Source organism: Neovison vison, chromosome 7 (assembly GCF_020171115.1).
Source record: "Neovison vison isolate M4711 chromosome 7, ASM_NN_V1, whole genome shotgun sequence".
In the NCBI taxonomy this organism is placed as follows: domain Eukaryota; kingdom Metazoa; phylum Chordata; class Mammalia; order Carnivora; family Mustelidae; genus Neogale; species Neogale vison.
Genome location: NC_058097.1, coordinates 205,938,543 through 206,008,039, shown reverse-complemented (window position 1 = coordinate 206,008,039; position 69,497 = coordinate 205,938,543). Strand labels below are relative to the sequence as shown.

Here is a 69,497-nt window from a genome sequence, read left to right as displayed (position 1 = left end):
TGACCGCCAAGAACCGGATTAAAGGGCAGAGGATTTCGGGTTCCAGCTCACCTGGCACCTCCCGCAGGCTACTGAGCCGCTCGCGCCGGCGGATGACCCCCGTGGAGCTCCCAGCCCTGCGCGCACGGCCGCCCCGTGAAACCGGACCCCGCAGGACGGCTGAGCCCTCGGATGCCTGCAATTCCTTGGCTAATGCTTGGCTTAATTAAGACATGGACTTTAATGGTGTTCTCACCGATTACTTTAAGAAATGGCAGGTCTGTAAGACGATACTTCCTGCTGTGCAGGGATATCATGATGAAATCTCCAAGTCATCATTTCAACACGGGAAGTTATCGGCTACCCGGGGCCGCGTTGGCCCCGCCGCACAATCGGCCCGCTGTTCCGAGCTCTGCATAAGAGGCCGAGGCATCCGTGGTCCCCAGCAGTCGGTCGGGGGAAAAAAGGATCAATTGAGTATGTGAGCTCTGCATCTAGACCTTCTCAATGTTTGGTTTGCTTTGATGCGAACGAAAAGTAAGCTCTATACATTTGAACTTGGGGCTTTATCTTTTCCAGACTTCTGTCGTGCCTTAAAGTCAGCTTAAGGAAAAAAAAAAAAAATAGTCAGCTCGGGTTCAATTAGCATCTCTCCCTTTCCTTCTTTGTCTGTCTCTATGCCCTTCGGTTTTAAAAATAAACACCATCGTTTTATAAAAAATTAATAGACCAGAATGTTTGCCATTCAGCAGCCCCTTGTGGGACACGGCCACCAAGCTCCCGCTTGCCCAGGTCGAGCTCCAAGTGGAGTCCCGCCTTGGATCTGAGATGTGTCGGCTGTCCGTCTGGTGGTCAGGGCCATAAGGGAAAGGGAAATGGAGAGACTATTTCTATGAGAAATTGAATACAAAGTCTCTAGGATAACTTTCTCTCTAAGGAAATTATTCCTTTTTATAACGTGCAACTCTGTGTCCCAAAGGAACTGCCTGACATGAGAAAAAAAACAAGACAGTGTCCCTCAGCTGACTTGTGAGCCTGTCCTGGTGTCCTCGCTTGATGAAACAGGGTCCAAACTGGGGCCCCGTTGGAGCTGAGTCCACACCCTCGGCCCTCTCTCCATCCTCAGGCCCTGGACAGATTCAACAGGATGATGAGCTGAAGAGTCTGGTTTCCTTCCCTAACACCCTTGCTCAGCCATTTGGTGTCCTAAAAAGTTTCCCAGGCTAGTGTCCACGGCAGGGAGAGGCGCTGGTGGGCAGGCTCGCCGCCCCGCACGTGCGTCTTGCACGAAGTGTTACATCGTGTCCACACCAGAGTGGACGCTCTCTAACACGGCTTCAGCACCTGAACCCTGCCCTGCCTGCAGCCAGTGCTAAACTCAGACCTGGCGAGATGCATGCGCGCTCGGGAAATTCAGGTGCATCGTCGTTCTCCAGTCGAATTGACGATGGAAATGAAGCCAGGAAGGCTTTGCTCAAGCCGGCAACGGATGGAGCTGACCGCGCGTGTAGACGGGACCAGGTGGAGAAGTGGAGAAGGAAACAGCCCTGACCAGTAGTAGTCACCGCTTCTCAATCTAAATGCAACGTCCTGCCCTCCGTGCCTCTTAGGAAGAGGGGACCGGCGCCGGCTTTTGGCTCGGAATCCGCCCTCCTCCTGGGTGGTGGCTGTCCTCCGCTGCCTCTCTGCTGGGCAGCCGGTTCCTCTGCAGAAACGCTCGGGTCCGTTTGTTTATTCAATCCATTTTGATTTATTCATCAGATTTAAATTGCCTCTTTTTGATAAAAGCCCAAAGAGTGAGGGTGGAAACAGCCCTCTGGATGCAGAGGCTGGTGCGTGACTGGTCCACACGTGCTTTCTCTTAACCCCTCTTGCGGGGTTCTTGCCATGCGTCGGGCCCCTGGGCGAGGATGGCAAGGTAGAAAGACCGCGGGGGACACTGTTGCTCCATCTGCTGTTTCCCAGGCCAGCCTGGCCAGGGGAAAGCCTGAAGTGGGGGCCTGCCTCTTCCCGTTCCTGACTCAGCTAGGTGGGCAGGTCGGTGTATTTATGGAAGGGACACCAGACGCGGGATGGCTGACACAGGTCAGACGGGAACTCCCCTCCCACAGTTCAAGTCTGTCCGGATCCACTGTACGGAGTGGGACTCTGCCACGTCAGGGCCCTGTGGTCAACCCACGAGGGGAGCCATTCTCTCGCCCACAAGCTCACTGTGTTTCTGGAAGCCGTGGTGCTGGCCCACTTCTCCCTATAGGCTTGGCCACCAGGAGCACCCCCAGCCTCAGATGTGGTTCACCGAGGACTCATGGGCACCCCCACGTTCAGAGATCTCCCCCAATATCACACAGTGGTCACCCTGGCTGGGAGAGCCACAGCCCAATGTCTGACTCACCCAGGGGTACAAAAGACCCCCTTGGTGGCCCTTAAGGTGAGACCAAGCCTATGGGACATGGTTACTCCAGAGCCCCCTGAGGGATCAGGCCGAGGGCAGTCTCCAGCCAGGACCACCGTCTTGCTGAACTTCCCCTCCTGCCCCTTCCTGCTTCCTTCATTTCCTTTCTCTTGAAAGCACTCCCTCAATAAATCATATGGATCCCAACCCTTGCCTCAGGCTCTGTGTCCAGGAAACCTGACCCAAGACCCTGCCCTTTTGTATCTATGTCCTCAGCGGAAAGACCTCCTTCTCCCTTGTTATGGGCTAAGTTGTGTCCCTTAAATATTCATATATTAAAGTTCTGAGTCTCAGTGCCTCAGAATGTCAACTTATTTAGAGTTGGGCCTTTACAGAGCTAATGAAGGTAAAAGGAAGTCATTAAGGTGAGGGTTAATCCCACATAACCTCTAAGAAGAAGGGATCAGGACACAGACACGCACAGAGATGACCCCATGAGGACCCAGAGAGAGGACGGCCGTCCACCCAAGGAGAGAGGCCTCGGGAGAACCCTGTCTTGCTTGACTTCCCTCCTCCGGGCCTGGGAAACAGAGATGTTAAAGCCCCCCTTCTGGGGCACTTTATGACAGCAGCCCGAGTCAAACTCAGCCAGCCTTCCCCTCCCTGATAACGACCGTCTCCATAATCCAGCTAGTTCATCGTTCTGGGTTCTCCAAGACAGAATCATTTATCTGGAACGTTCCTGTGCCTCTCCTAATGTATGCATATGTTGCATTGCCTGACGTTAGTCACAAGTGTTCCCATCCCCCCCCCAGCAGAGATTCTGTCTTTTGAAAATGTATTCACCATTGCATTCCCCCCGGGACCCAGTAAACTCTCAGCCTCTGCTTGTCAAGCGAAAACCTGGCCCGCACTGAATTCCTCGACTCCCCGGGCAGGCCACCTGCCTCCTCCTCCCCAACAGATGGTATAGATGGTGTCACAGACGGGCTCGGCCCCTGGCGGGAACATGGCCGGCTCTCCAGCACCGGGTCCGTCCGCATGGCCCTGGGGACAGAGACTGGGAACTCACATCTCTCTCCACGCGGCTCAAGGCTTCCTAAGAAGTCGCCGGCAGAACACACGTCACCCAAAAGTTTACAGACAAAACCAAGCACCTGAATCCATCAGGCCCGTTACCCTGGGGGGTTCCCCATCTAGGGGCTGGCCCCCCACCCCTCCCCCCGCCCCAGACCCCCTTTTCGGGAGCGAGGCTGCACGTCCGCACATCCGCTCGCCCCCGAGGTCAGCGGCCCCATAAGGCCGGGCCAGAGCTATCTATTTAACAGACAACATATCTCCGTGTCAGAATCTGCAACCATCATCCAAGATGCTGGGGGTTTTCTTCCTCGTTGAAACGGATCTTTTGAGAGTCAGTCAAGAGGAAAGAACGTGAAGAGACGGAGTGCGGTGGGGCACCTCGGGGGAGGAGGTCCGTGGTGACGGGGAGCATTGACAACAGAGAATTCGCTCTTTTACCACACACTTCCTTCGGTTACCTATAAATCTCCCTGTCAGAGAGTCTACCCAGGTGTGTTCCTGGAGGAGAAAACATCCAGAGCATGACCTGTTTCCTGCAAACGTGCTCCATTGTCGGGAGCTGAGTGTTTGAAGTGATGGAACAAGACGGCCTCCCTGCCCCCCCCCCCCGCCTCCATGAGAACACGCGAGCTGCTTTGCATAAGCTGCCCGTTGGCCAGAAGGGGAGGCAACGGCAAACATCATGGGACGGATGAGGACCGCCCAGCCCCTGCCGATGGACAATGCGTTTGTCACCAGACCCAACACCAGCCACGGCCAGGTTGCATTTTTTTAAAAGGACTTTTGTGCCCTATTCTCCTTCTCAGTACTCAGAGGAGTCCCTTCAAAGGCATCTTAAAAGTGTTCGGGGCAGATATTCAGAATAAAGGAAACCTTTTCTTCCCCCTGTGCGGTTGCCTTTGTAATAACAGTCTTCTTATGTGTTGGATACATATGTAACTCAAGATGAAAAGACATTTTATAGCCTCACAGTAGAATGATGGGGAATCAGCAGCGTACCTGCCAGGAGGGAGCCCGCGTCAGGCCCTGGGAAAGGGGCACTTTGCACGGCTCCTGGGGACCAGCCTCCTGCTTCCCCACATCTCCATACAATGGCTTTTCCAAAAGACGTGTAAAAAATACCTCGGGTAACATGCAGTGATGAAAGATCCAAAGATCGTGGTGGCTCAGGGGCCGCGCACGCCCACTGAGGCCTCGCCCGAGAATCTGTCCAGCAGCTGGTTTCCAAGAAGAGTTGTTTAAATGTTTACGTCCCTCTCTGATTCGGAGACGTTCAGACACACGAGGCAAGCTGGAGCTGAACACAGGACGGTCGGCCCCTAAGGCCCTAAACAAGTCAGCTCCTCTTAATGGGCCTCCGATGACCCGGCTAAGAAATGGGTCTAATTATACCCACTGCCTCGGATTGTTGTGAAGCTTAATTAATGCCTCAAAATGTTTTGAGATCTTCAGATGAAAACAGACCACAAACGCAGAGTGTTATTAGGGGACCCAATCGGAAGCCTTCTTTTCTGCAGTAAAATGCTGTGGGCGTTATCTGAACTTTGCCCCTTCCGGCCATGGTGCTTCCTACCGTGTCCCTCTCTCTGCCACACCTGGTTTTGAACCCTTGCAAAGCCCTTTGATTTCCACGGACCACTCACCACCCTCCAAAACAACAGTCACTAGGTCTGAACACACGCCTTCGCAGCATCGCTGCCGCGAAGGAAAAACCATATCTTGGCTGTCTCCTGCGGATTCGTGTCCATTTCTCCATCCCCGACAGCATCGTTCTGTGACGACTTTGGGACACTTGGTCCAGAGTGCTCAAAAACACAACGGTCTTTCTCAACGAACAGCCAAGGAGAGGTCTTGGGGGCACCTCCTTCTATTTATTCTTCTGCACCGTAATAAAGGAAAAAGACTTGATTGATTTTAACTAAATTTGGGCTCTAATGAAGGGATTTGGGATGCACATAACTTTTTGGTTTTTGCCTTCTGATCCACCATCTTGGAAACATGGCTTTCTTGCTCGGGTTGTGTCCACCTGGCAAGAAAAACAGATGGCGGATCGTGTGTGGTCGGAAGCTCCCAGGCTCCCCGGTACTCGAGGCGCTTGTGTAATCCTGCTAAGCCACTTTCTCAGGAGTATTATGTGAAGTCGAATATTTTTTAGCTCTCAACACCGAACAGGCTGGAATGAAAGTGACCCTCATCTCCCTGGTGGGGTTTCTGCTGTCTCCCCTGCAGAGGACACTTTACCCCCAAAGGTCACTTGGCTCCCTCCTCTGCCTGACTCAAAGCTCCACACAAATGGCCCCGGCCCTTCCAGCCTCTCCCTCACCCTCACCCACTGTCACTCTCAATCTCTTACCCGCATTATTTCCCCTGTATGATGATCTGTTCTGGTACATATCATTGTCCATCTCCCACCCTAGAGCGGGGTGTCCACGGGGTACACGCAGGGGCCTTCTATCTAACTCATTGCCATTTCCCTAGCCCTAAAACGCTAGCTTGCACAAAGTAAGAGCTCAAGAAATACTGTTAGAGGGTTGGCCTCAGTCATCAGCGGCACAGGAGGCTACTATCCCCATCTCTTTTAGCTCCAGGTCCCCAGAAAGCAGAGATTGCAAAAAAGACGTAAGTGTGAGTCCCTTAGGCAGGAGCATGATCTAGGGGACAGTGAGCAAGCCTGGGAAGGAGGAGGAGCCAATGCAAAGAGTACTAGGACTGCTATTGCTGTGGCCACTGGTTGCTGACTCCAAGGCATTCCCAGCAAGGTCGAGTGCAACGCACTCCGGGACTTTCATCTGGAGAAGGAGAAGCACTAAGTCCCCCTTTGTGTGTCACCCCCACCCTCCGCTGGACACAGTCAGCCCACAACATGTTGACTTCCTAGCACTTCCAGATTGTGATGTGCGAGAGCCAAGTGCCCACATGCCCACAGGGCTTCTCAGAGAAGCCAGGGGGCAGGAAGCAAGAAGCACATGCATGTGTATGTCTGACAAGATGCACAGGGGGCCGTGATGATGAGCGGTGTCCTACTCTACTCTCCTACTCTAGCCTTGGCTCTTGAACTCATGTGTTCCAATTCTGGGGGACACAGCCCCATAGAATGGCCACTGGTCAGGTGCATTCACCACATAGGGCAAATGGAAGGAAGACAGGGTCCCCGAAGCCCCTGGATGTTGCCCCCTTAGCTGAGTCTTTAACAGGACACTCCAGCATTCTCTCAGGCTGTCTGCTTCTGACTGATGGAGGCACATCATCAGAGCGGTGGATCCCACAACCGTGTCCCAGTGTTGCACGTCCCCAGCCATAGAACAGGTGCTTGGTCCAAGGCATGCCGTAACACCTCATGATAGGTTCTGTGAGCCCTCTGATGCTGGCAAAGCACCGTGAGCAGAGAAGGGGAATCCATATCTAGAGCAGTGTCAATTCCAGAGAAGACAAAAAGCTCTCCCCTCCAGACTCTAAGGGGTCTGATGGAACCCACTTGCCAGTAGGTGGTTAGCTGGTACCCTCAGGGAGTGGGAACTTGTGGAAGGTCTGTCCTTGGTCTGTGCTGCTGAAGGGTGGACATTCAGCGTGAGCATTGGAGTCGTTGGGGAGAGACTGGCCGTCATCCCCAGGAAGTCATCCTTCTCACCTGGTCATCGAGAGCCTGCTTCGTGGACAGCCCTCTGCTGGGCACCCAAGAGGCACACACGTTTGCCCGCTCCCATAGGTCTACCAACATGTCTTTTCTCCAGACCAGCTTATCCATCAACTTCAAATTTTGTTCCCTCCTGGCTCCCGTCCAGTCAGCCAAGCCGTCTCCCCATGCCCAGGAGTCTATGCGTGCTGTCACTTCGGGATACTTCTCTCTCATGCAGAGTGGATGGCAAGTGTGCCGCCTAAATACCCCTCCACCCCACTCTCTTTCCAGGCTACACCTCAGTGCGGACGTAATATAAAAGAAGTCAGTGCACCTAAGTGACGGGTCCCTATACTATACACCTGAAACTAAAATCACACTCTATGTTAACTAACTGGAATTTAAATAAAAACTCAGAAAGAAAAAAAAAGAAGGCAGTTTTCAGCTAGCACCAAGATATTGGGCCAACCTTTCTGCAAACCAAGTCTGAGTTCTTCCCCCCCACCCCACCCCAGCTTGCTGCAGAGCACAACCTCTTAAGATCACAGGTGTGGGTCGAGGGAGAAATACAGGTACATCAGGGGCAGGCAACGTGGGATTCTCCGCACCTGTCCGTGTCACTTACTCGTGCCTTCCAGACGCACCCACACCCATCCAGTCCCTGACATGCCATGCTTATCACTTAGCGAATGGTTCGTGATGGACAGCTCCGGGGGCACACTCGCTTGGGATCCCATGGCCAGGGGCTCCATCACTACTGTAGCCTAATGGCCTGCCCTGAGCAGTTCTTCAGAGACAAGTCATTTCCATCATAAAAAGCACGTCTGGTCCAGAACTCTGCAGGTCCACCCTGAGACTCACTTACAGAGGCTTTCCACACGCTCCACCTGTGGAAACGGTCGGCACCGTCTGCCTGATGAATCGCACGTCCCGAGTGGCAGAGAGGCTCGACCTGCACCAACCCACCTGCTGTAGAGTCCTCTATCGCCCTGGGACCCACAGGATGCCTTTGAGACCACTCAAGAAACTGGTTAAATAGAAGAGACTCTTAATCATAGGAAACAAACTGAGGGTTGCTGGAGGGGAAGGGGGCAGGAGGATGGGGTCATGGGGGGGATGGGCATTAAGGGGGGCACGTGATGTGATGAGCACTGGGTGCTATATGAGACTGGTGAATCACTGACCTCCACCTCTGAAACTAATAATACATGATATGTTAATTAACTGAATTTAAGTTAAAAAGAAAAAAACGCAGCTTGGTGAAGGGCCACATGGTGTGGTGTTAAGGAAACATCTAGGGAACCAAACTTCCCTCCCTCCTGTTGCCATTTTTTACGTGGCTTCGAACTGTGTGGCTTCAAACCAATTTTTTAACTTCCTTGTGCCTCAGTTTCCCAACTATAAAATAAAGTTTTATGAATATTAAACATGTAGTGCAATGCCGTCAAATAGTAAGCCGTCAATAAGGGCCAGCGGAATCTATGAACGAGCATTGGCCGTCTCTTAAGGCAAGACTGAAAAAAAGATACAAGTGAGAGGACAAAAAAAAAAAAAAAAGAAAGAAAGAAAGAAAAGAAAAAGAAACTGGTTAAAACAGAATTTTGAGGTGTGATAGATATTGCACCGCCCCCCCATCCAAAGGCATTAAGTGTTGTACCCCTTTCTGAGTGGTAGGAGATGCGAGAGGGCAACAGAATGTTCTTTGCTTTGGAGGGGCGATCCCAGCATGCCCCAGACCCTGAATCCCTAATCACTTCATTGATATGCAGGCCCTTACGTCTCCATGAGTTTGTCTCCCACTTCCCGGGCACTCTTGGATCTTACTGGGCTCGTAGGGTACTCGCTGCTCCTTGCTCACCACTTCTGCTTAGTATGTGTTATCAGCCTAACCGAGTGGTATTAGCTACAGAATATCAAGATGACTATGGTCCCGGCGAGGTATCTTGTCTGGAGAACAGGAGATTAATCTCCTGGATCTGGAGTCCTGCTGTCCTTCCCATACAAGGACAAGTTGCTTTTTATGCTCCTCATGGGTGGAGATGGAGGAGAACACATTCACTATATCAATGGAGGCATTTCATCCGACTTCCATTCCTGGCTCCAAAAGTCACTACCAGAGTAAGCTTCCTGCTACAAACAACTATAAAGTGGGGGGGGGGGGGGCGGGGGATATGAAACAGTTGTGCTTGGGCTTTGGACAACAGGGAGCAAAGATTGTGATCCCCAAGAGAGAGAAAACCCGTGAGCTGATCCTACCAATTTCCCTGGTCCTCTGACTGTGGGAAGTTTCCCGACTCTGGTAGCTGGAGCAGAGTATGGCAATCTCCCTGAGCTGAGAACGCTGCCAAAATAACTCGAACCTGTGGTTAGGACACCAGAGGAGGGAGCTGTGCCAAGCGGGGGCACCTCAGACATTTGCGTGGTTACCTGCAAGTCCTTGGCCAAGGGTGGGGTTGTGCAGATGCAGAGAAAGATACCCAAGAATTACATGAGAGCAGATGCTATGGGGTTGGGAGGCCAAACAGCACTGAGACATACTGGAGTTCCAGGCCAGAAAGGAGAGATTTCTTTTATCTTCTAGACACAAGAAACATCAGAAAAGTTGTGCCTTAGGAGTAAAGACCATAATGTAGAGTGAGGTTTGGTCTAAGTCTTTAACAGAACCTTAACCAAGTCTCAACAAGGGCTTTCATGTGGCTGGAAAGCAGAATCTGGGGGATGAGTCAAGTCAACTTAGAGGGGAAACACCAGATCCAAGTCCATGCAAGTCTACACTATCAGCCAAGAATCCGGCCGCCCACGAGAATAAAAACCAGCACTATTCAGAGGCACATATAAGAATCTCAAATATCTACAATGTGTCATAGGCAATGCCATATACAAAATGCAGCTCCTTGTCACAGAAAAAAAGTTCTAGATATGCCAAACAACAAGAAAACATGACTTATACTCAAGGGCAAAAGCAGTCAACTGAAAGTGATCCTGAGATGTCCCGCATGTTAGAATTAGCAGATACAGACTTTAAAGCTATTATTATAAATATGTTCAAGGCCTTAGAGCAAAGTGTGGTCCTAATGAGGAATGACTAGGAAACTGCAGCAGAGAAATCAGAACTTGAAAAGACAACTAAGGTAAAATTCTTGAACTCAAAAGCACAATAATAAATGAAAAAGTAAATGGATTTACTTAAAAGAAGATTACAAGTGACCAAAGGAATGATCTGAAGACAGATCAATAGAAAAAAATCCAATCTGGAAAAAAAAAAAAAAAAGCAGATCAAAAAAATTAAAACAAAATTAGCAGAGACTCGAAGACCTATGCAACAAAACCAAATGGCCTGGCGTATGTGTAATTCCAGTTCCAGAAAGAAAAGGCTGGACAGGAGGCAGAGAAAAATGTTTGAAGAAATCAAGTAAAAAACGTCCCGAAATTGATGATCATTGTACAATAGAGGAGGCAAGCTACTTACAGATCGAAGAAATTCACTTTGATCCCAAACAAGATAATTACAAAACCAAGAAACACACAAACCACACCTAGATGCCTTACAGTAAAACCACTGAAAGCCAAAAATAAAGAGAAAATCTGAAAAGCAGCCACCAGCAAAAAGCACATTACACACAGGGAACAAATGATGATTGGGGTCTCGTCAGAAACAGTAGAGATCAGAGACAGTGGAAAGAGATAAAAGATACTTCAAGTACTGAAAGAAAAGACTTGCCAACTCAGAATGTTATACCCAGTGACGATTTTTTTTTTTTAAAGAAGAGAATTGAAATCAGACATTTCCAGATCGAGAATGCCTGAGATAATTTATTGCCAGCAGATCTTTGCTACCAGAACATTCTTCAGGCTGAAGGTGCACCCGTCGGAAGGAAGACTAGAGGAAGGAATGAGGAGGGTCTGACCTGGCTGTGGATATGACCACAGGCTGAGTCCTCAGAGCCACTGTGAGATGGACATGGCAGGAACCCCATTTCTCAGCTGACAAGCCCCCACTGTAAGTGATGGAGTTTTGGGCCTCCTGGTTTCAGACCCTACCTCCAACAGTCCCAGAAAGTCTCAGCATTCTCCTCTCCTCTGTGCACGGGCACCCCAGCAACCAGCCACATGTCACCTTGAGGAAGGGTCAAGGAAATGACTGCTGTATAAACCAGCACTGACATTAGAGGATCCTTCCTCAAGGGGCCCCAACTTCTCTTTTAATCACTAGATTAATTAATTAATGGGTCCTGGGTCTGTGACCTGAACTAGACCCTCTGCCATGAATATTTTCTTGGCTCCCACAAGCATCTCTGGAATAGCTCCAGTGCTCCCCCAGCGTAGGCTCCTTTCTCCAGAACAGGAAATGTCTCCCTCCCCTGGGGCCTTGCTGAGGACCCACCCTAGATGTGGGCCTTATCAGCCTCCATGTCTGGAGGGGTGACAGCCAGGACAAGTGTCAAGCACCATGAGTGAGGTTCTGGGAGCTCTGTCGGCAAAGGGACATCTCCCCACTGTCGAGGGTAGTGAGGAAGTCACTTGCACTGGGGTAGAGGGTTCAGGGGAGTCTGGGGGTGCAGCGTTCCCCAGCTCCCTCCCATCCTGCATCTCGGAGGAGCCCGCCCACCCGGCCATGATGACGGCCAAAACACTGTGCACCTGGGTGTTTTGTGTAAGTGAGGATGAGGAACTAGCATCATCAGACAAAATGCCGCCCGTATGACAAAGAAGAACACTGAAGAACACTGCCCACTAGACCACACCCCAGATTTTGTTCTGAGAATCGGGGACCCCCAGCCCGCACAGGCCCCAGGGACCTAAAGAATGATTCGGGTAGGGTCAGGGAGGCTCAAGGTGGTTTAAGGGAAGGTGCCCATTAAATCAGGGAACTCGAGAGTCTGAAACCACACACGAGCTCGTTAGGAGTGGGCTCTGGCCTCCGCGGCTGGGAAGGTGGCTTTCTGCAAGTGGTTGCTTTCTTGAGTGTGAATACAGCTCCTCCTTCTCCCTTTCTCCTCCTCCTCGTCTTCTGCCTCCTCCCCCTCCTCCTTCATTCTCTGGGATTTTCCTCTTTGATGGTACAATTTGCTAGACACGAGCATTCTGTAAGAAGCATATTTAGACATCGGGGGCAGGAGGACCAGCTGTGGATCCTCTGCCCATGTCCTAAGAGGGAGTGGAACAAGGGGAGCGGGCTGGCTCTCCGCGCTCTGGGAGCAAAACAGCTCTGCTTGGCTCTGTTCTCCCTCCTGACGCCAGTGTCCTCGGCCTTTCCCAGAGGCAGGCTCCTGCTGTTCCCAGGCCACCAGCCTGCTGGGGCGCTCCATCACTCACATGACACACCGGTCGCAAGTCCGGACCTTGAGGCTCACACACCGAGGGTCACCAGCCTTTGGCCACTTCCATGGGTGAAGAAGTGCGGCTCAGAGAGGTGGCACCACGTGGAGGGGACAGGGCTCAGGTTCAAAGCCAGCTCCTGGGACCCCAGATCCCCTGCCTCGTTTCGGCTCCACGCTGGCCCGGCAAAAATGCTGACCACCAGAGGACATGGCTGAGGGCACAGGGAACCCCTGTGTGTGCCCCAGTCCATGGGTAGAAAGGGGTCTTCGGCCAGGCCGCTCCTAATAACCTACCCGGGCAGGGGTCTGGGAGACCTCAGAGGGTTTGGGGGACCCAGGGAGGTCTGGGGGTTCAGGGTTTGGGTCCCAGATTCAGTTCCCAGCGGGACATCCCACGCTCACTCATAGCCACAAGGCACTTCCCACTCAGACTCAAACCTTAACGGGATGCTCAGGGATGGGGAGCCAGGCTGGGTGGGGGGGGTGGCAACACCCCCAAAGAGGGGGTCGGTGGCAGTGCAGCCTGGGAAATGAGCGCCTTTACTTCTCATGCTTGCAGAGTGACTGTTTCCGTCTGTCCTGACTCCTCAGGTTTCCCTGACGACGGGCAAGCTGTTCCTGACCCTATCACTTGGGTGTTCCCGCCCCCTTCCGCAGATGGGCAGGAGCCGCCTCTCCAGGGTCCGCTGGCCAGGACAGGCCTCGGGGCTCCGGCAGAACCGGCGGCGAAGTCCAGGGAGCCCTGCCTAAGAGATCAGGGCCCTTGGCAGCGAGGTGGGTTCCCATGGCCTCCGTGGGTCCAGGCAGCCTTCCTGGAGGAGGTGAGGCCCAGCAGGGCTCTGAAGAACACGTGGCATTTGGGAGGACAGGCGATGGTGGGGTAGCACTGAGGACTCCAGTGGGCCTGTCCTACCAGGTGTATCCTGGAGGCGTGACTGTCCACAATTTCTCCCTGAGGGTTTTCAACATTGCGTTCATTCCAGTGACCGTGTCCTCCACACACGACACCCACACAGAATCATCTGGAATGCTTCTGATTTCAGGGCCTCGGGTGTGCACGTCTTACTCCTTGGGAGTGAAGAGACACCCAGGGCAGGGGCTCTGAGCCTTTTTAGTAACGTGGGATTTAGGGCAGAATGTACAATGCTGCGGGAATCTCAGAATAACCCTTATAAATGCAAAACATGGCACGTACAAGAGCTCAGAGGGAGAGGGGCGGGGGGAGGGGAAGGGGAGGGGCTGGGGAGGGAGGAGGGAGAATCCCAAGTAGACTCCCCGCTGAGCACAGAGCCCACCACGGGGCTCGATCTCAGGACCCCAAGATCATGACTTGGGCTAAAACCAAGAGTCAGACACTCAACCAGTGGGACCCCCCCAGGTGCCCCCCAAACATCCGTGATTTCCATTGGCAGAAAGCCCCTCATTCCGTCTCCACTGTGGTCCGCTGCCCACCTTCAAACTGCGCCCGTGCACTCAGAGCTGGGTGGAAACAAAGACACCACATTTGTCCCCTCCAAGTTCACAGACCCCAGGTGAGGGACCCCTGACCTGAAGGGGGTGTCGCTCTTCAGGAGCTGGGAGATGAGGGCCCAGAGGCCGTTCTGTTGGCAGGTGGTGGTGCCAAGTGGCCGTCACCTCGTGCTTTGGGCTCAGGATGAGCTCCTGGGAAGATGCCCCGAGCTGGAAGGTGCCTGCACAGGACAGAGCTCTAGCGCAGCGTGAGACAGCGCTACAGGCAGGAATGTAGGGTCCCTGTAGTTGACAATGGCTGGCAGAGTCAGCTTGACACACACAGGACATCCACTCCTAGGCAAGGACACAAAAATGAATGAGACGCTCCCCTTCTTTTGTTTTGTTTTGTTTTTTAAGGTTTTATTCATTGAGATAGAGAGAGAGCCAGAGAGCAGGAGAACATGAGCAGGGAGAGAAGGAGGGGCAGAAGGAGAGAGAGAAGCAGACGCCCCCCTGAGCAGAGAGCCCGAGGCGGGGCTCGGTCCCAGGACCCTGAGATCATGATCTGAACTGAAGGCAGATACTTAACCCACTGAGCCCCAAGACGCGCCTCTTCTTTAAAAAAAAAAAAAAAAAAAAAAAGATTTTATTTATTCATTAGAGATAGAGAGAGTGAGTGCACAAGCAGGGGCAGAGGGAGGAGGAGAGGCTCCCCACGGACCCCGGGATCATGACCTGAGCTGAAGGCAGACACTTCACGGACTGAGCCACCTGGGTACCCGGAGAGGCTCCCCTTCTTAAGAAGGTTCTCGTTTTACTGTTTGCAGAGAGTGGTCCTTCCATGCGGATCCAAAGAGGCAGTCAGCCTGGGCTGGGCGCAGGTCAGAATCCCCCCGCCAGCCCCCAGAATCTCCTGTCTTCAGCCTCATCCGTCCCATAAGACATTGGCCCTCGAGAACCCTGGGCATCACCTCAGCGTCCCTGAAATAAACCCCAGGCTCCCTGACCTGGGACCCCACCTTCTCTGCTCTGGCCCAGCCCATCCCGGAAGTCACCCCTCCGCCCCCACTTCCTCTGCCCTCCCGGCTCCCCCCACTCTTGCCTCCATCACTTCCAAATGCACCCACGCGACAGCGCATCCATACCCCAAAACCAGCCTGCCCTCTCCACTGTGCACCCCCCAACCTCTGCCTCCTTGTCTGTTTGTTGTTTTGTGACGGTTTGTAGAGATGCTTGTCCCCCTGGAGCTGGAAGCACCAGGCAGGGAAAAGGAAGGATGCCCTGCCCCGCCCCGCACCGGATGATGTCGAGGAGCTCTTGTGAGCATTTGTCCCCAGGTTGTTGGCGGATGGAGGCACAGAGATGGGAGAAGGGCGGGGGGGTCTCAGGAGGGCCCCATGAGCAAGGCAAGACAGGGCAACCGCCACATGGGCCCCTCTGAGGTCTTGGGCCCAGCAGTAGGGGGTCCCCGAGGCTGGACCCGCCGTTCTCAGGCAAGCCTGCCCCCCTCGAAACCTCCAAAGCTAGGAAAGCCACAAAGTAGGACAAAGAAGCAGCTTGGGCATCTGTCCTCTGCCCCCCACCATGCACACCCTCGATCAGTTAAACAAAACCCTATTTGGATTGGTGACCACGCCTGGACCAGCCACGGGGGAAACTGCCGAGTCTGTTGACCAAAACAAGCCCATTTGCGAGTTGGCAGGTGGAATTTGCCCCGTGCAGATAAAAGGCCTGATTCGGGACCGTTTGAAAAGGTTGTTTGGATATTTTTATTGAGTGCCAAAGCAGGACCGGGGGAAATGATTAAGTTAATAAAAATTTTTACTGAATGTAGTTAGAAACAACGGTAGCGCTTTAAAGCAATGACTCCCATTGAAGTTTTTAAAAACAGATTTTTACAAGTTGTTTTTTTTTTTCTTTTTCATGTCCCACCCACCCCCTTATTTTAAATCTTGCTCCATAAAAAGCCTTCTAAATTACTGTTAACCACATTATTTTTGGTTCCTGAACCTTAATTTTGCCATAAGCCTGGGAGATGCTCCACTCCCCGATGTACAGATCCAGGACCGATTTCCCAGAGGGCCGCTCCGCGATTCTAAGACGCCCCGATGCCCATCTGAAGAAGCTCCTGGGTAATAATCAAATCCTCCGAGGGGCCCAGAAGGCATTGGTGGAAGACCTAAGGCTACATCCGGCCCTCGTGATAGCTCAGCGGTCCGTCTGCCTCTCTCCCCATCTCCCCGGCCCAGCACGGAGGCCAGAGGGTGAGGAGGAACCCCGGGGGACCACTGAGCCAGGTGAGCCCAGCGGGGTTGTTGTGGACTGAATGTGTCCCCCCCGGAACCCCTGCATTGAAACCCACCCCCCATGGGTGGTCTCTGGAGCCAGATTTGGGGAGATGCTCGGGGTCAGACGACGTCATGAGGGTGGGCCCCGTGGCGGGACGTGCGCCCTCGTGAGAGGCCGACCAGAGCTCACTCACTCGCTCTCTCCATCATGTGAGCGCGTGGCAAGAAGGCGGCCAGCGGTAGACTCTGGAATTTGAAGATCTCCCCCAACCTGATGACCAGCAGGCTCATGGAAGCCCAGCCCAGGGCTCTCCGTGGGTCCCGCCCGGCTTTCCCTCCTCTCCCAACTCCAGGCCCTTGGAAATGCCCCGCTGCTCCCTGGCCATCCCTCCTGGGTCACGTGTTCTTCCCAAACCAAATCAGGTCTCACGCTGCACCTGCGGAGGCGAGACAGACATTCAGTGTCGAGCACAGTATTCCCAGCAGGGGTCCTTCTTGAAGCCACATGCAAAATGCGACAGTGAAATGCTCATGCCTCAGTGCTTGGTGCGTCTGTCCACCCAACAAGCAGGCCGCGAGCGGTTCCCCCAGGCCAGGCACCCCTCCGGAAGGCAGCGGCCGCTGAAGTCCGTCCTGAACACACCCAGCTCCTGCTCCACGGCGCTCACACCCAAGCAAATACCATAAGTGAGTGAATTGCAGAGCAGGTCAAAAGGCAATACACAAGGGCGTCCTCGAGGCTCAGTCAGTGAAGCAGCTGCCTTCGGCTCGGGGCATGATCTCGGAGTCCTGGGATCAAGTCCCACATCGGGCTCCCTGATCAGCAAGGAGTCTGTTTCCCCCTCTCCCTCTGCCTGCCTCTCTCCCCCGCTTGTGCTCTCTCTCTCTCTCTCTGCGTGTGTCCAACAAATAAATATAATCTTTTAAAAAAAAAAAAGGCAATACATACTAGAAAAAAACAAAGGGCCAGGGGATGGCTCAGGCTGAGCGGAGGGGATGCGCTGAGTGGGCAGGGCAGGGCAGGCTGCATTGAAAGCAACGCATCGGAAGAGTTCAAGCCCGTGAGAGAGCCAGCTGTGCGGACAGATCAGGGAGACAGCCAGTGCAAAGGCCGTGAGGCAAGTGTGTCTGTTGTGTTGGGGGACCAGCCAGGAGGCCAGCAGGGCCACAGGAAATCATAGCAGGGAAGGACAGAGCCAGTGGGAAAGGTAACATGGGGCAGGACCTGGGGTATTGGACGGACTTTGGCTTTTCTCTGAGTGACATGGGGAACCGTCCGGAGAGGCTGCAGGGGGACTGGAACCGGCCAGAAATGTTCCAGCTCTGTCTCCTTCCAGGCACATGATAGGACAGCACCATCTCCCTACTGAAGGCCAGTGGCATGGCAGCATCCCTGCTGAGCGGACACTTGCAAAGTCAGAGCATGCTTCGTCTGGTACGTGCCCCCTTGCTCCCCCCTCGTGCCCCCTCGTGACTCACCTGGCCTGGAACCGTGATGCCTGGGCCCCTGGGACTGCTTTGGGCCAAGCCCCTTGCTGACCCGCTCGATGAGAATGAATGAGAAGCCCATCTTGTCTCTGACACTGAGGCTGGTGATTTTGTCCCCACAGCAGGATGCAGCCTGACCCAGGGATGGAGGGACCATGCAGGAGGCCCTGATCCAAGCCAGAGACCACGGCAGCTCGGGCATGAAAACAGCAGGGGAGGTGGGAGGAGTCACCAGTGCCTAGATATATTCGGACAGCAGAGCTGAAAGGCCTCGCTGATGGACTGGACGTGGGTGTGAGTGGAACACGGGTCAAGGTGGACAGCAAGGTTTTTGCTTGAACTGGAGGGATGGAATCAGGACCCACCCCTATGGGGAGGCCGCCAGTGAGGAGGTGGGGGGTGGACACGTTGGAGACATCTCAGCAATGTCAGGTCTGCAATGCAGACTAGGAGACCTGGGCAGATATCCAATGGCTATGCCTTCCATGAATGTGGGGGTCCTGGGCCAAGTCCCAGCTGGACAGGTCCACCTCCGGTGGTCAGGTTACACGATTCTGGGGTGGGGGAGGGGCTGCTGGTCTTCGGGCCATCTGGGTCACCTGCGAGCTGCCCTCGCTGGCCATTTGAGGAGTAGCTCTACCCTGCCGTGCCGGGTGTGGACGACCTGAGTCCCACCCCACAGCCCTCATCCGTCCCCGACACTGGCCTCCGGGTGCCACCCTGTCAGAGGCCTGCCACTTTCCTGGGTGCTGTAGAGGGACAGGGTGAGGGTCGTCCCCACTCCCTGAATGTCCCCCCTTTACATAAAGCCCCAGTCTTGCCGAGCAGGTACAGCCACCTACTACAGACCCGAGCCTTACCTGCTCTCGAGCAACTCCAACCCTTCCCTAAAACCAGAGTGAATGAGGCCTGGCCTGGGAGGGACAGAGGAGCCCCCCCCTCCCTGCCTCTAGGACTCGCAAGCCCTTTGGAAGGAGAGACGGGGAAGGGAAAGGCAGCTCTCAGTCCTAGACTCTTCTGAAACAGCAAGAACGCAGATTATTATCACAACACCTTAACCTTCCAGCTATGTTTACCACCTGCCCAAATCAGGGAAGATCATATCCTTCCAAGAATGAGTAATTCTTCCATTCCGTAAACGATTGTAAAAAACAAAAACAAAACAAAACACGAAAATGGGGCACGCTGTAGGGGCATGAAAGAGTTTCGGATCAAATGAAAACAACAGTGAAAACGTGTTGACTAGCCTCAATCACAAAAAGGAGACTCAGAAATCCCGACACAAGCAGGAGAACCAGCCAGAGCCCACGCGGCCTGGGCTCTCGTGAACAAGAGGGTGCTGACGCGGGGTGTCGGCTCTGCGGAGCCCAGCGCGGGGGCGCGGGCAATTAGCAAGAGGGGAGCCCGCGGGAGCGGAGGACGGGAACGCCACACCCTCAAAAGTCATTGCTATAAAAAAATACTTATTTTATTTCATTTTTGTTTTGTTTTGTAATTGTATCTATTTATTTATTTGAGAGAGAGAGAGACAAAACAGAGAGAGAGGGAGAGGGAGAAGCAGGCTCCGTGCAGAGCAGGGATCCTGACGTGGGGCTCTATCCCAGGACCCTGGGATCGTGACCTGAGCCGAAGGCAGACGCTTAAACCCACGGAGCCCCGCAGGCGCCCCTATTTTATTTCATTTCTAAACTGAATCTCACGTACAATAGTATTTGCTTTCCGGTGTACAACATAGCCATTCAACGGTAAAACGCCTTACCAGACGTTTCCCGCGGTGAGTCGGGTCACCGTCTGATACCGTCCGTCCTCGACCATATCAGAACTGTATTCCCTATGCTCTGCTTTACAGCCCGGTGACTGACTTGTTTTTTAATGGGAAGTTTGTACCTCTCAGTCCCCCAGTCCGGAGGCCGTTCTTTTGCCCATCCCCCACCCCTCAAAATTAATTTTTAAAAATGCCAAACACAAGCAGGAACTCTCAACACTTAAAAAAAAGAGAAGCATCACCAGGAAGCAAGCAAGGTTTATCTCGAGACTGAGAGGCAATAAAGCAGGAACATCTATCATATTAGCATGAGAGGCAGTAAAAGGTCATTCCATTATCTCAGTAGACGTCAAGGGGGCATTTGAAAAAAAAAAAGTCGCCGTTTCAAAATCCCTGTGATGGGTCTTATTCTGAACATGAGGACAACTGTGAATTTCAAAGCCAAAAGGCAGTATTCCTGAATTAATAATTCATTAGCACTGAAAATCGAAATGGTCCTGCAGTGCGCCCCATCCAGGGACCGATCCCATTTTAATGTAAAGCCGGAAAGGGGGGTTAGAGCTAACAAGGAAAGGAAAGAACATTTAAATATAGGAATAGAAGGCAGAAAAATGTTAGTTTTGTTGGAATCATGGGTACAAACTTAGGAAAGCCACCAGAGGGGTTAGTAAATTAATTCTAGAAGTGGCACATAAAAAAAAAAAAAAAGTGTACCAAATTTGTCTCCCATAAATACGCCACAACTAGAATATGCATGCACCGTAAAAGAGATTTCAAGAGTGATTAAAGTCAGACAATGGAGCATCCATTTACTCGGGGAACACAAAATGCTTATTCAAAGGCCATGATAAGACCCTAATAAGAGGAAAACAGGAAAACAAAAAGCAGAATTTTACGGTGCTCCTGATAGGGAGCAGAAGCACGGGGACGGTGATGAGGGGGTCCTTGCAGACAGGTGGGAGCTGATGGCTAAAAATCCAGGCACTTCACAAGCCGTTGGTGACGTCATACTGACCCTGAACGCAGCCCCGTGGGGTTATCTACACCACGGAGATCAGCAGAAGCCACGAATCGGGGCTTCTCTTCCCTAAAAGCCGCTTTCTTTGCACACCATCCAACTGAGTGAAGCCCAGAGCTTTTTTTACTGGTAATTTTAGGAATATGATAAATTCATGGTGAAATTCTAAAACTGCCCTTGAAATCCCGAAATGCTTCTTGAAGCCATCAGAAGAAAGGACCACAGAGGGCACCAGGTGTGTGCACACACACACGCGTGTGATGACTTAAAGAATTTGAAGTTCAGAAGGTTGGCAAACGTGAATACAGACACAGAGGACGGTCTGGAAAGAGCCACAAAATACTACCAATGGATCTGGGTGGCGAGACTGCCGTTGGGGTTTTTTTTTTTTTTTCTCCTTATTTTTTCTTATTTTTATTTTCCATTAGAAACATGTATTACTTACATGTTGGGAAAACACATGTTTTATTTTTTTTAGATTTGCTTTAACAAGCTGGAGGAAAACAGAATAGCATTTTCCCATCCATGCAAAGGAGAGGAATTCTGGCCAAAAAAACACGAGGCGGTGGGGGAGGGGGAGGGATAAGCGTCTCATTGGAGACAAGATGGAGAGGCTTGAATACATTAAAAAAAAAAAAATTAACTTCTTCCATAATCATATGGATGATGAAATGCGAAAAGAGCAAGAGCGGGTGGAAAGCAAGTAATCAACGTAAGTAAAGATGGTTGACTCTCCAGGTCTGCGAAGGAATGGTCACTCTGACATATGTGAGGTCAATATCCTGCTTCAACTTAACAAGCGATCAAGGAGGAGGAAAATACAAGGTCTAGACCAGAAAATTCAGAAAACAAATAGGTACATGGGGAAAATGTGAAGCTTCGTCACTAGCCGTTAAAGAAATTAACACCAAACAATATGGAAGCCTCATTATTTGGGCTGTTGATTCAGCCAAACAGAAACAAAGTGGTGGGACCCTGTGGCAGGGGGTGGGGAGCGGCGGGAAAGCAGTGCCCCTCCACACGCTGGCGATGCCTGCCATAATCTGCTTCTGTCTGGCAAGTCCTCCAACTGCCCTTTTTGTCCTACGGCGGAGAAGAGACAAGCTATTTATACTCTTTTATATGACTTTCAAAAATACGATCCGAGGTTATAAACTTTTGGAACTCTGCTCCCGGATGTCAGTAGATGTATCATTAAAAAAAGTGTTCTGGTCACAAGCAAGCATGGTCCTGTAGTGCAGGACTTCTCAGTGCCTTTACAGGCAATGTGTACTGAGAACCTCCAAGAGCAGGTAGCCCTTAGCCAATGGCTTTGGCCTCAGAATCCTTTTGTGATAACTACTGACACCTCATAGCGCACAAGGTGCTGGGAATCACTGAAAATAAGAGAAGCATAAGAGAATAAGAAACCACCTGAGGTTACCCCAGCCTAGGAAGGCTTACCAAATTCAGCTGTATTTAGTAAGAATCCCAAGGCTGAGTCCTCTTGCACTGGCCAGGCAGCGAAGCAGGCTTTTTCCATTTCTGCGTGAAGTTGCTGAACAGAGTTGAACAGGAGGAGAGCGAGCTGTGGCCACATGCTGTTGTCCTGTTTCCCCCACTGTCATTGCTCAGGATCCCCGTTTTACTGGGAAAACCAGAGACGTTATCAAAAATCACATGCCCCGCCGAAGTCAAACCGGAACGTATACTTAGCACTAGATGTCCCCCTGTCTTTGTTAACCTTTAGGAAAGGGAGGAAGCAGAGTCTGCTTCCCCAGTGATGGTGTCTGCTCCGCTGGCCAACCGACCCCCGATTAGATCTGACCGCGCCAAATAAACTCATTCATGTCTTTTCCAGTGGCCTGTATCGCTGGCTGTCGGCCTCCCGTTCCCTAGGAAGCGTTCCTACTTAAAATTTGTGATCTTCTCCCAGCCCAGTGGAGGGGAGCAGGGAATTCACCCCTCATTGGTCCCATCGTAAGGCAGGAGGAGCTGAACCGGAGAAACACAAGAATAAAACCAGAGCCTCGGAGACTGAACAGGTGCCAACCGATGACAGACGTTCTCGGAGGCGACGGTGGCGAACGCAGGCCCAGGGGACTCTGCAGGGACAGGGAGAAGGCGGGGACCCACAGCGGATACAGATTCCTCTACCACACCCCCACCCTCTCCCTCCCCAACCACTTCCTCCCTCCTCTCAATTCCCCTGCAACATTTCACACACATGCGTGCGCGCGCACACACACGTACACACACACACGTACACACACGCGCACGTACACACCCACTCTCAACAGTCTGACCTTGGTGATTTAGGAAGCAAGAGAAACGTATTGAAGGGGTCACTAGCCAGAAAGAGCCCATGTGTTCCCAGTGACATTCAAATGACCCTGGCCATCAGGAAGATCTCTTGGGGTAACCGTCCAAACCGGACTGGCCCGTGGCCACCACGCTCTCTTTGAGCCAAAAACAGGCCTTCTTCACCCTCAGCTCTGCTGATTCCTTCATCCCTTGGCCCAGCATACCTATGCAAAGGCCCTACGGCAGGACCCCAGGGTGGGGTAGGGAGCCTTCCCATCCTGCCGAGGCCACAGATGATCTCTGACACCAACGTCTAGCAAAAACGGATGCCGGCAGCAGTGTGCATTTACAACTAGGTGATACACAAGACCAGTGGATTCTATTTCCAGATTTTCGAAGCCAGCCAGGAAAGGGCCCAGCCCCGCCGTCTGTGTGCGAACACGGGAGCAGAGTGTCTGACCCGCCCGCTGGGGCGGACGGGCTGTCTGGGCGGGCTGCGCTCTACGTCTGGTTGCAAGCGGAGGTTTGCAAGTTTATCACATTAATGGTGCCTGAGACCTCGAATCCAAATTACAGGCCGAAGCCACAAAATTGCCTCCCCATCCGAGGCCTCTTGCTGAACGCCTCCACAAACACCAGTGCCCCTTAATCAGGGTCGAGGGGAGGGGCCGACGCGCTCAGCTATGGGGCGCACGCTCATTTTCCCAATTTTGCAAAGTTCCCGGGCAGTCTCCCTGTAATTTTCCTCTCTCGTCTTTGGAGGAGGTTTTGTGCATCGAAAGCCCAAGTCTACAGCAACAAACAGCCACGCTGAGAGCGCTGGACGAGGCTGGCTCCGCCTCCTGGGACGTCGGAGTGGGCTAGCTCGTGGCCCCGGAGCTCCAGTGTGGGGCCCCTCGGCAGGGGGGAGCCTCTGTGCTTTCCTGACTTCCAAGAACTGCCTTTGCGGACAGACTCCCCCCACCCCCATCCCTGCCCCACAGCCCACCTCTCAGAGCTGGTTTTCCAAACTCCAAACCTCCCGAAAGAGGTCTTCCAGGGGAGGCCAGCCACGTGCGGTCTCTCCTGCCCGGAGCCCCTGGGAAGGCTGGGATGGCGGTGGGAGGCGACAGGGTGGTCACTCTGGAGGACATAACTCCCACCCAAAGCAACCAGCGGACTGAGAGGCGCCCACCGTGGGAGCCGATGGGGGGAGCGGAACACGGAGCAGCACACGGAGCGGCTTTCCGAAGAGTCTGCCTTGCAGTTGCGTCTTGCTTGGAAGGCCCAGGTGCGATGCCCTTGGGAGCAGGGGACACCCTTGCACAGGGCAGCTGAAGGTCAAAGGCAGAAATAGAGGAGTGGTAGGCAAGGAACGACGGGAGTGGAGGGACTCCCAGGATGAGTGGGAGGTAGGGGAGAAGCTGACGCACATGCGGTCTGGGAATGCCGCTGGTGGTCGTAGCAGGTGGGCTTGGGGACACACTGAGGGGCCCTGAGCACAGAGTGACATCGTAAGGGAGAGTCCTCAAGTGCGTCAGGCAAGGCGGGGTGGAGAGGCAGCAGACACGCACAGAGCCCGGTGACTCTAAGAGTCACAGGGGGCTCTACTCTACCGGGCAGTTCTAGAGCAATCTTGGCGTTGAGTGATGTCAGTGTTCCAGCTCAGTTCTCCTCCGGGTCTGTGCTGGCTGTTCTGGGTCTCGGCTCCACACAAATTATAGAATCAGTCCGTTGACACTGGCAAAACAGCTCGCGGGGACTCGGAATGTCACTGCCCTGGACGTGCAGACCACGCCGGGGAGAGCCAACATCTGGTCAACGCGGCATCTTCCCGTGTGTGGACGTGAACCTCTTGTTCATTCATTTAGTTCTCGCGTTCCACGCATCAGAGTTTGGAACTTTTCGCCATGTAGATCTTCCACGTGTCGTGTTAGACGTACCCCTAAGTGTTTCGCTTTGGGGGGTGCTCCTGTAAGGGGAATTACGTTTTTAATTTCAAATTCCACTTGTTCATTGTCGGTACAGAGAAAAGCAACTGACCTTCGTACGTCAAGCTCGCAACACAGCCTGCAACTCTGCCACGTGCTCCTGCGTTCCAGGCCACGGCCCAGGTGTTTCCCACATCCCTTCCACTCACAGCCCCCGGCTGGGACTTGGTCTCGGGGCCACCCCCAGCCGCGGGGGAGGCCGGGAAGTGTAGTCGTTGGCTGAGTAGTGAGCGCCCCTGAAAAGTTCCGTGTCTGCGGGAAGGAAATGAGTATCAGAGGACCCGGCATGGGACCTGCCACAAGACCTCCTGTCCGTGGACCTCTCCCATGCGATGCTGTCTAGACGCTGCCGCTTCTGGTCCGGGGCTGGGGCACGCTCTAGGCCTGGCCCGTCAAGGTGTCCTTATTTGTCCTGCAGCAGTAACGGCGGGATCAGGGAACACACATGTCTCCCAAGCGCTGCATGAATCCTTGGAGAATTCAGAGGGCTCTGTCCTCCACAGTAGGGAAGACTGATGCTCTTTTCCACACCAGCCCAGCGGCCACAGACGGGAGCGCGTTTCCCAGTTGAGGCCGCCTCTGGGGGTTCCCTTTGGCACCTCCTCCTGCTTGCTGCCGTATGCCATCTTAGGAGGAATAACCTGGGCTTCTCCAGCTCCTCCGCGGTCACCACCCGGAGCTAAAAGGCCTGGCCTTGCATTTCCAAGCCATTTCCAAGCCGTGTTTACCCGGAGGGCCCGGGAAACTATACCTAAGACACAAGCCTTCCAGTCCTCTGTCTGCTAGAAGAGAGGTCGTGTGAGAGTTGAGGAGGACACTTGGGGGCTGGTGCCTGAGGAACCCCAGGAGTCTGGATCAGGTGTTCCAAGGACAACCATGGGGGCCGGGGGACACTGGAAAACAGCTCCGTGTCCCCAGCATCGTTTCTGGTCAGATTCATTTTTTGGGTTATAAAATAACATTTGTTCATAAGAGAACACAGCACGCAGACTATAAAACTAGAATACAGAAGGAAGGGGAAAGAAAGCATTCCTATCACCCCAAAAGTCCCAGCATCCAACCTGTCCTTTGTCCTAGAAACCAGCAATGTCTGTCCTATGGGTGATGACGTCCATACACGTTTGTAGCTCACCTTTTGCCCTTAATCTTCTTCCATCCTCCGAACATACCATAAGCTATTGTTCCCGGCTAGGGGACATGAGCGTTTCGAGGGCAACCCTTAGAGAAATGGACTTGGCATTGATGGGGCAGGTCTCGCTGCTGCTTGGGAGCGTGCTCAGACCTGGGGCCCTCCCCATGAGTTTTGATGGCAAGCAAAAAAATCAGCATTGGTGGATTTTAAGTAGAAATAGAAAACCAGAGAAAACAGGCAACAATTGGGGAGGTAGGACAGCCTGAGTCGCACCCACGCCACACCCCACGCCCTGCCCCAGGAGGCCCCTGGACCGCTCCCACCCTGGACTCTGTGGCATAACTGACATCGCCCAGACCCCGCCACCGGACCTGTGACCTCGGCTGGAAAGCCCTAACCCAGTGGGACAGGACAGAAACAGGCCCACACTTGCACGCTCACGGGACTTAGGACAAAGTTACCACCATCGAGCTAAAGAGAAAGGATAGTGCTTCTTAGAAGCAGGGCTGGCTTCGGTGGATATTCACATGGGAAAAAAGAAGCCTTGACCCTCACCTCAGAGCAGGCACAGCTCAGCTGCAGGTGGACTGTGGCCCGGGAAGTGAGGTGAAGCGACGGGCCTGCTAGCCTCTCCCACTCCGCCCAGGGTCCCCACCTGTGCCTGGAAGCCCCACCCGGGTCCACGAGCCTCCGGGATGGCCTCTTACATCATTAATGTCCTTGTGCAGTGCCCGTGCGCGCGCGCGCGCGCACACACACACACACACACACACACACACACGCTGTTCTAGGATTGGTCTGTGTGAGCAACAGCATGTGGTAGAGTGAGAGCATGTCACTCTCATGCGGACAGCACGGAAGGTGGGCTGTCTCCGTGCTGCTCCGGGAGCAGCTCAGATCACCTGTGCGGGAGCACCAGGACCTGCGGTGGACTCTCCCACAGGCACATGAAGGCGCACCCTGCACCAAGCTCCCGGGAGCCGGATGGCTTGACCACGCTTCTCCCGGATCCCTGACCTGCAGACACTGCGTGAGAGTCACTTCGCTGGTTTGATGCCGACGGTTGCACTCGTTTGTTCGGCAGCAGTAGATAACTAATTCACCCATCCACAGCCCCGGGCGGGTTCTGAGGTGGGGTGGGATGGTATTCCTGCTCCCCAGCCACCAGCCATTGCCCTGCTACAGGACTCACCGCCGGGGGGGGGGGGCGGGGGGGCCAGGGGCCATGTCCACGTGTCCCGCTGGAAGGCAGGCTCCTGGGGAGCAGGGATGGTGCCTATTCTGGGCAGAAGCCCCAGGAATGGGGAAGACAGAGGCACATGGCAGGTTCACTTGAATCCTCTGCTGGCCCCGGGAGGGACCACCTTCTCCAGCTGCCCCCCCTTGACGAAAGAGGAGATTCAGGTCCCCGAGTTTGTAAGATATGCTGGAGGGAAGAGAGGAGATTGGGTTCCTATCTCCACTGAGGTGTGGGAATGTCCCTAGCTTTCCGATGTCGCAGTACCTGCTCTTCATACTGCTCCAGGGCCGGGACGGAGAACACACATCAGGGGACCGACAGGGCCAACACACCCCCAACTCCCTAACCACAGCGTGGTTGCAGCCACATGTGCTCTGTCCCAGGGCGAGTCAGCTGCCCTGGGCTTCCTGCAGGGACAGAGAATGGGAAAAAGTCTGGAAGCATGGCCAAGAGGATTTTCTCCTTTTACAGGCTGAGCCCCGGGTTATGTCTGGGGTGCTAAAAGCGTGGGTTGAGTCGGCAGGAGTCAGAGCCGAGGCCCCGCAGATGCCCGAGCCAGGGTCACCGGCAGTGTCCCCCCTCCCTGCTGTCTTCACAGAGCGTGGACCTTCAGGCGGCGACTTAGGACGGTGCGCTGTTCTATGGAGGCTCTTACATTGGAGCAAAAAATCTCCCCTTACAAATGCCTGTGGTTCCAGACTTGGTGAGCTCCCTGCTGAAGGAGTAGGAGGAAATCCCAAAGGACAGACAAGGACAAGGCGGGAGGGGGGAAGACCTGAGAGATCCTCTCCGGAAGCGGCCGGGTCGGTCCCAGGTCTCCTGGGTCCTGGGGAGCTAAAGCCCCAAGGTCTTCCCCCAGGCAAAGGCGCTCAGAATGGGCCTGGCCACACGGGACGTGGGAGAGCATGCACACAAAACCTTGCTCACGAGTGCCCACAACAGCGTGATTCCCACAGAGGAGGGGGAAGAGGAAACCCCCCCCCCGACTGCCCTTGGGCACGGGGCTTCGTTCCGGGGGAACGGAAGGGTTCTACAGGTACATCTGGGCGATGGGCGCGCACCTCTGGGAATACACTGAAAACCACTGGCTTGTCCCCTCTCAATGGGTAAACTTCATGCTGCAGAAGCTCCATCTCAATAAAGCCGGTTTTTATTTTATTTTTTTTTAAGATTTTATTTATTTATTCGACAGACAAAGATCACAAGTAGGCAGAGAGGCAGGCAGAGAGAGGAGGAAGCAGGCTCCCTCCTGAGCAGAGAGCCTGATGCGGGGCTCGATCCCAGGACCCTGGGATCATGACCTGAGCTGAAAGCAGAGGCTTTAACCCACTGAGCCACCCAGGCGCCCCTAAAGCCGTTTTTAAAAAGTGAACCTTGCAATCCCCAGGCGCTTTGTCATTCGCCTCTTGCCCCCACCCATCCCCACCTCCCTATTTTAGACTCAGAGCCAACAGGCATCCCAGCCCCACCGTGGCCACAGGATCCTGCTGGCCTCGACTTCTCCATCTGTAAAATGGGGATAAAGGGACTGTCCCCAGAGCGGCTGTGAAGGTGCAGGCGGGGCACTCGGTCAGCAGCTGTCACAGCCCTGCTCTCCCCAGTCCCAGCCGCCCTCCCCAGCTCTGGGTTCAGCCCCGGCAGGAGAGGGCCTGCTTCCCAGGGCGGGCGCCTCACGTGCCCAGCTCCTGGCCTTTCCGGCTGGCCCTCCGCACCCTCCGGCCTCCTCACCTTTCATCTCTTCTTTCCAAACAGCCTATTTCTAGGACCTTGAAACCCATGTGGGAATTCTCTGGGGGCGGGGAATCTGGGCGGCCTCACCGGCCAGGAACTCAAGGTGGGTGCGTGGGGTGGGTGAGACCCTGGAAGGGGGGATTTGTCTTTTGGGGTCCTCCCACCCCCCTATGGGGGATCTCACACTTGCAGTTGTGAGTCTCACCTGGGAAGCCACAAGGTGATCCGAGACTTGCCGCTTTTCGACAACTCCAAAAACGGCAGAGGGAAGAGGATCCTCACCCTGTACAGAGCAACGAAAGGAAAACCTTCCCCTTTGGCTGGAAGAATGTTAACGCTGCTTGCACAAGCCTTTGATTTTCAAAATAAATGGGAAGGCGAGTTGGCTGGGACCTAACGAAGGAGGTGTGCCTCACGCCCACTCACGGGTCCTCCGGGGGCTGGATTCAGGGTGGGTCTTTGCTCATGAGGACGGCTCCCTGGATTCCGCTCCCCTGATTTGTTTAATCTCTGCGGAGACCCTGCCAGGTCTGCACTGTCATTCCGTGTGTTTTACAGGTGAGGGAACAGAGGCTCAAAGGTGGGGAGGTCACACACATGGGCCGCGGTGGAGCTAGGACTAGAAAGAACTGTTTCCAGAGCCCACACTCCATACCCCTTTGCCTTCGAGCTAGCCAAACCCTGGCAGACTCTTAGCTCGGACTCTTAGCTACTGAGGGAAGTGTAGACCCTGCCCTGTCTCCCCTCAGGGTTTTCTCTTGGGCTGTTCAAACATCTGGAACATTCTCTCCTCTCTCTTTGCCTGCTCATTCTCTACGCTTCCGCATTCCTGGGTGAAGCCTTTCTCTTCACCCCCATCAGAAAACTAGTGGCCATCAGAATGCTCAAACTTCCACTGTTGACCTCTGAAGGGGAGTGAGCAAGACAAGGACGAGAGTAGCTTACAGAAGGCACCTGCCAAAGTGGCCATGAACTCCCGTGTAAAGCAGCATTCCGTGTGTTATTTCTCCAGTGTCTGTGGGAAGCCCTGGAGCACGGACACCGTAACTCCGTCATGTTTGGGGCCCGACTCCCTGCCCCTCAACAGCTCATAAGGCCTGATTCAAACCAAACACAGGGATTTACACACCCCATGTTTCCCCCTCTCCCTAGCCTAGTGGACTGAACAGTGTCCTCCAAAAAACTGTGTCCACCTCCTAACCACCAGAGCCTGTGAATTTGACCTTATTTGGGAAAAAGAAAGTCCTCACAGATGTGATCCAGTGAAGGATCTTGAGGTGAAATCATCTTGGGTCATTCGTGTGGACCCTAAACCCAACAGCCAGTGTCCTCATAAGAGACAGGAGGAGAGAGAACACAGAGAGGAGGGGCCACATGAAGACAGAGGCAGAGGCCAGAGGGCTGCGTCCACCAGCCCGGGGGACCCCGAAGTCCCTGAAGCTGGAGGAGCAGGGCGGACCCTCTCCCGGTGCCTCCAGAGGGAGCACAGTCGTGCATAGTGATTTTGGACTCTGACTTCCAAACTGTGACAGAACAAGTATCTGTCATTCTAAGTGTCCCCCCGTGGGTGGTCCTTTGTCATAGGGGTCTCCTCAGGGCCAAGGAAGGGTTGAGGCTCCAGGTGCAGGGTGAGCACCCCACTGGCCCACTCCGCCTCACTCCTTCTCTCTGGCATTGGTCAATCTTCAGTGGCCGTCGGGGCTGGATGTAATACTGAGTTCCTTACTTGGGACTCAGCTCCAGGTCCTAATCCCGTTGCCTACCCCAAGGACTTAGAAGCCCTTCCCCGAACCTCTAGCCTCTCCAGGTCTCCCTACCATCTCCCAAGTCATGTGGCTGCCCAGGTGCCCCCATGAGTCGGCCCCCCCGCCCCGGCCCCATCGGTACCACCTCCACAATGGCAGGTCCTAGAGCCCTCTCTCCCCATAAGGCTACATGTTTAAGCCGGGCCTCCCCGACCCTTCCCGCCCCCCTCCAACTGGAGCAAGACCCGTAGGCTCCCAGGGTCAGGTTCAAGGCTTCCTGAGAGCTCCACCTGTCTGTTTCCAGCCCTGTCACTGACCCACACCTTTGGCCAGTTTCCCTTGGGATCACGCCCCCACCCCCTCAAGTAGAGAGTGGCTCCTTCTATGTGATAGGGTGACAGGTACAAGTTCTGGTCACCCAGAGACCCGAGCAGCACTGTAGGGTAGTGGCCCTCTTGGACCCAGCCAAAACCCCCCTACTTTTATATCTGTCCCTCACCCTTGCATTGACACTTGTGCCCTTAATTAACGTCCTTACCTTTTTTTTTTTTTTTTTTTTTTGGTGAGAGTGTGCCTGCAGGTGCGTGTGAGCAGGGGGAGGGGCAGAGGGAGAGGGAGAATCTGGAGCCGACTCCACACCTGAACATGGAGCCCAAGGTGGGGCTGGATCTTACGACCCTGAGATCACGACCTCAGCCCAAATCAAGGCTCTGATGCTCAACCAACGAAGCCACCCCAGGTGCCCCAGTGCACTTACTTTATAAAGAAACCTTTTGGCTTGGGTGGCTCAGTGCGTTAAGCCTCTGCCTTCAGCTCAGGTCATGATCTCAGGGTCCTGGGATTGAACCCCACATCCGGCTCTCTGCTCAGCGGGGAGCCTGCTTCTTCTCCCTCTCTCTCCGCCTGCCTCCCTGCCTACTTGTGCTCTCTCTCTGTCCAATAAATAAACAAAATCTTAGAAAGAAAGAAAGAAAGAAACCTTTTTACTCCTTTTCCGGGTTGAGAAGGAAGAAGGGAAACCTAATGTTCAACTTTTTTTTTTTTAATTTACAAATACATTGGATGATTTAAATCTCACGCCCACAGACAGCTCAGGAGAAGCTAGCAAATAAAAGCAAGCTTGTAGACTAGAAAGTCATTTTTTCAAAAAATTCTCTTTCTGGTAACAAACTGAAAAATGTTTAATCAATTCCACACACACCGCGCCTCTCACGGCCTTCATTCTGCGCAAGAACCAATACATGAATGAACACATCGAGCGGACGTGACATACACCAGGGCTTCCTGCTAACCGCTTCGCACATACTACCTTAATTACTCTGCTCTGCGGCCTTGGAAGAGGGCGCTCACACCCCATTTCGCAGATGAAGACAAAGATCTACCCCAGAACACAGAGCTCCTGGGAGACGCAGGTCCTGAGGTGATACTCCTGACAGTGCCCTTGAACCCTGAAAGAGGCACAGCCTAGGGGCTTAAACAGCGGACATCACGGTTGCCAGCAGTGTGAGCCCAGATAAGGTGCCTCAGTTTCCCCACCCGCCTAGTGTGTTCTTGGGGTTTGTTTAGAAGATTAAATGCGTGACAACGACGAGCTTAGGGTTGGGGTGATTCGCAGGAGTTGTGAGAAACGAGGATGGGTCCGTGAGCGGAGGCTCGCTCTCCAAACCCTGCAATAGCCCAGATTCTGAGCAAATGGGCAGGGGCCTGTGTCGCCGCAGGGCGGTGGGGGGGTCCGGTGCTGGCGGAGATCCTCACGCGCTCCGGCGCGTCGAGTGCGCGCCTTCTCCAAGCCTTACGGTAAGCGCGGCGCGCAGAGCAACCACGTGGCGGCGGAACCGAGGCCGGGCGGGAATGTGCGGAATGCGCTGCGCGGCCACGCGCTGCTCGGGAGCCAAGACCCAGGTTCCCGCGGCGCGCGCCCTTGGCTCCCGTCTCTCCCTAATCCGACCGCACCCCCAGCCCCTGCCGGATCGCCCGGGACACGTGGGAGTAGGTCGAGTCCTGCGCAAACAAGCCCCCTGGCGGGGTTTGGGGACCGAGCGCGGCGCGTCGGGCTCCTCGGACTCCTCAAGCCCAGGACTCCCCAGAGGGTCCAAACCCGCGGCCGCTGCCACCAATCCAGACGGCACGAGGCGAGGGGACCTAAAAGCAGGGGTGTAGGGCGTTAGGTATGCCACCCCTCTCCCTGCACCTGGATAAGAATTTCCTTTCCTTTTTCCCTCTTGGCAAATATCTGGTTCCCCATAATAAAGAAACGGACCGTCCCTCTGGCCATTCCCCATCCCCCAACTCCCAAGGCCAAAGCGAAGGATGGAATAGCTCTCGCTTTCGGGCATTCCAAGGGCACAAAAAGCAGGCACGAGGACGTGGTTATATCCCGAACACAGCCTTGGGGAAAGCGCGGGGATGGGGAGGGAGTGACCAATCCTCCCAGCGAATGAGGGGGCGTCGAGCCCTAACCCGGAGGCGGGGGGCGGGGGGGGACTTTGCGGGAGCCCGAAGGGTCTTAGTACGGACCCTTCTTGGGGAAGGTCCGGCTTCAGCTAGCCAGTGGGCTGGGTACCGAGCCCCTCCACCCACCCACGAGAGTCTCTGCAGGGGTGCTCCGCGCGCTCGCTGGGGGCGGAGTCTGTTCCTCCTCGCGTAGGCCGCAGCCCAACTTGGCCCAGGGAGACACGGATGGGACTTGGCTTCCTAGGTCATTACCCCCCACCCCCAACCAATTTCTTTGCTTCGGTTGGAGGTGGTTATCTGCTCGGTCCGGGCGCCCATTCCACGGCACTTGGCTAGAGACGGGACAGGGGCCTGAGCCAAGAGGCCAGGGAATTCCTAGCGAATTGGGGGGTTTCATATTGCTCAGGACACCAGGCCATGCTTTTTGAGGGACGAAGTTCAAGGAGTTAGATGTTTTCACCCCTAAAAGTGCACCTTCTCCCTAGGGAAACCAGAGGCGTTGTGAGCCGCCGCCCCCTCACCCCCGGCACCACCTGCTGGGGTTTGCTATTTAACTCCGGGCACACCTTGCCCACGGCCCCCCCGAGCTCGGGGAGGAGGGTCCCGTCCCAGCATCCTGCCAGGCCGACGTCTGGGGCTCGGGCAGGGAGTTGGTCTGTGCGTGGCTGAAATTAACTGATCAGGGGCGAAAACAAGTCCGTAGCTTGGGACGGTGGGAGGTACGGCTGCCCCTGTTTCCAGCGTGTGGCTGTCCCAGGTGAGCGCCGGACCCAGAGCTCGTCCAGACGCTCCCCGCAGCTTTGGAGCGCCAGAAGCCCGGCCGGTGCAGCCCTGGCGGAGATACTCAGCGCGCGCACCCCCAGGAGGCGAGCAGGGTGGGGGAAGGGGAGGGGACCCCAGCGCCCTGGGACCCCGTGGCCCGCATTCGGAAGTTTTCCTGAGCGACTTAATGGCTGTCCTTTCAAGTCGCCGCCAGGTATGCGGCTGCAGGTGACCCCACCTGGGTGCGCCCCCTCCGGTCCCATATGGGGTGGGCGGCTGCGGGAGGTCGAAGTCCGTAGGAGATCTCCACTGGGGCCTGCGCCCCTTCCCCAAAGCCCCCCGCGGGGCGGGGCGCAGCCGCAGTGCGCGCAGGGGTCGGCGCCGCCGCGGGCCGGTTCCTGAATGAACGCTCCCTTCCCCCGCCTGAATGAAGGTTCCCACAGCCAGGGATGGTGGCAAACGCGCCTGCCGCGGAATTCGCCCTCTCGGGGCCGGAGATCCGCCCCGGCCGGCCGCGGTCTCCCCTGGGGACGGGTGGGCGGCAAGGAAAGCGGGAAGGTGATTTAAGTCACTTTCGGATTTCCTTTCCAACCAACGCAGTGCCTTCCCGATCGGGTCGCTGGCCCTTTTGTCTCCAAATAGTCACCGAGAAATAAGCGCGGAGCACTTTAAACGAGCCCAGAACTCGCAGTTCCTGTCTCGTGGTGAGTTTTTAAAAGGCAGTGCAAAATTAAAACTGCTGCAGAAAAGTTTTTAAGAGTTGCTTTTCTCTTTGGAAAAAAAATAAAATAAAAACGCGTCCTCGGCTCTCCTAGGAGCAGCCGCCCACAAGGGCCCAGGGCCGGCGGCTCCCTCTGCAGCTCCAGGGACGCGTGTCTGGGCTCCCCGGGGTGGGGGCTGGGCCGTTGGCGCTCCCCGCCAGGCCCCAAATTCCTGCGCCTCCCCCGAGGGTTCCTGGACGGCTCTTCACGCTCGCCCGCCGGGCTTGCACTTTTGCGCCCGTCCCTGAGCGGGGAAATCAACGGAGTTCCTCGTCGAGATCTGCCCGGTCCGCCTAGTAACAGCGCCGCGCCCCCATTGGCTCATGCTAATTCCAGTTTCCTCTGTCTTTCTCCGGGTTAGGGGGGAGCTCCCTCCCAGACCCGGAGCCCGTTTGGCCGTAGTGGGCGAGCCTCTTTATGACCCGCCGCCCCTCGCCGTCGCCGGCCGCCTCGGGCCGGGCCGGGCCGGGGGCGCCCGCGGGGCTCGGGCCCCTCGCCCCGCGGGGCAGCTGCCGCCCGGCGATAGCGCGCAGTCCCATAAATCATCGGGGCAGCCGCCCGGTCGGGATTTTATGAATGAAAAAGCAGCCCGGCCGCCCTCGTGCGCGGGCTGCTGCTGCCGCGAGGCGCTCGCGTGGGTGCCCGGGGAGGGGGACACGGCGGTGGGCGCTCCTGCTCGGGCCACCCACCGCTTCCGAGGCGTGAGCCGGGGGTAATTGCCCTGCTGGACCCGGAATTTCAGTAACCCTAATTCCCGGCGGGGGAGGGGAGCGCGAAGAATCAGCCCTGCGAGGGGGTGTCTGGTCTCGCTGCGCGCACCCTTGCGAAGGGGAGGGGGCTTTTTCCTGCGTTTTCTTTGAGTCTTTACTGTTAGGGGTTACGGCGGTTTGATGACCCTAAACTGTATTCGGAGGGAAGTAAATGAATGGTCTTCTTAATTGGGGGCAAGCAATGTAAAAACTCAACAGAAGTTAAGATTGGGCAAAACATCCTTTTATTTAAAAAAAAAAAAAAAAAGAAGGCACCAAAGACACTAAATCTGAACAAAAATTTTTAAAAACCCACTTTTCTGTATTCTTTTATTTGCCTCTTAAGGTAGCGATAACATTGGGTTCCCTCTTGTATAACCACTAATATATAGAGATTTTTAAAAAACCAGATCAATATACCCATTTCTTTAACTTACAATTGTTCTAATTTTTGCCGGCCCCTGCCTTCCCCCCACAGGCTCACGAATGCAGCCCCGGGCTAATTGTAAAGGTGCAGAGATGTCCACACCCCCCGACAAAACCAATTAGGAAGCTTCCGGTGGTCTTGTCAGAGGCAAGAGAAGCGACTAATATTTCCAGCGATTAAATTTATTTTTTTAATTAAAAAATAAGTCAGGACAGAGACCACTACTTTGCAGTCTTCCATTCAAGGCGTCTTCCTAACTCTTAAATTGCCGGGATGGGGGTCGAGGGCTGGGGGCGATCGGAGACCCCTGGAAGGTTGCATTGGCCAAGGTAGGAAGGCGACCCGCAGATCCCCCCGGCGAGGAGGACAGGATGAAGGAAAGGCTGGCCACCATCTTGGGCTGCTGCTGGAATTTTCGGGCATTTATTTTATTTATTTTATTTTTTGAGCGAGCACATGCTAGGCTGAAATCCCTTTATGGCTTAGGGATATCCCCTCCGGCATTTGCAACGACCCCCCCCCTCCGGCGCGGGAAAGAAGCCTCCAGCAGGATCACGGACTCTGCTCCGCGTCCCTGAGTGCTAAGTGGTTCCTGAAATTTACACGTGTTAATGAAAATGAAAGAAGATGTACACTTGAGGTCCCTTGGCCGCCTCTCCGCCCGTGGGTGCCCTCGTGGCGTTTTCGGAAATGCGCCCATTCTCCCGGCTCGGATATAGGGTGTCTCCGAGCCCCAGAGTGCCCCCTCCATGCGGTCTCCCCCGGCTGCGTGTGGCCTGGCCGCCCCCCACCCCACTTGTCCCCCCTGCAGAGCCACCTCCACCCACCCCCCCGAATCCCGGGGGACCCACTCGGGGAGGGCGGACACCCCTGCACCCCTCTTCCCCGGCGGGGAGAAAGGCAGCCTCGGGCGATTTGCATTTCTATGAAAACCAGGCTTCGGGGCAACTCCGCCGCGGGGCAGGCGCGGCGCCTCCGGGATGGCTTTTGGGCTCTGCCCCTCTCCGCTCCCCGGCGCTCTGAGCCCGCGCCCCCTCCCCCTGCGCCCGCCCGCCCCCCCCCCCGCCCGCTCCCATTCTCTGCCGGGCTTTGATCTCTGCTTAACAACAGTAACGTCACACGGACTACAGGGGAGTTTTGTTGGAAGTTGCAAAGTCCTGGAGCCTCCAGAGGGCTGTCGGCGCAGTAGCAGCGAGCAGCAGCGTCCGCGCGCTCCGGCGAGGGGCAGACGAGCTCAAGGGAGCGCGGGGCAGCTGGAGCCAGAGCCGAGCGCGGAGCGACCCGGGACCCACCGCCGTCCCCAGGCCCCCCAGTAGAGCCCCAGCCATGGCACACCAACTCTTATGCTGCGAGGTGGAGACCATCCGCCGGGCGTACCCCGATGCCAACCTCCTCAACGACCGGGTGCTGCGGGCCATGCTCAAGGCGGAGGAGACCTGTGCACCCTCCGTATCCTACTTCAAATGTGTGCAGAAGGAGATCCTGCCGTCCATGCGGAAGATCGTGGCCACCTGGATGCTGGAGGTGCGGGGCTTCGGGCGGCTCTTTAGGACTTTTCCTGCAACTTGTTGCCCAAACCCACATTTCTTTGCCGCTCGTCTCCCTCCCTTCTCTCCCACCCCAACTCTGAAGTTTGCCCGGGGGTTGCTAGGAATCGCGTTTTCAAAATATATAGATATTGTGGGTTTTTTTTTTTTTTTTTTTTGAACGAAAATGCGGTGGGGGGTGGGTTCGTTTGAAATTCCCTATCCTGGCGGGGGTAGTCTGGGACAGCGGTCGGGGAGGGGACCCTTCGGGGAAAACCAGTTGCCGGGGGCACCCCAATTGACTCGAGGGTGCGGGCCGGCGGCCTGGGCGCCCTTTGTGGCCCCCGCCTGCGCCCGAGCCCCCGCTGCGCCTCCTCTCCTGCTACACTGCCGCGGGCCGCCTGCTCCAGGGGGAGGGGGCATAGATTTGATTTTTAAATTAATATCCATGGACACGTATGCAAGGGCCGCTCGTGCCAGTATTATGCGCCATCTTTGTTCTTTTATTGCAAAGCAAAAGCGTTTATTAATAATTGGGGGCAGGGTGGGGGCGGGGAGCGCCCGGCGAGGCGCTGGGGCCGCCGCGAGGGGCCGCGCGGCCGCGGTGAACCGGAGGGAGGGGCGTGGGGACCGAGCGCGGGCAGCTTGGGGGGGACCCCGCTCGGGAAGAGGGGCCCCTTTGTTCAAGCTGCAAGTCCTGGGGCGCCCCGCACGGCCAGCCTGGGCCGGAGAGCACGCCGAGCTGCAAGGTCGCGTGGCCCCCAAGACGCTGGGGATTGACCCTGGCCTGCAGGGGTCTCAGCTTGGGGGACCTGTCTGGAGCGAGCCGGCGGCCCGGGGCACACTTTCAGGCCTTCAGCGGGCGCCCGGGGTACCCGCAGATATTTTAAAATAATTTTTGAAAGTGCGGCGTGGTGCCCTTGCGAGAGGGAAAAGGCGCCCGCACCCAGGGGGAAGGGGGGCCCCCGAGTTTGAATTCCTAGGGCTCTCCCCGGAGCCTCCAACGAGCTCTCGACCCCCGGCCTGGGTAAAGGGCCGCCCGAGGGTCATTTTCAGGGGTTTTTTATGTACCCAGTTATTTTTTTTATATTTTTAAATATTTTTTGAAAAGATGACGTCTGGGGAAATGCGGCGCGGCGGCCTGGGACGCCACCTTTGTGTCTCGCAGGCGCTGTGAGCACGGCGCCCAGCCCCGCGGCCCGCCCCGCGGCCCCGCACCCCATTTGGGGCGAGCCCCGGCCCGGCGGGCCCCGGAGCACCCACGCGGGCCGGGGTCCCCGCGGCGGGCCGCCCGCGCGCGGCGCACGCCGCCAGCCGTGCCCACTCCCGCCCCCACCGTGCCAGCCTCTTGGGGACTTTCCCTTTCAGTTTCGGGCTGGGTGGGCACTGGGGACACGCGGGGGAGGGGGCGCGGCAGCGGCGGCTTCAGCCGCCCCCCACGACCGACCTGCTGCGCGCTCGCGACCGGCCGCCCGGGCAGGAGCTGGGGTGGGGGGCGCGGGGTCCCCGCGGAGGGGGCCCGGCGGCGGCGGTCACGGCGCCCGTGCCCCCCAGGTCTGCGAGGAGCAGAAGTGCGAGGAGGAGGTCTTCCCGCTGGCCATGAACTACCTGGACCGCTTCCTGTCGCTGGAGCCCGTGAAAAAGAGCCGCCTGCAGCTGCTGGGGGCCACCTGCATGTTCGTGGCCTCGAAGATGAAGGAGACCATCCCCCTGACGGCCGAGAAGCTGTGCATCTACACTGACAACTCCATCCGGCCTGACGAGCTGCTGGTAACCTGGGACCCCCCCCCCCCGCGGCCCACCCACGCCCCTGGAGCCCCAGGAACCCCAGGGTGGGGGAGGTGCAGAGGGCGGGAGGCCCCTCGCAGGCCGATGCCGCACCCTACGCCCCGAGGGCTGGGGGCCCACACGGTGGGGCCCCTTGGGAGGAGCGGGCGGGACCCCCGCCGCCCCCATCCCCAGCGCGCCCCACCACACACGGTCGCTCCGACTCCCACCTCTGCGGCGCCCCTAGCGCGGCCGAAAAGTGGGCGGCGCGCGCCCTCTAGCGACGGCGGCGCGGGCAGCCCTCGCGGCTCACAAGGGCTTGCGTTCCAGGTGTGGCTCTTTTTGGTCCCCACTTGGGCACAGTTGGCTTTTTCTACGGCACCCTCTCTTTTTGGAGCTCTGTTGGGGTGGCGTGCTGTCCTCCACTTCCTGGACCCCCAACGTGCCCCGTGCCTTCGTCCCTGGGCCGTGCCCCCACGGAGTGGGGGAGGGGGGCCCGGCCCCGCCCCTCTTTTATGCCGGTTCACCCCACTTCCACAGCAAATGGAGCTGCTCCTGGTGAACAAGCTCAAGTGGAACCTGGCCGCGGTGACCCCGCACGACTTCATCGAACACTTCCTGTCCAAGATGCCCGCGGCCGAGGAGAACAGACAGATCATTCGCAAGCACGCGCAGACTTTCGTCGCCCTCTGTGCCACAGGTAGGGCGGCTGGGTCCCGCTGCTCCCCGGCCTCCCTGGGGGCCCTCGCCCCTGCTGGAGGAGCTTCTTGCCCTCTGCCTCCGTTTCCTCAGACCCCTCCTGCTCTCGGAGGTGCTCCTCGTCCCTTGGCTGAGTGCTGGGGCTAGGTGAGGGGCGGTGGGGGGGTCCCTTCCTGGGTCAGGCCGCTGACGCTGGCCGCAGCCACCAGCAGTGCCTTCGGGATGGGGGTGGATGGTCCGCCAGACTGTGGTCACTCCGTGCTGAAAAGGGTTTCCCTTGGCTGCCCAGCCTGCCTTCCCCATCACCAGCCCTTCTCCCTGTCCTCAAGGGGCCCCCTTCTGGCCTCTCCTGGGCTGGGCCACCTGCCAGGGGCGCCTACAGGGGTGGGGAGTCGGCCCACAGGGCCTGCACCACCCACGTGCTACGGGCGGCCCTTGTGCGGGGGCGGCCTGCAAAGGAACTTGGCTGCCTGAGGCCCTGCCAGGGGGTGCCTCCGGCCTGCGCAGCGAATCTGAGCGCTGGGAGGGGCTTCAAAGAAGCCTGGGGCTGGGCTGGGGCAGTTGGCAGCAGGGACCAGTCGTCCCTCCCCTTGGTGGGGCTCTGGATGGTCCCTGGTGGCCCCTCCCTGACCCGGCCCTGGGCGCAAACTCCCACAGACCCGGACACACGCTGGCCTTGCCTCTCATTTCCCCCAGCCCTTACCCTGACACCCTTTCTCTCTCCCTCTTTCTCCCTCTTTGTGACCTCTTTCTCTCTCCCTCTGATCACATGAGGTGGGCAACCCTGCCTGGGGACCCAGGCCCCCATCCCAGCCAGCTCTGCAGTGGGCCACCTCTGCCCCCGGTCAGGCCTCTGCTGTCACCTGTGTTTGGGGCTCACCGTGGGCAACCGGAGGGCCACAGGGCATCCAAGGGGAAAGTTGGCATCTATCACTCCCTCTCCACAAGCCGCAGAACCCCTAGTCTGGCACCTCCTGGCACCCTCTTGATGTCACAGGGTGCTATTTCTGGCTCAGGCAAGAGTCAGGAAGACTCTGCTGGCCTCCCATCCTCCGCCTCCTGCTCAAGGCGTGAGCCCCCTCCTCCGAGCCCTTCCAAGTGAGAGGAGTGGGGGACACGGTCGTCCGGATGGATCTGAGGGGTGGTAGCTCTGACCCTGGGGCAGGGCCGGGGAGCCTCCCACTGGCCATCCCCCCGGCCTCCAGGGGCCAGCCCCGCAAGCAGGCAGGGAGGCGTTCTCTGGCTGGGCCGCCTAGGAAGAGAGAGGCCTCTGGAGACATCCAGGCAGCCTTTTATGGAGCTGAAAGTGGTTCAGAGAAACAGCAGAGTTTCCTGGAGATAATGTAAGGAACGGTTCTTGTACGCCCTTCCCCTTATCGCCCCAGGATGGCGGGGGCAGCCTGGAGCTCCCCCTCTCCCAGAACCCCGGGGAAGCGGGTGTGTAGCCCGTGTGCAGGGCTTGGCCGTGCGGGGAGCTGACCTGGCGCAGAGGCTAAGTGGGCTTCAGTGCTGACTCGCCAGCTGCCCTGCGTCGGTGTGTGCGCGCGTGGCCGGCCTCTGTCTAAGACTGGGCCCAACAAGCACCCCCAGCCTGTAGGGTGCAGCCTGGGCCCAAAGCCCTGGGCCTCCCCTGAGGGAAAGTTGGGGGGGGGGCAGCTTTTCCCAGGCATTAACTCCAGGGGGTGGGGAACAGGCAGGCCAGGAGGAGAGGGTCACCCGCTCACCCACGTCCTGGGACAGATTCTCCGGGTCCAGATGCTCGCCTGTGCAGTTCGAACTTCGAACGTAACAGAGATGCATCCTTGCCCTTGGTCACAAGGACCTTTCCCTTTTGAGTGGCTGCTCCGAAACAGGTTGGCAGAGACGGAGGCCTGAGCAAAAGACCCCGAAGATATTTTTGTCCTCCACGGAGCAAGGGTCCCGCTTGATGGTGCCATGAGGGGAGGAGCTCTGTTCTTGCTCTGGGGGCCCGCAGATTGGGGCTCCCACATGAGTGCACACGTCCCCCACACCTGGTGAACATGTATATTCATCCGTGTGTCCTGGAGTTTTCCGGGCGCTGCAGTGGGTTAGGTAAGCAAACGACCAGGGCTGACCACTCATCAGGACTGACGAGTAGGTCTTAGCGAGAGTCCACAACGCCTCTGGGGGTCGCTCCCACAGGCCCGCCTGCCCTGCTCTGCACAAAGCAGAGTGGAGACAAGTGTCAGAGCTTTGGGGATGCAGTTGGGTTCCTCCTCATCTATACGCGTGAGCCCTGCAGTGTGCACACAAATGCACACACACTCATCTACACGCGTGAGCCCTGCACCGTGTGCACACACATCTACACCGTACCATTCACGCACACACATACTCATCTACACACATAAGCCCTGCAGTGTGCACACACACACACACTCATCTGCCCTGCGCTGTACACGCACACACTCATCTACACGTGTGAGCCCTCCACTGTGTGCACACACATCTACACGGTACCATTCACGCACACACATACTCATCTACACACGTAAGCCCTGCATTGCACACACACACCCCCATCTAACCTGTGCTGTGCACATGTACATGCTCACGTGCACACACGCACACCCTTCCGTGGGGAGGGGGGGCTCCAAAAGCAAGCCTGTGCCCAGCTCACCATCCCTTGTGGACGGGAGTCTCAAGGTCCAGCCAACCTAGTTGGGACATGGCAATTTCAGTCCCCACCTTACGGGCCTCAGTGAAAAGCTTTTCATTCGTGGCTCTGGGCTCCCAGACTAGGGAGCACTGCTCCAATGTCAAGCGGGAAGGAGGTGGCTGCCTCTTAAGAAATTTCTTTTTCATGGTATCAGTAGTGGGCTCTGTCGCCCCTCCATGGTGGCTCCCCAGCCCCCCACCTGGTCACATTCCTTTGGCCTGGCCTGCTCTCTGCTCCCCGGAGGAGGGAGCAGACCCTCAGGGAGGGACCCGACCCTCAGGCCCACCAGGCCCTGGCACTCCATGCATGCAAAAGGGGATGAAGGGTCTGACAAAGACACCACATGGTCCCTCCCCCCCACCCCCGAAATCTGAAATTGGCGGCTTTTCCCACAAAAATTCTTAACTGCGTGCCCCAGAATGGCAGCCCATTGGCCCTGCATGGCCATTTACACATCCTTACCACTTTCCTACCTTTTCCTGATAAAGGTGGGAGGTGCTGGGGCTCAGCCGAGGGGCAAAGGCAGGGTCTCCCCCATCCATCACTGAGCCGTGCCTCGGGACAAAGGGGAGGGAGTGTGAGGACGCCACCTCCGCTGGGTCCCAAGAGGTCGGTCTGGTGGGGACGGGCACCCCATGCCACCATGGGGACCGCTGCCTCCCACCCCTGCACACTCCTGGGGGACGGTGAGAACCGTGGGCCCCTCCCAGAGTGTAGACCGGACGAGCCACCCCCCGTCCCTGGGGCCCGGCAGCACATCTTGTCCCTGTAGTCTGTCACCTTTTTTAATTTATGTGGATGAGCAACACGTTCTCAAGGCTCAAGTACAGTGATGTCCCTTGTCCCTTCCCCAGAGGCTCTGCAGTTTGACTCTGCCAGTGGTGGCTTCCTCAGTTTGCTTTTCCATTTTCAAGGGAACGTGACAAGCTCGTCAGGTGACTCCCAGACCTGGCTTCTGTCCAGCGCTGGGTCGAGTGCTCAGAATCAGCCCAGGCCAGCCGTTGGCGGGGACACACCCTGATGCAGAGCCGGGGCTGGGGACCGCTGGGACCACCGGGTCCTGTGGAGGGTCCCCTGCTCACGGCCCCCTCGCCTCTCCTCTGCTGCAGACGTGAAGTTCATTTCCAACCCACCATCCATGGTGGCAGCTGGGAGCGTGGTGGCCGCCGTGCAAGGCCTGCACCTGGGAGGTTCCAACAGCTTCCTGTCCTGCCATCGCCTCACTCGGTTCCTCTCCAAAGTGATCAAGTGTGACGCGGTAAGTGACTGAGGGCACTGCTCCCGCACCAGCTGGGCAGGGCCCCTCCAGCACCAGGTACTAGAAACTTCTAGCACATGGGGGCCCAAAGCTACAAGTTCGCTGATGCGAAATGACGTGCTCGCACCAAGGCCTCCGAAGTGATGGGTGTAGGGACCATGTGTGGGCCGGGACAGGTGCCGGGTTCAGAGGCATGGGACCTGGCCCGAAGCTGACGGCTGCCGGCCTCTCCCCACTCTCCTGCAGCTCCTTTGGAAGGAGAAGCATTTCCCAGAACTTGCGGGCAGGCCAGGAGGGTCCTTCGGGATTCTGGTGCTCCCAGGGCTCCCAGGGGCAGACGGGAGCCATACAGCCCTCCCGGGGAGCCGTCCAGGAAGAGGGGCCACAAGGCAGGCCCGGCAGTGATCCGTGTGCTAATGGCATGTGAAGTTGGGGCCCAGTGGGGCTTTGTCTAAGCCACAATGCGGATGGCTCGTAAAAGGGAGCTTGAAAGGGCTTCTGTGAGGTCTGCAGATGCAACAATGGCCCGTGGAGACAACCGCGTGTTTTATGGCCCCCTTTGAGTGGCTGCTGCCATTGGAGCCCCAAGCCCGAGCCGATTGGGTCTTCCTTCTTCGAGATGCCATTGTTTGATTGCCGGTTCCTTTCTTGTCTTAGAGAAAGAATGGAAATCCCAGTTGGGGGGTTTGTGGCCTTTACTAGATTAGACCAGCGAGGTTGGCGGGTCAGCCTTCAGCCTCCGCTGGTCTGCCGAGTGGGAGCGAGTGACCACCCTGACCCCAGTCCAGGTCTGGCTCGGGCGTGGGCTGCCTTCTGGGGGTCCACCCTCAAGGGCCCCGGAGGCCCTATGGGCCCTAGCAGCCGCAACCCCACCACAGCATTCAGGGAAGGAAAGCCGGGCTGTGGGGAGAAGCCTGCCCATCTCCTACCTGGTGCTGCTGGCTGCCTGGAGGGGACCACATTCTTGCTTCTGTCCTTGCTGGGAGCAGGTGGTTCCTAGAGGGATGGGGTGTCCTGGCTGGCTGCTGGGGGCCGGCGTTGCCCTGTAGCTCACCCTTGGTGAGGGAGACACCACAGACAACCTGGGCACAGACAGCTGCAGATCGGAACCGTGATCACAGCTGGACTGAAATTCGTTAGTCTGGTAACCCGGCGACCAGCGCAGAAGAGCCCAGGCACAGGAAGCCTGGGCCGCAGAGCCCTACGTATCCTCGGGCTGGGAGCTGCGTCTGCCCTCCCCAGAGCTGGCCCCTGGTCACTGGCGTGGCTCTTCCCAGGCCAAAGCTGCAGGTCTCTGGCCACGAGAAGGAAGTTAAGGCCATGTGGCAAAGGGGAGTCCCTTCCTGCACCCCCGCCTTCCCCTCCGCCACACAGTCCCCCAAATCCCTGGCGCAAGTAAACCATTGCCCGCAAGAGCTGCCTGCCGAGAGCCACTGCAGGTGGGCGGATAGGAGCCATCTGGCCTTGGGGCTGGAACTGGGAGGCTGTGCTGGGGGTTGGGATCGGAGCCCGAGGAAGTTATTAGGAGTCCCTGCGTGCCTCGCCAAGCCTTCTGGGCCTCTGAATCCTCATCTGTCAAACGCTGTTTGCACCTACCCCACCTGGCTCACTCGCCGTGACAAATGCGGAAGGAGTGGGGTAGGAAAGCCCTCCGTGGGAAAAGTGGAGCTCCATTAGCGTGACGGAGCCCCAGGGGTTCACTCACAGCCCTTGCTGGCCTGGAGCCACTGCTTTTGGGCAGGGAACTCCTGTTTCCAGCCCCACCTGGCTGGGAGCTCAGCGGCACTTTCCCCAGGCATGTCCATGGTTCCCTGGTTCCTGGGGGAAAGGTGCAGGTCTGTTTTCCAGGCTGGGCTGGAGACTCTCTCTTCTAGGATAGAAGCCCGGTGGGGCATGCCGGGAGTTGGGACAGCAGCCCACCACCTGCACCTCTGAGCTCCTGGGAGAGCCTCCTGGGCGTGGAGACCTAGAGGAGGGCACTGGGCCAGACCAGTGCATTCTCCCAGGGTGCAGGCCAAGGGGGCAAGGACGGAGGAAGGTAAAGGGTCTAGGCACCGCCCCGCCCCGGGCCACCCAGTGTTCATCCTCAGTCATGCACGGCCTAACGCTCTCGACGGCCATTCATCATGGAAGGCTGGGTTCACTGCAAGGGCTGATGTGCCAGAGGTTAAGTCCGAAAAGCAGAGTTCAGGGGGCCTCTCCTGCCTGATCGAACAGCATCAAATCGGTCAAGGGCAGCGACGGGGCCGGCAAAACAGCAAGCAGGAATCGGGCTGGCCAGGGAGACTCCAGGCGGGCGGGCAAGAGCATCCTCGTGCACGGAAGATGGCCAGTGGCGCTGTGGCCAAGCGGGGGACCCATGCTGGTCCGTTCTGGAGTTTGGGCAATGGCCCCAAGTTCTCCTTCACCCGATTTGGGGGAGGCAGTGCTTCCCCCCAAAACGGACGAAGTGCTGGCGTTTGGGAGGGGAGCGGCCACAGGCCTCCATCTGAGGACCCCTGTCTCCCGTCTGGCCAGGACTGTCTCCGCGCGTGCCAGGAGCAGATCGAAGCTCTGTTGGAGTCCAGCCTGCGCCAGGCCCAGCAGCAGAGCCTGGACCCCAAGGCGGCAGAGGAAGAGGAGGAAGAGGAGGAGGCCGACCTGGCCTGCACGCCCACCGACGTGCGAGATGTGAACATTTGAGGGGGCGCGCGGCGCGGGAGGGGCCGGCCCCTGGTGCTGCCCTGACAGGACCGGGCTCCTCGTCAGGACCGGTTACCACCAGAAGGGAAAAAGCTTCCTTCTCCTTTCCTGTCGTTTTTTTTCCCCTTTGCTCTTTTTCCCTCTTCCATCTCTGACTTAAACAAAAGAAAAAAAAGTACCCAAAAAATACTGTCTTAAAAAAAAAAAAAAGAAAAAGGAAAAAAAAGAGAGGCAAAAAAAAATAGTATTTGCATAACCCTGAGCTGGGGGGTGGGGGGAGGTTTGCTACAGAATAGAGGCTCTTACACCCCTAACAGACTAGATTTTGTACGGATGTGTTCGCGTCTCTGTCGTAAGCGTAGGCATTAACACGAGGAACAAGTCTGCAGGGGAGGACTAGATGTGATTCTGTGTTTAAAACAAAACAAAAAAAAAAGCATAAAAACATTTTTAAAAAACTAGAAAAAAGCCAACCAGCCGTTTTTGGAGTAGAAGAGGATTTTAGGTAGCGACCGTGTTCCCGTGCTGTCCCTTAGCGTGGCTTCGAGGTGGTCCTAGGTCCCCCGCCCCGTGCGTTCTCGTGCATGTAGTCACTTTATAAGCCCTTTGCGCGTGTTTTATTTTATTCCGTAGGTAGGTGTGTCAACTCTTCACCTGTCCGTGGCTGATGGCACCTCAGTTAGCATAGCGTAGAGCTCGGCGAGGTCACGTGCTGGCCTGAGCCGGAGCGGGTGGCTGGGCCCGGGTCCGGCGCTGCTGAGAAGAGATCCTGCCCTAGCGACTTAATATATTCTATTTTTATAATCGTCCTATTTTTGTAGTTGCCTGTTGATGAGATGCTGGTTTTTCACCCCCACAGACCCACAAGCCTGCTCACATCCAGGTGAAACCCACAGCTCTTTTTTTTTTTTTTTTTTTTCCCTTTTCTTTCCTTCTCAATATTCTAGAACCATTCCATTTCAAAGCACTTTCGATCCAGTGGTTATAGGGAATCTCTCGTGTCTGTTGTGTGTGGAGGGGGGGGGCGCGGTTTCTTCATGGAATGGTTTGGGAATATTCGCGTCCTTGTGTGCAGACGGGATGGTGGCGAGGCAAGTGAGGTCACTTATGGAGTTAGCGGGAGGGGATGTTCTTGAAGGCGAGCTTCCGGTCAAGAAGTACATTCTTACGTTGCCAGGGTGATGTGTTCCTTTCTCTGTAGAGCAGTGGAAGTTCGGGAGTCCTTGGTGCCAACTGGTGTTTGAAGCGTAGGGGGCCTTTCAAGGTTGACCTAGAGAATGCATAGTTTAAGGCTTAGGAAGGTTTTTAAACACTAAAATATATAATTTATAGTTAAGGCTAAAAAGAATATTTATTGCAGAGGATGTTCGTAAGGCCAGTATGATTTATAAAGTAATGCAATCTCCCTTTGATTCTCACACACACACACACACACACACACACACATGCATGCACGCGTGCGCACGTCTTTGATGTTGTAGGTTTCGTACAGTTTGTCCAAGTTAGGTCCTTTCTCATAGGAGAGAGAAAAAGATCCTGAGGAATAACACAGAGAAGCATGGATTTGGCTAATTCGGCCTATCCTGGCAGTTCCCCAGATGGGAACCCCACTGGAGAGGCCTCGGAGTTCCACAGAAAATGAGGGTACTTGAAAACGCGTTCAGCCCCAACATATTCTTGTCCCCTGTCCCCCTCCTTTTGAAAAAAAGTTTAGCAACCAGTAGACAATTTGCACATCTTGGCTATGTACCTTTTCGTGATGACTACGTAGGGAGAGTCGAAGGCGGCAAGGGCACAGGGCTGGTGCTCGGCGAGGGCGCAGGGGGCACGGGTGGGGGGCGAGCAGAGGGCCGACGGCGAAACCACGCGGCGGCCAGGCCACGGCTCGGTCTCCCGATTCGATTCGCTGCTACCGATGACTTCCCGGCACAGTTTGGAAACCCATTCACATCGCTTCTCTGTATCTCTTTCACATTGTTTTGCTGCTATTGGAAGATCAGTTTTTGTTTCTGTTTTACAATGTCATATACTGCCATTTTCTAGTTTTAATTTTCTCATAGAAAAATGTATTAAGGATGCTTTTTTTTTTGTAGGTTTTTTTTTATGTGATCAATTTTGACTTAATGTGATTACTGCTCTATTCCAAAAAGGTTCCTGTTTCACGATACCTCATGCTTCTCTTAGCCATGTGTAGACCCGGCGGTCCGGCTCCGGCAGGCAGACACGGACCGGGATCCCAAAATGGGCCTGGCAGGGGTGGGCTCGGGGCCGCGACTGCCTCCTTCTCCCTGTGCCTGTAATGCTGGGCTGTCCCCCACCCCCAGCCTGGGACGGGCCACCTCCCGAGTCTCTACAGCCGTATTGTTCTCCCCGTGAAGCTATGGAAGTCGCACTATTCTATTATTATGGTAACAGGTGCCGTCATGTGCCACCGCGGGGTTGTGCGGCACGACTCGGTCACTCGGGACGAGCGGACTCGCTTCTGGACTTAATGAACGTTCCGGGTGTCGCGTCTGTTAAGTACCAGTGTTCTGTGTGTTCTCTGCATTACGGCAAGATGCTGATTTAAAAACGTAAAAGACTCCAGATCTCAGTGAAGCCGGCTGACCGTGCTGCGTGCCCAAGTCGCCTAGCACGCTGCCGAACCAAAAGGATTTGCACCCCGGGGTGGCCCCTGTCCCCGCTGGGTCAGCCTTGGGTGCTCCCTGGCCATTGGCAGGCCCCAGCCCCGCCCCACCCCGCCCCTGCAGGAACACTGCCTCTGCTTACCTCAACCGTTCTGGTGCGGCATCTCTGTGTCTGAACCAAACGGGGTCCTTGAGGGACGGTCTGTCCTCGTGGTGGTGGGGAGGGGTTGAACGTTACGTGCGCTCAAAGGCCAAAGGCCGGGGGCAGGTCTGGGGAGCACAGCGGAGTCTGTCCTGTGACCAGCTAGTCTGTGAGGGTTTCTGGTGGGCGGGCACTTTTGGTCTGGGGGGTGCTCGGCTTGCACACTGTGGCACAGACATGTAACCGGCACGTTTCCAGCAGAAAACAAAAGACAAACGTGAAAAGTCTAGAAATAAAATTGGTTAAAACCCCACTGCGGGGCCTGCCTGTTTCCTGGGGCCAGTGGGGAGCTAGGGGCATGGGGCTGAGAAACAGGGTCCGAGCTGCCAGGTCCTGGGCTGGGGGGGGATGGCAGGCAGGCGGGTGTTCCCACCCAGGCACTGCCAATGTTTGGGGCCAAATCCTCCTGTGTCTCAGGGAGCTGTCCTGTGTACTATGGGGTGTTTAGCCGCACCCCTGGCTCCCATCCACCAGACGGAAGGACAGTCTCTGGTTGTCACAGCCCAAAATGACTCCTGACACGGCCAGATGTCCCCTGGTGATGTGGAGGGAGTCCGTGATGCTCTTGGTGGGGAGGACATGGAGAGGGGGTGCTGGAGAGAGGTCAGGACACCTCTACAAGGCGGCTCTCACCACCTGAGTGGAGTTCTGACCCCAGTGGCGAGGCCCTGCCTGCTGTCAGAACCAGCTCCAACCCACGTCTCCCCAGCAGCACACCCCCCACCCCACCCCCAGGATATTTGCAGATGGGAAAATAAACAAGGCAGCTTTCGCTAACCTTCCTCTGGCGTAAATTTGCTGTTTGTTCTTGGTGAATCATGGTCCAGGTCCCAAGGCACCCCCACCCAGCTCGGGGACGACAGCAAAGTGCATGTTTGGGCTTCAGTCCGGTGGCCTTTCACACGGACCCGTGACCTAGGAGGCCTCGTGGACACCTGTGACACTTGCCTTGGCTTCAGATGCACTTGGCCGGCCTCATTTCCAGCCCGAGGTGGGGAGCGGACAGGAAAGGCAGCAGCAGGCCTCATGGCCGGCTCCGTGGGACCTAGGCCTCCTCCTGGGGTCTGGGGTCCCCGAAGTGTCCCCACCCCCCTACCACTGGGGCTGTTGGTGGAAGCCAGGTCATGTGCTAAGGATATCATTCCTTGGTAGGTCAGCTTGCTGTGGCTTTTATGAGGCTCCTGCTGTATACCAGCCCTGCCCCACGGGTGACCTCCCAGCGGGAAGCCTCCACATGGATGTCTGGGAGCAGGGGCTGTGGTGGCACTGGGACGGCCGCCTCCCCTACTGCAGCCCCACATCTGGCAGGTGCGTGCTTGGAGCTCCGAAAGGGCCTCTGACACAGCAGACCGAGGGGCCGTCAGAGCCGGCGGAGTCCTCTAGCCCCAGGGGCAGGCCAGGGGTATCCTGAGGAGTGGTTTTGGGGGAGCAGAGGTAATTAATCTCACTGCATCAGGTTCAAGCAGAAATGAGGGCGACCAAGTGGGGGAGCCAGGCCTGCAGAGCTGGTCCGTGGGCCCCGTGGAAGGGCAGTGAGGTGCGGACGGGGGAGCCGGAGCCCTTGCAGGGCAGAGGGCAGCGGGGAGAGGGGCTCTGGAGGTTCCCCATGCCCCGCCTTGGGTCTTGGAAGACCCTAAGAAAGGACTCTGTAGGCCTTACCTGGCAAACCACCCACCATGTCCCCTGGTGGGAGGTCTGGCTGCCCCTAGAATCTGTATGGGATAACAGATGGCCTTTGAGGGACTTCGGAGACAAGTCGCCCCCTGCTGCCCCTCTCCCAAGCCCAAAGGCCTATCCTCGCTGGGCCCCACCTCCCAGCCACCCGAGGGGCCTCTCGCTCCTTCCAGCTCCATCCAAGGTCCTGAGACCTGAGCCAGCTCTCCCCTTCACCCCTGTCTAGCCCCCAGCCACCATCCCCCCCTCCTCTCCCCACTCACTCCAGTGCCCCCAGTGTCCGCCCACAGGACTAGGCACTCCCAACTACTTCCTGCCTCCCTGCCTCAACTATTAATCCCTCCCCTGAGGGGGCGCTCCCTGCAGGTGCTCCCACCCCTGGCTCTGGAACCATGATCCCTGGGTGTCCCCCACTCCTTGAGGACAGGTGCTCACTCACTGTTCCTTCTCCGTGGCCCCATTCCCAGCCTGGTAGGTGCTCGGAAGTGGGAACGCGAGCACAACGGAGAGGGCCGTAGGCCAGGGGCCCCGGGCCAGGCCCAGTTTTGTGAGCTGCAGGGTGGCAGACACCACCTGACCCGGGGGCGGCGGGCAGACCCCTGCAGCATGAGGACTCAGCACTCAGCTGGAAGGCGAGTCAGGTCTGCAGAGGTGGGCACTGCCAGGCTCCTAGGGACCACAGCCCCAGCCCCGGCATCAGGCTCCCAGAACTCATCTGAGCCCGGGGCCTTAGGGGCCTCCTGGAAGCCTCACTGCCCACATATCTTGGCTCTGCAGTTTGCCGGGGAGAACGGTCCCACCATGGGCCACTGCCAGCAGCGGCCACGGCAGCACTGGCTCCAGAGGGCACACCTGTGCCCGGGGGTGCTGGGGGCCGCATGCCCGCAGGCCTCCCAGCACACAGGGCTCTGTCATCCCAGGAATGCCTTTGATCAGGAGTTTACGCAGCGAGGCTTCTAATCCGTTTCCCACAGCCCCCTGGCCCGCCCAGGGCCCCCAGCCCTGAGCCACACTGAGGCCCAGGGCAGACAATAGCCCGCAGACGGTGGGCGGGCAGCTCTGGCCTGGGCCTTGGGGCCCACATCCGGGGCATCGTCACCGCCACGCAGGGTGGGGGAGAAGAATGCGGAGCCCTCCTGAGGGGGTCTCAGTGGGCCCTGAGCCTCAGAGGAGGTGGGGGCCATGAACCCTTTCCATTTTCAGCTACGTCTAGTGGAGACGGGCCAATGCCTCCACACACAGCCTCCCTGTGAGCTGCGCATCCCGGCCCCCGGCCCCCAGGCCCCCGCCCCCAGGAGCGTGGCCAGTCCAGCGCTCCTTGCCCTCATCCCCAGGAGAGTCCCAGCTCGCACTCACCGAGCACAAACGGCGGACCTGGCCTTGTGCTCAGGGCCCCCCACAATGTCTCCCTAAATCCTGAAACCACCCAGTAAGTGGCCCTAAGTTCTCGTGGCTAAAGTCTCCCCCTTCTAGGCCAAGGGCAGCCAACTCTACAGTAAGGGGCCAAGTGAGGGGCCCTGACTGGGCTGGCGGCAAGGTCTCCACCCCACTCAGCCGCACCCTGGGGCGAGAGACGGCGGAAGAACACAGAGGAGCGCAGCCAAGGGCCAGCAAAGCAGGAGAGTGGAGGGTACTTCCTCTAGGAAGCCCTCCCTGCCCACCTTCCCCTTCCCTCATTCTGAACACCCCCCTTACATGCTCCCCAAGTGCCTTCAAATCCTTTTCTGACCCCGGGTGGAGAAAAAGCGTGTGAATATGAAATGAAAAGTAAACCATCGCCCTCTGCTAGGACAGTTCGGCTTATACACAGATACTGCCCTTGGTCCCAATGACTCCCATTCCAGAACTCGATGACACAGCTCCAGGTGAAACGTTTTCTCTCCTTTAAGTCCTCGGTCAACATTCTCTCCCTGCAGCTGCTCAGGGTGGCTGCTACAGGCTAAGCTGCGTCCCCCAAATTCCGACCCCAAATTCCGACGTTGAATTCCTGAGCCCCAGCACCTCAGGACATCACCGTATCTGGAGACGGGGGTCTTTAGTTCTTGTTTTTTAAAGATTTTATTTGTTTATTTGACAAACAAGAGATCACAAGCAGGTAGAGCAGCAGGCAGGGGGGAGGGGGAAGCAGGCCCCCTGCTGAGCGGGGAGCCCGATGCGGGGCTCGATCCCAGGAACCTAAGACCATGACCTGAGCCAAAGGCAGAGGCCCTAACCCACTGAGCCCCCAGGTGCCCCTGGAAATGGGGTCTTTAAAGAGGTGACGGAGATAACATGAGGTCACCAAGGTGGGTCCTGATCCAGCATGACCAGGATCCTTACAGGACACAGAGACGCACGGAGGGACAACCCCGTGAGGACCCAGGGAGAGCTCAGCCATCCACACACGAGCAGAGAGGCCTCAGGAGGACCCCACCCTGCCCACACCTCGACCTCGGGCTTCAGCCTCCAGGACCAGGGGACGGTACGTTACCTGTTGGGGGAGCCTCATCTGTGGTGTCTGTTACGGGGTCCGGTAGACTAACAGTGGCACAGGATATGCTGGCAATTTCCAACAGGAAGGAGAGAGCAGGCCAAAGCTTTGGGAAACCAGTGTTTTGTTCCATCAGAAAGGAACAAAACCCACGCCGGAAAGCTCCTAAACTCAAGGCCGATCTGGACAAAGGTCAACATCCAAGAGAAGGAGGTGCCCAGGATGGGAGCAGGTGTGATGGGGGCGGGGGCAAGCAGGACACCTTGCCTGCGAACGACGGAAACCCCCGGAACAGCAGCGAACTAGTGGGACGATCATCAGCTCAGGTAACGTGAAGTCTGAAAGCAGAGCAGCCCACGGGCTGGCTGTCAGCGGCTCGAGGACACCGGGGCCAGGTGCTCTCCAGCGCTCCGTGACACATGCCTGGCTGCAGCTTCAGCCGGAGCTGGCGGTCAGCAGCCTGTAGTGAGCCCAGGTGTCACTGCCACGGGACAATTTCCACAACAGATCCGCTCTCTCCATAGCGACAGCAGCTTTCCCAGAGGCCCCCGGAAGACTCCGCCACCATCTCCTCAGATGAGAGCGCCTTGCTCATGCCTGACCCATCCCTGCAGGGGGCATCACCTGGGACAGAACGAAGGAAGTGTCACGGTGGCCTTGTGTGCTGTCCCTGGGGTCTGCTGGCATGACCAAAGGTTCCCAGAAGCCTCGTCCAGGCAGGCCCAGGCCAAGCCCGATGTCCAGGGGAGAGCTCTGAAGATCAGCGCCACCCGCCCCCTGCCACGGGCTGCCTGTGGCTCACCCAAAGCCCCGGGACAGGAGGGGCCGAACTGTGGGGGGACAGAGGAGGAGTCTGGGGCAGTTACAGCTGCTGATGGCGGAGCCAGGGTCCTCGAGGAGGAATGAAACCCCCCCCTTGAACGTTCATCACAGGGTACCACTTTCTCACAGGAATCCGGTCTACGTGGTTTAACGAGACGCGTGGACAGAAATGCAACCGAAGCAACAGCCTGGCCCACTCAACACACACCTGCCCTCAGACCTGACCCCAGACACCATGGGAGTAAGAAATGAATTTGCTGGATGTCACATTATAAATGCTCCCAGACAGGTTTTTGCTTTAAAATGGGCTATTTATTTTTCTCTCCACTTATCACCACAACAGAGAACTCAGAAAACCCAACAACCCACCAAGGAAAACCACCCCAGTTGCCCCATCCCACCCCCGGCCCGTCCCACCGGCGAGGGATGCCCGCTGCTGGCCTTTGTGGCCACAGGACCCAGCCAGGGGTCAGGCACTGTCCGCAGCCGTAAGCACACCAGCTCCCAGGAACTCAGCGGGGACCGAGCCGAGGGCCGCGGCCAGGGACGCACATGCCAGCGTGGCAGGACCAAGCCCCGGTCTCCTCCTCTGCGCGCCGGCCAGGGGAACCGAAGGAGAGGGAAACAAACGCCCACCCCCGCTCCTGCGAGGGCCCCAGCCTGGAGTCTCCGGCACGTGCTCGGGACCACCAGCTTGTGCGGCAAAGCAGCAATCGCTGGAATGTTCAAGAAAGATGTTAAAAACTGGAACAGATTCACAGTTACCCCTTTATTCATCTCGTGCCTGACTTTCAGACACACTGCCTCAGAGAGAAGCAGGCGGACCTGCCAGCAATGCTGAGGGCGCCCCCCGGAGGGCCTGGGGAGGGGCAGAGGGATGCCCCAGAACCACTGACGGAACCCCCTGTCCCGCCCAACCCACACCTCCCCTGGATACAGATGCCTGCGAAGTGCGGGCAGAAGACGAGAGAAGTGGCGTCACAGGAGAAACGCAGTGTCCTCAACACAAGGCTCCCCCGGTCTGCAGAGACCGCAGCAGCAGAACTTTCCGTCTTCAGCCTACGGTACTGCCCCCTTAACCGCCTTAATGCTGCAGAGCCCCGGCCCCATCTGGAGACAGTGCGAAGAGCGTGTCCCGGCTCCCTCCGAAGCCCCCTCTCGGCCAGAGGCCGTGTCAGCGGGCCACAGGGGCTCCATGGACCGCAGTGGGGACCCGCACACCCCGGGCCTGAGAGCAGCCGCCCACTCCAAGGCTGTGACCATACATTCCAGGGCAGGCACGCAAGATGCGGTGACGGGGGGCGTGGGATCGGAGTCCGAGCTCTGCTGCCGATGCCCTTGCACCAGGCGGTCCCCGCGGGTCTCGGTTTCCTCATCTGTCAAGTGGGAACACTGGAGGGATTACACAAACAGGGAGCCCATCACCCAGCGCCGGCACATCCTCGGGGTCCGCCAGTGTCAGTCCCGCCATACTGCCCGCAACCTGCGTCACGTCAAGCCCGTGTTCTCAGTTCCTAAAAAACTCTTCTTCTGAGCTCCGAGTCCAGGCTCGGGGCAGGGGAAATCCTCGCCAGAGCCGCCCCCACTCTAGAACCGGCCAGGCCTGCCCAGCCAGAAAGGACCCCGGGCCAGTGACCCTGGAGCGGGAGGAAGTGGCCTCACAAGGGCCCTGGCGGGCGCGCGCTCAGACCGCACAGCAGACAGGGCCCAACAAAGGCCAGGCCTGTGTGGAGGGGCTGCGGGGGGCACCCGGGCGACACAGGCAGCCCCCAGGGAGGAGGAAGCCCTTTCACCGACCAAACTGGAACCCTCCCCACAGAACAATGACCACTCCATCACTGTTTTGCCTTGAATCACGTTTTTAAACACTTAACATACGGACATCTGTTCCTTGATGTTTCGTCTTTGTTCATCTGTCATCCTCAAAACGAAAGTCCAGAACCTTCCGCACTAATTTTAAAGTCTGGCTGAACGTTTAGCAATGAACAAAGCTGAAAACACAGAAGAATAAAAGATGTACTCTTGAAATCTTACTTATTTCTACTCACCAATTAGAACAACACTTTCTCTCTACCTGCAGCTTTTCTTGTCTACACCACCCCCAAAAGTTCTAACGATCGTTCGTTCTCTAGACCATCTTCAGTTTTCTCACACAGAAACCCAAAACAACGTGCTTCTGTGGACCATGCGCGGGGACACACAGCCCCGCGACCACGAGCGACGGGAGTGCCCAGGGCTGCGTGCGGCGGCCGAGGAGAAAGGCAGGCCGAGCCGAGAGACACATGCAGCGGACAAACCTGTTTAAATTTCGCTCTAATTTTGTCTAAGTCCTCGTGAAGGTGATCGTAAGTGGGGTCATCGTAAGGGAACTTCTGAATCATCCCAATCAACGACTCTAAGGCCTTCATCTTTTTGCTGTAAAGCACAGAAATAAAAACTTTAGTCCTTTGCACACAGCGGGCTCGGCTTAGGCGACGACGACGCTGATCACGTACTTGGAGCAGCGGGCGTGCAAAGCATGCCTGAGTCCGGAAGTGCGAGAACGAGCTTCTGACTCAGTAACGTTTACTCACCCAGCAACGCGCTCCCGCCCACAGCCCGCACTCCGCTGCCGGTACGGAGCTGGCCGGTGTGCTGTGTCCCAGCCAGGGAGCAAGCGCCTGAGGCACCCCGCCACGACCTCCTCTAGGTCACAGACGTGAAAACAGACAAAACCAGGCAAAAGGAGAGCGCTGGGTGGGACACGATCGAGGCCGCTGTGGGCCTGGGCGTTCCGGGACGCAGAATCATCACGCTCACAGCCCTGGGGAGTTCCGCGGCAGCTAGACCAGCAAGCCCCTCCCTCCAAAGGGCAGGACTCAGCGTCCGGTGTCTGGGGCCGGTTCCCTCTCCCAGGAAGGCGAAGCTCTGCGGGAAGGCGAGCTGGCTCCCAGCCCTCCGGTATTTCACTTCTCTGTGACAGCAGACTCAACAGCCACCTCACAGCTCTCGAGAGGAAAAGTGACCTCCGCAAAGCCCGAAACCTAGCCCAGGGCAGGTGCTTAGTGAGCGTAAGGTCTCCTCGCTTCCACCAGGGCTCACACCCAGGGCTGGGGGAGACCGTTCCCAGATGTGCGCATATGGGAGATGCACAGTGATCCTGACGGGCACCCCCGAGACCACCCAGATGACCAAGGTGGGCCATCTGAACGTCAGAAGGATGCCAGGTGTCTGAGTAGAGGAAATTCGACAGAACTCCTCCCCAGGATGAACCACCACCTCCTAAGTCCCGGCCAGTAACGGTGTTTTCAGACACAGGCAGTCCGCGACGCCAAGTCAGTTAACGAGAATGACGATGGCCGCCTAAGACAACACAAACTGTAAAAGGTCAAAAGGAAGTCAAAGCAACGAAGCACTCGGTTTCCAGGGCAATGGAAGGCAGATGCCAACATGTGGGAAACGGCTGTATTCCAGCGTGATAAAAATACACCCAGTTTTAAGTTGGCAAGTAGCAACTTGGTCTTCTCTGATCCGTGAAGCTACTTCGAAACACACCCGGCCTGTCACACCGTCAAAGTCAAGGCCCGTCAGTAGGGCATGCCCGCTACCGGCTGATCCAACGGCACGGCCGGCGCCAGACCTCAAGCTCAGCCCCGGCCAAACGCTGGCCTGCACACAGCCCCCACCACCCTGCTGGGGGGCCGGGGTGGGGAGACAGAGGCACCTCCAAGTCCATCAAAAATCCACAGTCATCTGATGTAAAGCACCATCCCTTAGCCTGAGACACTGTCTTCTGTGGTTTCTCCAGCGTTAAAAGCCCCTTATGTCACTGAATGGAAACGCAGAGAGGGGTTTTCCCTTCCTTGGAACATAAGGAAGCGGAAGATCCTCTATCAACCCTCTACCATTATTTAAAAAATTGTACTGACACAAGAACGCAAAACACCTGACCCACAGCTCTAGGAGACAGGCTTCTAGGTTGTGTTTCAAGGAGACCCTCGGGCTGCGCTGGTGGGGAGGGGGCGGCAGCAAGGTGCGCCCCACAGCTTCCGCCTGTCCCCAGCCGCAGGGCGCGGGTCCTCCTCCAGCTGAGACAGGCGGGTGTGCGGCTTAAGAAATCAGGGACCCCAGCTCGGAGGCTGGAGTGGAGCGCTAAGCTCAGCTTCGCCTGCCACCCAGTGGCACCCCAAGTTGCCAAACGTGACCTCGACCGCGCTCGCCGTCCTCAGAGGACCATCCCCGCCCAGGGTGCACCTCCGCCCCTGTACACGTCTGGTCCACTGCCAGCGACTCGGGCCACCAGAGCGGCCCAGGGACTCGATCAGGGCAGGGCAGGCCATTCCAGCATCGCCCGGTCAGCTGCGAGCAAGCACCCTCGTCCTCACACTCGAATACGGAGGTGCCCCAATTTGAGAAATTCAAAATGTTTCAAATAAGACAAGTCATTCGGACAGGGGAATGCAACCTTCCCTGCCGTCCTCCGCTGTCCTTAGGACCCTCTGGGGCCAGGAGAAGGCAGCAGGCATCAGGACGAGACATGGCACCAGCTCAAGCCAACTTTGCGCTCCCAGGAGCAGTGGGACTGCCGAGCCACGCGTGCCTTAGACTTCAGGGCTCGTTCCCAGGTTAAGACTGAAGACAGATGTGCAACAGGGTCCCTGGGGCTGCAGCAGGTGGCGTACAGCAAGAACAGTTTCAGAAGATTACGAAACGACCCAAAAATAGCTACCATTTACTCAGCACCACCAGGAACCAGACCCGTGTCAAACACGCCGCCTTCTCTCACCGGCACATCTAGTTGGCTGCGCTGAAAACCAGCCACGACAGAGTCCCCACTTCCGACCCTAGTCATGCCGAGGCTACCGTACTGTGTTTATTCCGAGCTCCGGGAAAGGCAAACAAGAAGACAGAATCCACTTCAACAACCTTCACCATCAGGAGATGTAAATCCACTGGAGCTACGAAGCCTGCAGGGAACCGGCGGACAGCTCCACGAAGGCTTGACAAGTAGTAACGTGCGTTCGCCGGACACCGAAAACGAGATCTACGCAAGGCACAATTTCCTGCAAATATTGGGACCACATTCAAGTCTGGTCTATTTTCTCCACGTGACAGATGAGGACACGGAGACACGAACTGCCCGAAGTCAGGGTAAGCTATGGACCCACACCCCTGCTCCACACAATGAAAAAGGAAGAGGTCTTAAACCCTACCTGTCTTTCTCGGTGGCACAGCCGTGCAGGAGACATCTCCAAGCCAAAGCAAAGCCTTGATAGCACCCAATCTGTGAATTCACAAAAAAGTGAAGATGGAAATTAATAAGCAACAAGCTACAATGTATCTAACTGTCGCACTCTCCACACTGCAGGCGGGGACCAAGGGCAGTGGTGCTTCTCACGCTGCGGTTCGGAAGCACGTGCTGGGCATCAGACCCCGGAAGTCAGATGGCCGAGCCTTCGGTGGGGCGACGGCCTCCCCAAAGTTCCCCTGGCTCTGCCCCTGGGTCTTGTGTCCCTTGTGGTCCCCTCTAACCGCAGCTGTAGCCAGCAGAACACAGAAAAGGGACAGCGTGGCTTCTGAATTTAGGAGTAGCGAACATCACTGCTGCCATCCCTGGTCCAAGTGTCACCGGGCCACTCCAGCAGCCCTGCGGGGAGGTGCACGCAGCAAGAGCAGCGGTGGGAGTGAGCAGTCTCCGGAGCGGCTCTCCCAGCCGCAGGCGAGCCTTTGCATGGCTGCAGGCCTGCCTCCAGCCCCGGCGGCGCGGAGCCAGAAGCACCCAGTCCGGTGTCTATTGACAGAGACCACCGCAGCAGACATCTACCGCAGTCCTAATGGCCCCTCCAGGCTCTGCCACTCAGAGCTGGTTTTCCGGAGTGAGGGCCCATTGAGAGGGAAGGGAAGAACGACCACGGACTCCGGAGGACTTCGGTGAGAAGGGGTGACCCTGGGCAAGGATTCAGGAAGCGGAAGCACCGTGATCCGCCAGCAGAACTGTGACCCGCCGGCGCAAGCTGAGATGCCCAAGGACCAGCTTTCTCGTCCCCCAGACCACAGCACCTTCTCTTTAGCAGGCACACCTCAGAGAGGCGGGTTCGGTTCCAGACCGACTGCCAAGAGAGGAACTGCCTGGTTTCCTGGCGACGGGAAGTTATGGTTAGGCCACACTGTACTCGACTCTGGGAGGTGGCCCTAGGTCTGCAGAACACGGCACGTACCTTCCGCAGAAAATACTTATGGCTAAAAACACGGAGAATCATCAGACTCTCAGCAAGTCGTCATCACGGGTCACACATCACAGAAACAAATACAATAATCATAACAAAAAGGTCTGAAACGATGCAAGAATCAGCGAGGTGTGACAGAGAGCCAGGAAGTGAGCAAATGCTGCTGGAAACACGGTGCCGACAGGCCTGCATGGCACAGAGACGCGCAGACTTTCCATCGGACAGCCTCACGCTACCTGCGGAGCTGGGGCTGAGGCGTGCTGGGGCAGCAACACGCCCGGTCAGTCTGGGTGAAGGACGCTGCCCCATCTAACCTGTCCAGTCCGCAGCCGTTCCGACAGGCCGGAACTCCTGACTCTGCCACACTGACCATCGCCGGAAATTATAAACTATGAGTGAAGAAGATTCATTTCTAAAAATGGGGGGGGGGGGCACTTACCTCAGATCCAATTCTGGCTCCATGCAACGTGCCGTACTGTCTTCCTTCGATTATACCCAAACTGTTGCCTTCTTCGTAGCCTTCCTGGTATCCTTCCCCGTGGAACCTGTGATGGAGAGGCAAGCTTGATCAAAGAACCAGGAGAAAGACTGTTCTTCCTGGAAGAAATTTTCTCTCCCATAGACCCCAGACTCAGCAAGACGAGACACAGTATAGAAGAAACCATACTGAATGTAAGTCAGAAAACGGAGGTCACGACCCCAGCTCTACCCCCTCCGACTCTGCTGGCAAGTCGCTGCACCTCACAAAGCCCGATCTGCCTCCTCTACAGGGAGGGGGGGTGGGGGGAGCCAAATTCATGAATCCCACACCTGGTAGGACACCAGAAACACAGGCAACTTTTAGAGACACAAATTCGAGGGCTGGGCCCCCGACACCCAGTCGGGAGGAAGGCCCGGGAGCGCTTTCTGAAACCTCCCAGGAGACTCCCGTGTGCAGCCAGGCCAGGGAGCCGTTGCTCTGTGAGTGTGACCTGCACGGCAAGAAGTGCTTCCCAACACTGTGCCACACACGGGGCTTTCCATCGCAGCTCTGTACCCGGGAAGGGAGAAACGCCACCGGGTCACCACCGAGTACACGGAGGCAGCGTGTCAAGGTTTCTGGGCCCTACAGCATACAGGAACGGCTGGGGCTCTGCGGGCTCAACAGGGGGCGTGGGACCATCTTAACCTGAAGTCACCACAAACAGAAGAAGTGGGACGGCGTCCCGCAGTGAGGCAGTATCGCTCCCACTTACTGGCGATGGGACCGCGGGAGTGATCCCGCCTCCCGGTCTGTAAAACACGCTGCATCACAGACAGCGCTACGCCAGTGGCCGGCGGACCACCGAGCTCGCTGGTGGGCTCACACAAAGCTCGAAACACATGTCAGCGGCTGGTGTTTAAACGCTCGCCCTCTTCCACGACTGAGGCCTATTGATGTGTCAAGTGGGCCGGGCCCTGGAGGAGGGTCCCCACCGTCACACCCCGGGCACTCCCCAGGGGCCCCGGAGGCAGCGGGATGGCGTCTGACACATTTATCAGCATGTCCGTGAATGCGGCCGTATGTCCCATCACGAAGGAACAAGGGAAAGGGGCAGCGCCCAGATGGCAAAGGTCCGTCCCACCCAAGTACGGGGCGTCCCGGAGGAAGGCGGACATCAGGCCGAGCAGATGCTCGGGGCGGCCCCGGACCGGGAGGCGGGTCTGGGGGAGCAGCTGGGCACGTGCCGCGCCGCCGAGGAGGAGAGGAGGAAAGCAGCGGCTCCGGCACTTCGGCCCCACACGCGTCCGTGCCCGCCGCTGGCCCAGGGCGCCCCCCACCCGACGCCCGCTCCCGCGTCGCACCAGGCCCGCGCTGCCTTCGCAGCCGAAGAAAGACGCCGGCCCGGCCCCGCCACCCACCTTTCATCCGCCATCACGATGGCGTCGAACATGTCTTGACTCCCCGCCATGGCGGCTCCCGGCCCGGCCCGGCCCGGCCCGGCTCGGCTCGGCCCGGCTCGCCCTGCCCCTCGGGCTCCGCCGCCCCGCACGGCCGCCACCCCCGGCGAGGCCGGTGCTCCCACTCACCGCTTCTGCGCAGGCGAGGCCACTTCCGGGGGGCGGCGGCGCGGGGCAGGCCGGGTAAGGACGGCGCGCCGGAGGGCCCAGCCGGAGCCGCGGAGGCCCGGACGCATGCGCGCCGGGGGCGGGGGCGGGGGCGGGGCCCGCGAAGTCAAGACACCTTTGCCAAAAAAAAAAAGGGGTTGAAATTCTAGGTGGGACGTTCCGGTGAGCGTGCTGGGGCAGCCCTTCCACTGGAAGAGCCCGGAGGAAATTAGGAAGGGAAAACCGATATATTTCACTACGTGCCAATGCAAACTCGCTCATGCCCAAAGTGGGGATAACATTAAAAAGCCAGGAACAATCTGGAGGTTTGTCCTAAATATCACAACTAAGGCAATAATGTGTGTGGTTTATAGAGAACTTGCTACAAAGGATAAGCAATGAGTGCATCCTCACAGGGGCGAAGAGATGGGCCAAAGTTTGGAGTGCGGAATGCATGGTCAGGCGGGCAGAGTGGAGAAGGGGGTGTGTGGAACTTCACCTCCGGGACGTCCTCCCGGGTTCGCTGCAGCACCCACTGCACGTGCGCCCCGCGGACTCCAGCAGCGCCCAACACGATGTAGGAGGCGAAAGGAAGGTCATGGAAAATGCTCCTGATGTTCAAGGGAAGAAAGTCTAGGTATTCTCCCAGTCCAACCACATTACACAATTACTCTTTTAAAAAGAATGAAAGTACCCCAAAAGGTCCACAGTGACTAGATCTAGATTTTGAAATTACATTAATTTTTAAATGTCCTCTTTTATATGTTTTCTGAGTGGCCCATGTTTTATGATCCTCAAGAGCATAAAAAAGCCCCATAAGACATTTTTTTACCCCAGAAGATGAAATTAAATAGACTTTGTATATTTTGTTCGTTAAATATCTTTTCGTTTTTAGGTCGGGTTTTTTGTTTGTTTGTTTGTTTGTTTTTTCTTCAGCAGCAGATAAAATCACAAAACACTTGGGATGTAGGAGAAAGGGAAAACAAGCAAACAAATACACTTTCCCACCCCTCTGGCCACCAATTAATTTTTTTTTTAAGATCTGGTATATTTCTTTTAAAAAAGATTATTTATTAGAGTGCACAAGAGAGCACATGCGTGCAGGGGTGGGGCAGAGGGAGAAGGAGAGAATCCCAAGCCGACTCAGTGCTCAGCACAGAGCCGATGTAGGGCTCCATCCCAGGACACCCAGACTATGACATGAGCTGAAACCAAGAGAGCCCGATGCTTAACCAACTGCACACCCAGGTGTCTGCCACCAGTTAATTTTTGCTAATCTTGTTACATTTTTTCCTTTTGCATTTTCTCACAAAAATAATCGTATGTGTACAATTTTATACCCTTACCCCCACCTACTAATGAGCTAATAAAAGTTAACACTATATTACAAAAATGTCCCAAGTAAGGGAATGGTTCTCTCGTTATTACAGATATAAAATAGATTTTTTGAACATAACCTCTTCGGTTGAAAGAAAATGAAACAAGCTATTTCCTTCGGCATGGGAGTTAGTATGTGGTGGAGAAACAGGCCAGTACAGGATAAAACCCACGGATATAAATATATATACAGGGGCGCCTGGGTGGCTCATTTGGTTAAGTATCTGCCTTCACTCAGGTGATGATCCCAGGGTTCTAGAATGAGCCCTGAGTCTGGTCCCTGCTCAGCGGGGAGACTGTTCCTCCCTCCCCCTTGTGCTCTCACTCTATCAAACAAATAAATAAAATCTTAAAAAAAAAAAAAGTAAAGATGTATATAGAAGAGTAGAATCTTAATTTCAAACTTTAAATAACTCCAAAATTTTGAAAGATTACATGCCCTACAAAAACCAACAGTATTGATTTAAACTATTGTGTCAAAAATAAAGCTTTGGTGAGATCTTCCCCCAATGTGTTCCATGGCTATGCTCCTAAAATACTACCTTGAACCCAGATTGTTTTAACACTGAAGGGTAAAAGATTCGTTGTGTTATCTTGGATTTTCAATACTTGTTCACAAATTGCTTCCTTTCCAAATAGGCATCAGACTTTAAAAAAGAGGGACTCCAAGGTAGGAAAAGGGAATTTTAACATACAAATATAATTTATTTCAAAAATCCTTAAATAGGGACGCCTGGGTGGCGCAGTTGGTTGGACGACTGCCTTCAGCTCAGGGCGTGATCCTGGAGTCCCGGGATCGAGTCCCACATCAGGCTCCCAGCTCCATAGGGGAGTCTGCCTCGCTCTCTGACCTTCTCCTCGCTCGTGCTCTCTCTCACTGTCTCTCTCTCTCAAATAAATAAAATAAAATAATCTTAAAAAAAAATCCTTAAATAAGTTTCAAATTCGGGTCCTTTTTAGCAGATGAATTTATTGAAAAGTAGGTAGAAAAACTCTGAATTAGTATTTCTCCTTATTATCTTAGTTTTTTGAGAAAATGTTCTGATATTTGCTTGTGTAGAGATCTAAGGAACTGGAATTCCGGCATTTAATTGAATAGAATTAAGAAATGATAAATGTGTATAGTTATAATGAAGCCAAAAATGTTTTTCAAAGGTATAGAGCTTTCTACGCTTCCATGTTTAGGATCTCTGAAGGCTGCCTTAATTGTACTTACTCCAATGACTTCGATACACTATTAAATATTTAATTGATAACAAAGGTAAAAAGGGGATGATATAATCAGCTCCTGGAAATCAACCATATCAAATAGAATACACTTCAAAAACCTGTAATGTTTCATGTATTCTTGTTCAAGTTCAAAGAGAACGAAATTGACATAACTGAAGTGAAAAACAAAATTCCTCAAAGTTCATTGGGAAATATTCACTTATGGCATTGACCTTTTTCTTTTTTAATTTTACACGCATCTGCCACCAAACGCTCAGCAGCCTGCAAAACGAAACAAACCTGAACATGTCGATCTATACTGCCAACCCAGAATCACACCCATTTTATCAGCGAGCTAAAACCCAAATGTGCCGTTTGTTCCCGTGGTGGTTAAAGAAAACTGCGGGTCTCTCAAAATATAAACACATTTGATATATGTTTAAAAATAATCTGCAAGGGGGGCACCTGGGTGGCTCAGTGGGTTAAAGCCTCTGCCTTTGGCTCAGGTCATGATCCCAGGGTCTGGCTCTCTGCTCGGCGGGGAGCCTGCTTCCTCCTCCCTCTCTGCCTGCCTGTGATCTCCATCTGTCAAATAAATAGATAAAATCTTTAAAAAATAGTAATAATAATCTGCAAGGGTAGGGCCCTATCCTGTTGCAGATTAATTCTGCCCTTAGCTACAAAGCTGGAGGGCTCATTTCTGGCTAATGGACTGATGAGATTATAAGTAATCTTTCCTCTCCTGTAGGTGTTTCTGTGTTTGATTTTTTCCTTTAATCATGGAGGAAAAATGCCTTTCATAATCAGAAGGGGAAAAAAAGAAGTGATTTCAAATTCTTAAAAGGAAGTCATTAGATGACAACTTACTTCCAGGAAATAACTCTCCCTCTCAGTCTGTATTCACCAAAAATAAATGACAACACAACTGGGAAAAAAAAAAAAAGGCATCTGGGGGCTTTAACATCCCAGCGTGACTTCCTGGGAAGGGAGAGAATCCAACGATTGGGTCCCTTGCAGACTCTGGGACTAATTCCCCTCCATTCCCTCCCCAAAGTGGAGCTCTGGGAGCCTGCAAGGAAGGGCTACTTTCTTTTTTTCTCTTCCTTTTTAATCCACAATTTTCATTAAGTTTTTTCTTTCCAGTATAGTTAACATACGGTATAATGTTAGCTTCAGGTGTACCATATAGAAATTCAACACTTGCCTGCATCATCCACGCCATGTCCTATGCTCACCACAACAGGTGCTCCCTCCATCCCCATTACCTACTTCCAGCCTCCCCCCACCCACCTCCCCTCTGGTTACTGTCAGTGTGTTCTCTGTGGTTAAGATTCAGTTTCTTTGTCTCTCCCTTCTTTTTCTTTGCTCATTTGTTTTGTTTCTTAAATTCCACATATGAGGGTGGCTCAGTGGGTTGAAGCCTCTGCCTTCAGCTCAGGTCATGATCCCAGGGTCCTGGGATGGAGCCCCACATCGGGCTCTCTGCTCGGTGGGGAGACTGCTTCCCCCTCTCTGCCTGCCTCTCTGCCTATTTGTGATCTGTCTGTCAAATAAGTAAATAAAATCTTAAAAAAAGAAAAGAAAAGAAAACATTAAAAAAAAATTCTGCATATGAGTGACGTCCTATATGGGGCACCTGTGTGGCTCAGGTCATGATCTCAGGGTCCTGGGCTGGAGCCCTGCATCAGGCTCTCTGCTCGGCAGGCAATCTGCTTCTCCATCTCCCTCTGTGCTCTCTCGCTCTCTCTCAAATAAATAAATAAAACCTTTTTTAAAAATGAGTGAGATCCTATCATACTTGTCTGTCTCTGACTTACTTCACTTTGCATAATTCTCTCTAGCTCCATCCTCATCGTTGCAAAAGGGAAGACTTCTTTTTAATATTTTATCTCATTTTTGTTTATTAATTTGAGAGAAAGAGTGAGTGAGTGAGAGAGCTCGGGAGCAGGGGCAGAGGGAGAGGGAGAAGCAGATTCCCTGTTGAGCAGGGAGCTCCACGTGAGCTGGGTGAGGATCCCGGGATCATTGCCTGAGCCCCCCACGCGCCCTGCAAACGGCAGTATTTCGTTCTTTCTTATGGCTGAGTAATATTCCATTGTGCATATACACCACCTCTTCTTTATCCATTCATCAATCGGTGGACACTGGGGCTGCTTCCACAGTTTGGCTGTTGAAGATAATGGGGCTATAAGCGTCTGGGCGCACACGTCCCTTTGAATTGGCACTGGGGGGGGTAAACACCCAGGAGTGCGATTGCTGGATCACAGGGCAGTAGAAGCTCCGTCCTGTTATCCAGTGCGCCTTCCGGGGGGGGGGGCACTTTCTACCTGCCTGCTCAGGAATCTCTTGGAGCCAAATGACGGGAGACTTGCGGTGGGGACTGGGGATCTGGCGTTGTGACCAGTGACCAAGAGACCTCTCAGAAGGGCCCTGGCCAGCAGGGACCAGCCTCCAATCCTGGGACAGCTCTGAGATTTGGGCCAGAGCTGATGACCCCTAGTCTGCCCCCCGCCCCCGGCCCCACTGAGGCTTCTAATCACTCCAGCATCCCGATGGCCCTGGGACCCACAGGGACACAGCCAGGGCTTCCAAGGGCAAGAAGGAGAAAAGGAGTCTGGGCAGGGAGGCCGCACCAGAATTCCTTAACGCTGCGTGGGTCTCAGGGGAGTTCTATGCTTATGCAGAAGCAGAGACTATGCGGGGGGGAGTATGGGGGGTGCGTAGCACAGAGACCTGGCAGCGGTCCTTTCACCAAGAGGGGACCAACTTCTCCTGCACACCCTTGTGCTCCCTTGGGCTTGGCTGTGCCGCAGTCCCAAACACACAACCCAACGTCTTCGTGGCCTCTGCCAGGAAGGGCTCATTCCCGCTAACAGAGTCCAGGATGGGCTTGGCGGGGTCGGCGCGGGTCTCCAAAACCGTGAGTTTCAAAGTAAATACAGTTCTAAAAGAAACTATGAATGTTTGAAGACGAGCAGACGCCACACTTGCGAAGCTCACTTTGCAAAGGCCCCGTGACAGAGTGGACGCCCTGTGGATGGTGGCAGGTGGCTGGGAAGGGCCCCCCGGGGCCAGAGGAGGGAGGAGGGGTAGGGTGGCCTTCCATGGTGGCCCCTCGGAGAGGGAGTGGTCCTGTTGAGGCTGCGTGAGGCGGTGAAGGCAGGACCCAGCCCTGACCCTCCCAACCTGCTGTCACCGGAGAGGACCCGTGAGAGCTCATGAACCCCTAGCAGAGGCTGCAGAGGGTCTCTGCGGCGTGACACACCCCTTCCTTTCTTCAGAGGGGCCCCAGCTCTGGTCCTCCAGTGTCTGTCTTCCCAGGGCTATGGCTTCTCCTGGCCCCAGCACCCCTCTCTGGGCTTTCCCTCCCCTCTGCCCCTCCTGGCGGCCCCCATTCTTCCCCTGCCTGGGAGAGATCCCTCATTTCCCACCTCTGTGGAGCAGACATTCCTGCTTTGACACTTCCTTCTCCTGGCCTGACTACCGGCCTCCCAGCAGGGCAGTGACATCAGAAGGCAAGGCTGGGGCTCCCTGTAAGCCTTGGGTGGTGGAGGGGAGACACCCAGTGTAGGGTCTGCAACAGTAAAGGCCAACCCCCTTTTCCCACTTCTCCTCTGCTCAGAGTGTGGTGGTGCCGGAGGAAACCAGCTTTTCTGGGCCTCAGTGGAACTCACCTCCCCCCACCCCTGGGCTCGGTGTGCTCCCTGTAATATGGGAGGAACACAGGTACGCACCTGCAGGGTTGATAAGAGAATGAGTGCCTGGCCGGCCGGAGGTGCAGAAACACGTTAGTAACTATTGGCAACACGATAACTTCCTGGTGTGTATCTAATGCTGGGGCACGGAAGGGGAGGAGCCTTCCCCTCCCTTCCGAGCGCTTTTGGGGTCCAGCATCCCCAGTTCCTTTGGCCCGGAGTCGGCGGGAGGCGGAGACCGTGTCAGGGCACCCGCCACTGGGGGGCGCCGTTGCGCCTCCGGCCGCTCCTCCCGGCGCGCTCCCGGCCACCTGCCGCCAGGGCCCGGGGAATCCCTTCCCGCGGCGGGACCGGTCTTACCCCGGACTTCCATTCCCCGAGCCAGGCTGGAATAACGATGATAAGGACCCGCTCCTCTGTGTGTCAGACCCTTTCACAGGTTATCACCTGTAATTCCCTTTTTTAAATTTTTTTTATATATTCATTTTATTTATCTATTTATTTGACAGGCAGAGATCACAAGTAGGCAGAGAGGCAGGCGGAGAGAGGGGGAAGCAGGCTCCCCACTGAGCAGAGAGCCCGATGTGGGGCTCGATCCTAGGACTCTGAGACCATGTCCGAGCCGAAGACAGAGGCTTGACTCACTGAGCCACCCAGGCGCGTCTATCACCTGTAATTCTTTAAAAACGTCTCTTGGAGCCGGATGTTACCAGTGATACTCAGGGTGGACGCTGAGACTGGGGGTGGGGGGCTACTTGGCTTCCAACGGACCCATGTTAAAGCCCTCCCTGGGTTGGCCACCCCAGACCACAGGCCTCCGTCCATTACCACCTGCCCCAGCCTCTACCCACCCAGCCCCCATGAGAGCAGGGCCTGGCCCACT

General features: G+C 56.1%; 2 protein-coding genes across 2 annotated transcripts; one reads left to right on the top strand and one right to left on the bottom strand.

Annotated features, from left to right (window-relative positions):
- The first annotated feature begins 36,813 nt into the window (after positions 1-36,813).
- On the top strand, positions 36,814-46,265 carry CCND1 (cyclin D1). Its single transcript, XM_044260014.1, has 5 exons — positions 36,814-37,177; positions 38,734-38,949; positions 39,487-39,646; positions 43,435-43,583; positions 46,101-46,265. Exons 1-5 carry the CDS (start codon positions 36,980-36,982, stop codon positions 46,263-46,265), a joined length of 888 nt encoding a protein of 295 aa, XP_044115949.1. The 5' UTR covers positions 36,814-36,979.
- An 8,085-nt stretch (positions 46,266-54,350) lies between these two features.
- On the bottom strand, positions 54,351-62,252 carry LTO1 (LTO1 maturation factor of ABCE1). Its single transcript, XM_044260013.1, has 6 exons — positions 62,148-62,252; positions 60,706-60,811; positions 59,253-59,323; positions 56,358-56,475; positions 55,939-56,051; positions 54,351-55,452 (listed from the first exon to the last, which is right to left on the bottom strand). The coding sequence occupies exons 1-5, from the start codon at positions 62,195-62,197 to the stop codon at positions 55,983-55,985; spliced, it is 414 nt and encodes a 137-aa protein (XP_044115948.1). The 5' UTR covers positions 62,198-62,252; the 3' UTR covers positions 54,351-55,452; positions 55,939-55,982.
- Positions 62,253-69,497: the final 7,245 nt, after the last annotated feature.

Excerpts from the sequence above, each read along its gene's own strand:
- CCND1 (XM_044260014.1), top strand. The coding sequence starts at position 36,980 with ATGGCACACCAACTCTTATGCTGCGAGGTGGAGACCATCCGCCGGGCG. Across the intron at positions 38,950-39,486 it reads TCCGGCCTGACGAGCTGCTG|CAAATGGAGCTGCTCCTGGT; the intron begins GTAACCTGGGAC and ends CCACTTCCACAG. Across the intron at positions 39,647-43,434 it reads CGTCGCCCTCTGTGCCACAG|ACGTGAAGTTCATTTCCAAC; the intron begins GTAGGGCGGCTG and ends CCTCTGCTGCAG.
- LTO1 (XM_044260013.1), bottom strand. The coding sequence starts at position 62,197 with ATGGCGGGGAGTCAAGACATGTTCGACGCCATCGTGATGGCGGATGAA. Across the intron at positions 56,476-59,252 it reads TGTGCCACCGAGAAAGACAG|CAAAAAGATGAAGGCCTTAG; the intron begins GTAGGGTTTAAG and ends TGTGCTTTACAG. Across the intron at positions 56,052-56,357 it reads TTAGAGCGAAATTTAAACAG|CTTTGTTCATTGCTAAACGT; the intron begins GTTTGTCCGCTG and ends CTGTGTTTTCAG.